Source organism: Salvia hispanica, chromosome 3 (assembly GCF_023119035.1).
Source record: "Salvia hispanica cultivar TCC Black 2014 chromosome 3, UniMelb_Shisp_WGS_1.0, whole genome shotgun sequence".
Classification (NCBI taxonomy): Eukaryota; Viridiplantae; Streptophyta; class Magnoliopsida; order Lamiales; family Lamiaceae; genus Salvia; species Salvia hispanica.
The window spans coordinates 31,748,388-31,820,476 of NC_062967.1; the positions used below are offsets into that span (position 1 = coordinate 31,748,388).

Below are 72,089 nucleotides of genomic sequence, written 5' to 3' on the forward strand. Positions count from 1 at the left end.
TCCTCTAAAACCACAAACTTTAGTTAAATTTGGTACTCCGTATTTCTTACCAACTTCAGATATTGTCGTAAAAATTATGGACGTAGATTTTGTACTGAATTTTCCATTAATTTCATCTTATTTAATATGAATGTAGATTTTATAGTGAATTTCCCATTAATTTAATTTTTTCCCGAATTAAAATCAAACTTGTGCAAAATTTACTGTAATGTCTAAGTTCATGATTTTTGCAACTGGGTTTTGAATTTGTGAAAAATACAAAGTTCTGCCAAATTTGTGATTCGATTGATCAATAGCCTTTCATTAGCCTATTCAATTTTAATTTTAATTTTTTTAAAAAAAATTATATAAACTTTAAAAGATAAAAAAAAATAATATGAAATTCCATAGTTTTGGATGAATTTGATTATTACTACACTCTATAATCAGTGATTAAATAGAACCACTATTCGATCGTGTAATGCATGTAAGAAACTAAAACTATATAATAATTGTACGAATGCATTACACAACTCGTGCAATGCATTAATTGATTACCCCATCGAAATAATGCGTTAATAATGTTTCACCTAATTAAGTCTATTAAATTATCATTATATAAATAATTTAATAATAATGTTTTTATCTTCTTTTCTTGTGAGTGTTTGCTTTTGTTTATATTCAAATATCACTATTATTTTTATTATTATATTTATTTTTGAATAATTATATATTATGTTGCTTCTCATTTTTTACTTTAGAATTTATGTAATCGACTAAAAGTAAGTAAATTGCATATATAATGAATTAAATGATTGTGTTAAAATATATATTTGGCGATCGTTATCCATTTAATAAACTCAAAATGTATTTTTTGAGTTCGTAGTAAAAAAACAGAGCACTACCTCTTATTATAATTTCCTTTTAACAATGTATAAATATTGAATAAAATAATATATTTCGATTGTGAGTTTTATTTAGACTAAAATACTAACATGTCCTCTGTTTTTTTCTATATATTTTGTTAATTTTGGATTCTGTTTTTATTTTTTTGTTTATACCACATGATTCGCGTGTGGGATATATTCTGTTTTGGCATACCTAACTAAGCAAACTAAATTACTAATTTGTAATAATATTTATTTTTGTTACAACGAAAAATACTGTGAGTCATTACTCGCTTTGCAAAACTTCAAACTATCAGCATGAAACAAGGCGGGATCAGAGTATCGAAACTTAGTAGAGTCGATTTTTTTTTATTGAATTTGATAATTGGAGTTACCTTTAAGCTTATCATGTGACAATATCCCCCTCTTCAGTTTTCACAATATCGAGTATCGACGAACCCAATCATTAACTCATGAGTGTCAAAAAATTCTAAATTGCGTCTAACTCTTCTAACTCCAGTATCGACCAGCCCAATAGTTAATTTCATTTAAAATCTATTTTTGGGTTGAAAAAAATGATCAAGTGGAATATACGATGGGAATGGAAGAGTATTTTCGAGAAAAAGACATTACTTTATAGTGCGCATTTCACGCTGCAAATAGGCACCATGTTAAATTTCCACCCACTTAATCACCAATATTCATTTTCTTTATTTTCACAAATAAAAACAAATATCTTCTTTAAATACCATTCTTTACGCTAATGCAATTCATACCATTCAGAAAAAGGTGTTTTATTCCAAACAAATACAGAGAGAATTGTCTAGTGTATTACCAAAATTATTCATGGCTAATTATACGAACTTCCATTGTATTCCATATTATTTGGTTGCGTTTGGTTGATTGGAAAAATGTAAAATGTGAAACGAATAATTGTGAGATACAATGTACTAATATTGATGTTAATGGTAAATTATCTATAAAGTCATGAACTTTCAAAATAGTTTGATTTTTTCCATAAACTTTAAATGTTGTATGAAAAGTCATGAACTTTATCGGATTGTGAAAATTTCCCATCTAACCCAACCCGATAGATTTCTGACATAATTACTTATCCTACATGGCGCGTCGGAGACGTGACTTGGCAAAACTCCATTAATTATGATTATTTCATTTCTATCTTTGCAATCTCTGACCCCTAGACTTATCACAAAAATACAAGTAGAACAAATGAAAACATACAAATCGATTACGGCATAAAAATCGACATAGATATACAAATCGAATTCCACGAGTCGAATTCAACATAAAATAGCATTAATTCAACAATTCGAACTGAACCCTAAATTTGTCATTTGCCAAGTCACGCCTTCGGCGCGGCATGTAGAATAAGTTTGTGTCGGAAATCTATCGGGTCGGGCCGGATGAGAAATTTACACATTTCGGTAAAGTTCATGGCTTTTCATGCAACATTTAAAAGTTCACGTACGAAAAAAACCAAATTATGTTGAAAGCTCATGACTTTACACGCAATTTACCCTTGATCTTATAAGTAAAGTTTTTGAATAAAAATAATTAAACAAGAGATAGAATCAAATATGGTCACTAATTATATGTAAACTTGGTTATCGAACGATCCTTTCATTTATAAAATCGAAATGCTTGGGTGTGAAAGACAAGAACATACTACGACGACTCAACAACTTGAAAGAATAAATAAATCTTGTCGGTAACAAATTGGGTAGTGGAAATGGATGCTAAACAACTTGCTAGATTTAACCACACCAAACACTAATGTTATTCCACTTTTTTATTTTGTTTTTTGCTAGGGAATAAATTTAGAAGATGAATAGTTATTAATTGGTAGCGTGTCATGAATAATTCGGAAATGGGCATTTATATAATAATTTCACCTGGTTTTTGAAATAGTATAATTATATAACTAAGCGTTTACTTTCACCAAATTGTCGGAAATGGGCATTTATATAATAATTTCACCTGGTTTTTGAAATAGTATAATTATATAACTAAGCGTTTACTTTCACCAAATTGTTTTGGCCAGCATGTAAGTCTCTTACGTTTATTTATTTTGTAACATGTTGACATATAGATTATCCAATGAGTTTGGACAATCTAATCCATGCAACGTGCTTCTATCATTTATTTAATGAAATTTGAATAATTAACAGTTAATTAACCACTTTGCGTATATATTACTAATTATCTTCCTAAATCCTAAGTCCGGGTCGACAGGAAAATTCAAAATTGTACTACAAAATTTAGTCTAAACATACATTGGTTGTTACTATTCAATCTTTGTACTTTATGATTAGTATTAATTGAATCTTTTCTCTATTTTCGTGTTTAATAAAGTATGCTTGATTAGTTTTTTTGCACATTGATTCTTTTTTAAATTATTGAATGTTTGAATTATTCAAGAATGTTTTTTTTTTTTTTTTTTTTTTTTTTTTGCAAGGGATATTGGTACATATATGCATGTATTTTTTCTAAATTTGTAAATGTACGAGTGTGTATATAAAGGAATGTATGTTTGTACACTCTATTGTAAATATAGTAGTAGTACTATATTGTTGTTAGTACATGTCATTTTACATATTGTTTTGAGTCCACTTTGGTATCTCTATATACTCATTTTTTCAATCACTATAGCATTTGAAAATATCCCAAATGCAAAAATAAAATAACGAATGATACTTATTTGCAAATATTTCAAATAATTCATTATATATGTAGTGTAATTAATAGTAATAAAATCAATTTAAATAAAATTGATGTGATTTGATTTAAAATTTATGGGCATTATATACTTACGATTTATGTACCTATATATATATTCTTAGTTTAATTAGGATTGTGCGTTTTAATCACTACTAACACGATCACAATAATTCCGAATTTGGGCAAGAATATTGGATATAATTATGTCTTGGAAAGTTGACTTTATTTATTATTCTTCATTGAAAGAGGTACCTTTTGTTGGAATGGTGGAGCTGGAATATTTTCTTTGGAGGAAGAAACTAGAAAAGGCAACAAATATATTAAAAGTATATTCTTCGTAAGAAACCTTTATTTTATTTAATTATAAATGTGAAGTAATATTTAATCGATATAAATAAATTTGAAGTTTACTTTGTCTCCAACCATCCATGTTGCAAAAAACACTTTTCGTCACATGTATCATGTTAGGGAGTAGATGAAACACCCATTATTTATTTGAGTCGTCGGTAGAAACAACCGTTTTAGTTGTTGTCACATTATGATGTACTTATTTAAATTATAGAGTGAATTTCAATTTTAATTAGTGAAAAAAATGAGGTTTTCACATTTTATATAGTTCTAGAAAATGAAAAATATCACTATATGTCCTTTTTTTTCTATTTCGCATTTGAACCTATTAATATAATGACATATCTTTTCTTTCTCTAAATATTTTAGGTTGAAAATTATAGTACTCCCTAAGAATGGATTAATAATTAATTATGGAAAACTAAATTTGATTTAGTTTATAATTATGAAATGAACTAAGAACTATATCTCTTAAAATTTGAATGATATTCTTTGGGATTAATTTTATCCACAACCTTTAACAATTCAATAATTTTTTCTAGTTACCAATGTCTCCATCTATTTTTAAATAAATTTTTTCAGAAATAGAAAATGTAGCATCCTTGTATATAACATATTTTTGGGAGAAAATAATATGTTATTCGGACATATCTAGACGTCACCACGGTTCATGAACCGCCGATTCCTGGTTCGGAACTGGCGGTTCCGGTTCAAAAAAATATGGAACCTGAACCGGCCCGCCTAGGGTCAGGCGGTTCCGGTTCCGGTTCCGGTTTAGTCACGGTTCCAAGCCGGTTCAAAACCGGCGGTTTCCAGACGGTTCCGGGTCGGTTCTGTGGCGGTTCCGGTTCGGACCGCCAGTTCAAAGCCGAATTTTTATTTTTATTTTTTAATTTATTCCGGTATAGTACTAATTGTAGAGTTGTAGTTGTAGTTGTAGTCTTGTACTATCGAATAAATAAATAAAACGAGAATGACAATTGACAAATGGAGTAGAAGTGGACATTGGAGTTGGAACAATTGGAATTTTATTGAAACAATCATACAATCATACAAATTTGAACGATATGTGAATGTCGATATTACAAATACAAATGTTGAAAATTGAAATTACAAAAGAATCAAAAGACTTAAATAAAAAAAGTTGAAGTAAAAAACAATAAATTATAAATGTAAATAGATAGTATATATATATACTCTTAGTCGGCGAAGGAGATGTTTCTAGATAACTAAATTGAGGATATCTTTAGCAATTCAACCTTAATTGTTGAGTTTAATTTTAACCATCAACAATCATGGTAGAATTGAGTCTCCCGGATTTAGTCTTATAGAGAAGTCTTCTTCACCGATTAGAGTATATACAAATACAATTATGTAATTGTATTTGTATATTTTAAAGTTGAAACAAATTGAAAAAAAAAAAGAAATAAAGGAAAAGGACTTGAGCCCAACTTAAATTTAAACCCTAAAACCCTGAAAAGCTACCGGAACCGCCGGTTTTCGGCGAACCGGCGGTTACGGTTCTTGATTTTTCGCGAACCTGAACCGGCCCGCCTAAACCGCCGACTCCTATCCGGTTCCGAACCGCCACCGCGGTTCCGGTTCACGGTTCCGAACCGCCGGTGACGGTTCCGGGCCGGTTCGGTTTGGTGACGTCTAGACATATCATGTGATGATTCAACGATTGGTGTGAAATTTTGATGATAAAATACTGATACATGTTGAAAAGATTGTGATAGAATTGACAAGTCTAAAATTAGGATATACTCCCTTCGTTCCATAGTAATAGAATCATTTTATCATTTTGGTATGTTCCATAGTAATAGAGTAATTTCTTTTTTGTAGTAAAAGTCAACACATTTTTCCACACCTACTTTACTCTCTCTTATTTTTTTTTTCTCTCTTCATCTCTTTACCTTTTTTATTTTCCACTTTATTCTCCCTTTACTTACTCTCCCAATACATTTTTTTTAATCTCCGTGCCGAAAAGAAACGCCTCCATTACTATAGAACGGAGGGAGTACTAATTGATAAAAAAATGAAATATTGTAATAAAATTGATACAATAACTATAAATTGGGATGGGAGCAATCTTCTATTTATCTTTGAACAAATAGCTAATTTTCCTTATCATAAAATAAACATAGTATATTCGAAATAAATCAAAACTCAATCTAATATGTCTTAAATTCTTTTGAAAAAGTGCCTTATCCCCAAATACTCCTATTAATTATCTCCCTAAAGAAAACTCACAAATTTCCCAAAATTGCAAAGCAAAGATAGCCTACAAAAGTGGGGAAGAACCTGGGACAAAGAGGAAAAAGAGTGCACTTGCAATTTGCAAATGGTGCCATACACTATTTGATTTTAATAATGTTAGGCATATTAGTTAGCATGGCTAGGGGCATTGGTACCAAACCGTACGGTACACCAAATGAGGTAGGAATTTATGCATATTGATCAATTTTGTATTTATACAAGTGGCCCTTGTCCCTTCCCAATCATAAAGATCAAATGGTCGCCGTAACCAAAGTCAGATTCAGAAAACAGAACTCGTGGGGTCTGACACAGTGAAAAAGGTTGTCGTTGACGTAAAAAAACAGGAGCGGTGTGTCAGTTGTCACTGACAAATGTAATACATTAACAAACGATGATAGGATCGATCGATGCTGACTCCACCTAAATCCATCATTGCACCAAAGTCCTCATCGATTTTTGTAAATTGACAAAAGATTGAGAATGAAAATGTTGATGTATTTGAAGTTATGGAGGGGTAGATGTTGTTCACCGTGTGATATAAATGAATCATCAATTTAGTGTCTCTATCCTTGTAGGCTTACACCGTATAGCCTTTATGGCTAAAAAAGACACAAGAAAGTACTCTCCTTTGTAAGTTTTACCAAAATTGAGTAAATGAAAGATGTACTCTGTTTTTTATCTTGTTTAAAACTTTTGTGTTTTAGTTCATTCACGTGGATGGAATAAAACATTTAAAATAGTTATCGTATGTTCAAATTTTGGCTACCCAAGTACTCCTATTTTTTTATTCTAGTAGTAGTACTTTTTTATTATTTGAGCAGTTCTAAAAAAAAATTCAATCAATTTGGTATGTTTATCTTATATGTCTTCTACTTTTAAAATCTGAAAAATAAATACGTAAGATGAAACTTTCGCAATCATCTCATTCTTTTCTTTTTTTCGATAAATTACGCGATGATGTGATGGTCGATTAAAAAATTAAAACGCGTGAGTAAAACGGTGTTGGACAAATGACACGTTTTATCCACGTGTTTTAAATAGATTGTCATATCAATGCATTAGGGCTGACAATTTTTGACACGACACGGTAACACGATACGAACCCGCACGAAATTAATGGGTATGTGTCAAAGCTTATTGGGTTCTTATCCTTATTGTGTCGACACGATAACGACACGAAAACTTCGTGTCATATTCGTGTCGTGTCGTGTCGTGTTCATGTTACACGTTAAGAAATAATATTAATATATTATAATATTATTATTTTATTTATTTTAAAATTTAAAATTTTAAAATTTAATATTAGAAATAATATTAATATATTATAATATTATTATTATAGTGTCGTTATTGTGTCGTGTCATATATGTGTTGTTATTGTGTCGTGTTGACCCGAAGTGGTTCGTGTCGTTAATGGGTTTGTGTTGTATTCGTGTCGTGTCGTGTCGTGTCTGAGGGTAGCGGGTCGTGTTCGTGTTCGTATTTGGAGTTTTCTTAACGGGTCGTGTTCGTGTTTATTATTATCGTATCATGTCGTTATCGTGTCGACACGATAACAATACAATACGCACAAGTTGCCATCCCTACAACGCATGATTTGCGTGGAAGGGTAGGATGAGATAATCAAGAAAATTTCATTTTATGTGATTTGTTTTTCAAATTTTAAAAGGTATGGGACAAACCAAAATGTTACTATCTTTTAACAGTATTTATTCGGCAGTTTGCCTTATGTATAATGCAAATGTTGTGAATTAAATCAGGCACAATTTGAATGGATGGATAATTTGATATTTCGGTTAGCATTCATAAGGCCGTATTTGGGCCTATATTTTTAAGTTGTTCGTATTATATATTGTCTTACTCCACTACTGACTAAGCCCATTTCCAATTGGGCATATCTTGGGCTGTGTAATATTTACATTTATTTTGATTATGAGTTGGGTAAAGATACGTGAATGAAATACAAAGCCCCTAGCAGTTTTGTGAATCTTGTTTTGGGCTCGTTTCAGGCGATCCAATAGGGACTTTTTTCATGACAATTAAGCACAATATAGGTAGTGTTCGGTTTCCTAAATAAAATAATAATAAAATATTACCTCCGTCCCCTTAGTTTATTTCATTTTTTCATTTCCGTCCGTCCTCCAAAATTTGTCCCATTTCACTTTTTACCATTTTTGGTAGTGGACCTCATATTCTACTAACTCATTCATACTCACATTTTATTATAAAAGTAATATATAAAAGTAGACCCGCAATCCACTAACTTTTTCAACTCACTTTCCATTACATTTCTTAAAACCTTACCGGGTCAAAGTGGAACAAATTTTGGGGGACGGAGGCAGTATAATTTAGGATTGAATTGTGAGATTATTTTAATCATATGAGGTTAGCTATGACTAATTATCCCATGATTATCCATCTAGGATTGAGTTGGGGGACTAAATCTCATGCACCAAACACACTACTAATTTAATCACGAGATACAATATTGCAAACCGAACACCCTCATAGTTGATAATATACTTATGCTTTTAATAGGTCGGGGATTCTAATTACTAATGTGAATTTAGAATTATTATTAGCATCGCTTTAATCAAGATAAATATAGACACTTCTTTAAAGCTTGACCCTGATGTACATGTTGTGGGATGTGTTGCAGGAGTGCTAGGTCGAGAGTCACGCTTGCGATTAAAAATAAATAATCTAAAATAATCATAGTTATTTAGTTTCCTTAAAAAATAAAATTTCGCTTACGCCTTATCGAGTTAGGTCGTTATCAGTTTGACTTTAATAATTACTCAACTCCCACGATTTCCCACTCATGCTTAATCTTAGCAAACAAAAACATGAATGATGAGAGATGAGTTGTTTGTAGAGTTGAAAATCAATATCCATATGTTTTCATTTCACAATTGTCATTGTGTCAACCCTAAAAATGTGAAGGTGTGGTTGCCCACACTTATTAGTGAAGTCGTGGTGAGCACCACCGATCTCACCCTAACCTACCAAAATCACAAAACAATAGTATTTCATTTTTGACAAATAAAATACTATCAAATTTAAAATTAAAAAAAAAAACAATATTCAGTTGTAACGTATTTGTATCCATCTCCAAAAATCATGCATCTCCCTACACCATCTTTTCCCTCTTCTCATTAATTACACAAAACAAAAACGGAAAATAACGGAAATCAGTTACTATTAACACAAAAAGATCTCCCAAAAAGAAAAAAAAAACCGCGAAAATCAATGGAAGAAGAAGCACATCTCCATAAACACAACAGCTTGAACAAAATCCCCCTATTTACAACCAGTCCAAAGCCTCAGAATTCGGTGGATTTATCCAACGACGACGCAAGCGACGACCATTCCACGCATCACAGCCATGAAATCGAGCAAAATGTCGATCAATTCATCGATTCGATCGCCGCAATCGAAGATAAATCGTCGCACACGCCGGAGATACCCGATTTCATCGAGACCTTCTCCAAAATCATCGTATCGAGAGTGAGGAAGTACAATTCCGGCGCTGCAGGAGCCAGATTCGGCAAAAGGACTGAGGATGATATGATGTTCATCCATTCAGTTAGGCGGATCTCGAAATTGACGAACGCGTTGGGCGAATTTCCGCCGGATTCGAGCGTGAATCCATCGATGAATCAGACGAGCGCGGCGCTGCAACGCGCGATGGTGTTTCTGGAGGAGGAATTCCGGTCCTTGTTGGAGGAATCGAGCACTTGGAGGAGCGACGACGCTGATAATTCGCTCAGATTGTCGGTCTGCAGCTTGAAGAGTCAGGGGGATTATTGCGAGAGGGAGGATTCTGCTCCGGCGGAGGAGTATCCGTCGTATTCGGAGGAGGCGGTGGCGAAGATGCACGAGATCGCGTCGACGATGATCGCGGCGGGGTACGAAACAGAGTGCTGCCAGGTGTACTACATCTCGCGGCGGAACGCGATCCGGAAGCAGATGGCGCGCCTCGACTACGAGATCATGTGGAACATGGACGACGTCGCCAAGGCGGCGTGGGAGACGCTGGAGGCGGAGATCTCGCGGTGGATCAACGTCGTCAGATCCTGCTCAGATCTGATCTTCCCCGGCGAAAAACGCCTCGGCGAAGCCGTCTTCGCTCTCTACCCGCAGATCTGCAGCAGATCCCTCACCAACATCATCCGCGGCGTCGTGATCCAGCTCCTCGATTTCGCAGAGGCGACGGCCATGGCGAAGAGATCCGCAGAAAAGCTCTTCAAATACCTCGATATGTACGAAGCGCTCCAATTCCTCCTCCCTACCATCTCCGGCGACTCCTGCTGGGGAGATCTCGTCGACGAAGTCTCCGACGCAATCGACCGCATCGGAGAATCCGCCGTCAGCAATTTCTGCGATCTGGAGAATTCAATCAAAGGCGACGCCGGCCGCGTCCCCGTCCCCGGCGGCGCAATCCACCCCCTCACTCGGTACGTGATGAATTACCTCAAATACACCTGCGATTTCAAGGACACACTAGAGCAGATCTTCGAGAAACACACGAAATTAGCGAAGAACACCTCCGAATCCATCAGTCTCGATCTGGAAAAGGAGAGCCTAAGCCCTCACAACTTCGAAACCATGGCCGGAACGACGCCGTTCTCGATCCAGGTAGTCACAGTGATGGATCTCCTCGACGGAAATCTCGATAAGAAATCGAAACTCTACCGCGATCCGGCGCTCCGCCACATCTTCCTGATGAACAACGGCAGATACATCTTACAAAAGGTGAAAGGCGCGAGCGAGATCCTCGACGTCATGGGCGACCAGTGGTGCCGGCGGCGATCGACGGTGGTGAGGCAGTACCACAAGAACTACCAGCGGGAGACGTGGAACAGAGTGCTGCAGACGCTGAGTCAGGAGGGGCTGCTGGTGAACGGGAAGCCAAACAAGCAGCTGATAAAGGAGAGGTTCAAGGTGTTCACGGCCACGTTCGAGGAGATATACCGGTCGCAGACGGCGTGGATTGTCAGCGACGAGCAGCTGCAGTCGGAGCTGAGGATATCGATCGCGGCCGTGCTCATCCCGGCCTACCGGGCGTTCGTGGGGAGGTTCCGGCAGTATATGGATAACACGAGGCAGGCGGATAAGTACATCAAGTATCAGCCGGAGGATGTGGAGACGATGATCGAGAAGCTTTTCGAGGGGAATAGTATTTCGATGATGAGGAGGAAATAGGTTTGGACTGGATTCGCCATTGTTGATAGCTAGGGTTTGTATAATATTTTTTCTTTGTTTTTAGGGTTTTCTTCACTTGTTTTTTTCTTTGGATCTTTAGAATATTCATGAATCGAGATGGTTGGGTAGTTTTTGGTAAGATTAGTTACTATTTGCTTGTAAATTCATAAAATTGGCTACATTTTGATCTTGTATATTGAAAATGTGCTTCTCGAATATCGAATTATTGATTTATTTTAATTTTGAATGAATCAAATTGAGACTATAGGGCGTCAACGAAAACGTCGTATTGTGAACAACATAGCGACATGGTATTATACTAATTTAAATGTATTTTTATTTATTTCTGGCTTTCTCATTTTCACCTCATTATTTTTTATATGGTTATTAATTTTTAGTATAATACGGCTTTGTTTCTTTGTCCATAATATGTAAGGTCGTTTTAGTTGACAACCAATGCCATGTAAGTCATCAAGCCAGATGTGCAACATTTTAATAATTTGTTTTAATTTTTAAAATACCACAATTTAAATAAATACTACTCATACGAAATGAATTACTAATAACTAAGTAGTGAGGATTAGTAAATAGTTAAGGGTTTTTTTATAAGAACCATCCAACCCATTTGGATATACTAGTATTATTCCGGTTAATGTTTAAAAACATGAATGATGAGTTGTTTGTAGCCTCTAGGGTTCCAAATTAATATCTATATGATTTCACCAATTGAGCACTAAAATGTGAAGATGTGGTTGCCCACACCACACCACGCTTGGCGAGCACCAAGTTCACTATTTAATTTTTGAAACATAAAATAATCAATTTTTTTCCTTTTTGAAAACCATGCAATTGAAGGATAAATTGTTATTAGCCCAGTAATTAAATTGAAATGTGTTTGGGAAACACATCGGCATAAGGATAAGCAAATAATGGGCCTTGCTGTTCATTGCGTGTTACAAACTCACAACAATATTAGTTTCGGCCCAACAAGAAATACATTTATGCTAAACAAACCAATCTAAGCCTTTCGAAATGTATAAAAAATTGTCTTATAAGTATCAGACAATTATTCGAAAATATGAGAGTGTATAGGCAGGGAATCAGTGGTGCACACCCGAACTCCACATTAGTATGATATTGTCCGCTTTGGGCAAAGTTCTCACTGTTTTGCTTTTGGGGTACTCCCCAAAAGGCCTCATACTAATGGAGTAGGGGTAGCCTATTTATACACTTGCAAGTCTTGTTCATTCTCCGATGTGGGATATGGTTTGCTCCCTTTCAATCCTCCCCTCAAACCAAGACCACCAGACCATAGACCACATGCCTACCCCATGTTACAGGTCACCAGGTCACCACAGGTCTTGGTCGAGCTCGTCACATTAGAGAACTTGCAAGCGCAACCACCGAACCCCGAGCAACACAGGCCCAGCCCTGAACCAGGGCTTTGATACCACTGTAATATTGGCTTGTACCTCTGAGATTAGCCATCTCAGATCCAATCAATAAAAGAGGTCCCGGTTAATAGTGAATCCTAAGCGGTCTGATCCCTACAGTATCTTTAGGATCTTAAACAAATTAACCCAATTAGGCCTTTTAAGCAATTGGCAATCCTAAGGTGTGACAGCTTCGAAATCCATTTCGCCTGTCATCTATTGTAAGCGACGACCATCACACTGCCTCTTCCTCTCGACACTATCGACAATCTTTTTTACTATGTTCGAATCCACAAGTTTCGTTTGGTGGATCCCATGTTAGGCCATTCACAGCCGGGCCCTCACATGTGTTGTCTTAGGCAGTGGCGGACGCAAAAATAAATTTTGGCAGAGGCTTCACTAAAATTTTTCATGCGCCATCCGTCCATGAAAAATAGTGTCATTTTGCTATTTTGGGATGTCCACTAATCTCATTTCCAAAAATGGAAAGTTTTATTCTCATACTTTAACCATTATACTCTCTTTCTCTTTTACTTTATCTATTTTTTTTCTTTCTCTCTTACTTTATTAGTTTCTAATTAAAACTCTATGTCACTCACAAATGAGACTATTATTTATAGACGGATAAAGTGTTATATATATCATAAAAAAATCAAAATAATAGAAAAAAATAATGCATAAATATCTGATAGATAAAATTAATCTAGTTGTGTCACTACAAGAAAAACAGGCTTTCCCGAGCACCAAGTGCTCGGAAATATAAGACAAAATGCTCGGAAAATCGAGATATACCGAGCACTTTCCTAGCACACAGTGTGCTCGCCTTTCGCTTCGTCGGAATTTTTATGCGAGCAATTAGTGTGCTCGCTCATTTCGAGCACCAGTTTGTGCTCGAAAATTTCCGAGCACATATCAAGTGCTCGGTATTTTCCGAGCACTTTGGGACAATGGAATAGTTCCAAGCACATATCAAGTGCTCGGTATTTCCGAGCACTTTGGGACAATGGAATAGTTCCGAGCACTTTGGGGCAATGGAATAGTTCCAAGCACATCTCTTGGTGCTCGGCATTCATGCTTTTAAAAATATTATATTCTATATTTTTTATTTTATTATTAATAAATTATATATTTTATTGTATTTTCCTAAATTAGGAGTATTAATTAAATAAATAAAGTAAACCAAATGGAAATGACATTATATTGATGAAATTTTTTTACAGTGCATTTGAATTTGAAATGCAAAAAATATATGAATTTGAATACAGAGCATGATCCCGGGGACGTGGACGAAAACAGCGTAGCCTTGCTATGCATCTCAAATGGCTAACCATACACGTATCCGCTTTCTCCCGCACCATTGCAACTTGCCTTCTTCATCTTCACCATCCTCTCCTTATTCACCAAATGATACGTCGTCGCCTCTCCATTCGCCTTGAGGAAGTCCCCATAGGCAGTAACGAACTTCTCCAGATGAGTGGACTGGTAGAGATCAAAGTAGATCAAGTTCATCTTGAACCCTTCAACCTAATTTCACAATTAAAGTTAGTTAACTCAATGAAATAAATCCAATCAATAAACAAAATTTGGTTGCACACATACTTATTAGCAGCATCAACATCAACCTTGTTGTATCCTTCTAGACGGCAACACAAAATAACCAACAAAATTTAGAAATAAATTCATCATTCTGAAATATCTAAAACCACACAAATCAACTTAGGGAACAATGCTCGGTAGCTGCAATATAGACCTACAAGTATTCCAAATCAACATAAGCCCAAGATCTTCGAAATTGAAACAAAGTAACAAAATGAAGATGAAAAGAGCTAAAAATGCAGTCCAGATTATGAGCTATTTGTTGCGTTTGGGGCTGTGTGCTAGCTAAATTCATCCCTATCCATGAAATAAGCCAATCCTTTCCCAACAAACTACAAATGTCAGCTGTATTTCAAACTGAAATGGACGGATATTGCATCTTATAATGATATACCTGTTTCAGAAGACTAGACTCAACAATCACCGAAATTTATTACTGTGATTGAATCGCGAACTGTATATACCTCCTGCATAGAAGAGAGAGAGAGCATTCCACATTTTCCAATCAAGACAAAAAATGCAGAATAAATCAAATTGAATCCCCAATCTCAGTTTAACCTAATCAATTTTACTAACTCAAGCGTAATATTGCAATATTCATCAATTCTATGCATACTGAGACCAAAAACAGATACTGAAAGGGAAATTAGGGTTACCTTGGAGCTTGAGAGCAACAGGCGGTGGAGAATAGTGGAGAGCGGCGGCGGTGGAAAAAGCGGAGAGAGAGCGGCGGCGGAACGAGGAGGCTTGGTGTTCGATTGTATGCGGCGGTGGAGAAAAGCAGAGAGCGGCGGGGGAACGAGGAGGCTTGGTGTTCGATTGTGTGCAGATGTGGAGAATAGTAGAGATCGGCGGAAGAATGAGGAGGCTTGGTGTTCGATTGTTAGATGTGGAGGATTGGTGTTCGATCGCCGCTGGAGATCGGCGGCGGCGGTGTTCGATTGTGTAGGTCGTTACCGAAATGCGGAGAGCGGCGGCGGAGCAAGGAGAGAGAGACCGGCGGTGGAGAGTTTAAAACGCAGAGTAAATTTTGAGTACTTCATTTAACTTTAAATACGTTATTTACCATAAGAATATAAATATTTCTTCTTTATACTGCCGATCACACTTTTACAGTACCTCCACATCGGTGAGTCGTCGGCACTGAAATGTCTGAAGGAGTTCTGTGGGGGCGTGATCAGCATTTTTCAAGGTAGAGCAGTACCTTCAAAGCCCTACTCCCAGAAAGATTGTCGGAATTTGATGCATATGCACGGGGAGAAGCATGCAGGTTCCCCGGGATGTTAGGCGGCATAGACCGTATGCATTGGGAGTGGAAGAACTGTCCTGCCCGGAAGGGGGCCTACACGACCGGCTACAAGTCAAAGAACCCCACGATAATCCTCGAGGCCGTAGCTGATTACGGGCTGTGGATCTGGCATGCGTATTTTGGGGTAGCCGGGTCGAACAACGACCTCAACGTCCTGAACTCGTCTCCCCTCTTCAACGAAAAGTGCCAGGGCGTCGGTGCAGCCGTCTCTTTTGTGGCCAACGGCAACCGGCATGATATGGGCTACTACTTGGCGGATGGGATATACCCTCGGTGGCCGGTCTTTGTGAAAACGATCCGACAAACAAGTGATGAAAATAAGGCCTACTTTGCGCAACGACAGGAGTCGGCGCGCAAGGACGTGGAGCGCGCATTTGGTGTGCTCCGGTCTCGATGGGCGGCAATTAAGGGCCCAACGCGTTTGTGGGATGTCGGATGCGTTTCCGAGATAATGTACGCCTGCATTATCCCGCACAACATGATCGTCGAAGACGAAGGCGTACAACCGACTAGTTGGGTCGGTGACGATGAAGCCGGTCCAAGCCACGCAACGGCCACCCCTAGCGTACGACAGGGGGTACCTCTCGATGAAGCCGGCCGACTCAAGGAATTTGCCAACATGCGCCAAGTGGATGCTCATATTCAACTCCAAAAGGATATAATTGAAGAGTTGTGGGCACGGAGGATTGCACGGCGATAGTTTTTTCTTTATTATGCATGTAATTTTTTTTTTTATCTATGTAACTTTTTTTAATGCAATTAATGAATTTTCCCGTATATGTGTCGTAAATTTAATTCCGTATTTTAATCGTAATTTTAATTCCGTAAATGTAGTATATTTTGAATTGTTTTTATTGCGGCTGGCCTATGGCTGGCCTAAATCTGACGTGGCAGGTGGTTTTTTCGGTGTTGCTGACGTGGCAGGGGAGAGAATGGCTGGCCTATGGCTGGCCTAAGCACCATTACGGATGCTCTAAGTTATACTGTTAAAATATCAAAAATACTATTGCAGATTTCCAACCACTTTAAAAGTGCTTGGGATATTCCAAGCACTACAAAAATGCTCGGTATCCGAACACCTTCGATTGGTAACAATAATTCCACCTAATTTTTTTCATCCAAAGCCGAGCACATTTAGATTTGCTCGCCATATTCCAACCACATATTTAGTGCTCGCTATTAACGAATAATATTAATTTATTTAATATTTTTATCCATAGTGTTCAATTTAATAAGTGAAAATTTAAAATGTAATTGCATATTTTCACAATTATAATGACAAAGTTGGCAAATAAAACAAGCATTTTTTTATCCTGACCACATATATAGTGTTCAATTAAATCAGTGAAAAATTCACAATTATAATGACAAAGTTGTTGGATAAAATGCCGAGCACATTAATGGTGCTCGCAACTATTGGTGATAAATAAAATATTGTAGAATAAATGCATAAATACTTTTTGAAATCATAATGGCATTTTACTATATATTGTGTATACCCGAGCACAATTAAATGTGCTTGGCAAATGCCGAGCACCATATATGTGCTTGGAAATGCCGAGCACCACATATGTGCTTGGAAAATGCCGAGCACCGAATATATGCTTGGGAATTATAAAAAAATAATTAATAATTATTTTACAACAATATTAGTTGAAAACATGTCAATATTTTTTGTTAGTACATTTCAATATTTTTAAGCAACATCTCACAAAATTTGCATGTATAAAAAATTTGCGGATCATTCACCATTATTAAAATTTATTTTGAACATATATTATCAATCTTATTAATTAATAGTTCCGAGCACCATATATGTGCTTGGAAAATGCCGAGCACCGTATATGTGCTTGGAAAATGCCGAGCACCTAATATATGCTCGGGAATTATAAAAAAATAATTAATAATTATTCTACAACAATATTAATTTAAAACATGTCAATATTTTTTGTTAGTACATTTCAATATTTTTAAGCAACATCTCACAAAATTTGCGGATCTTTCACCATAAATATTAAAATTTATTTTGAACATATAATATTAATATTATTAAGTAATATGTCCGAGCACCGTATATGTGCTTGGAAAATGCCGAGCACCTAATATATGCTCGGGAATTATAAAAAAATAATTAATAATTATTCTACAACAATATTAATTTAAAACATGTCAATATTTTTTATTAGTACATTTCAATATTTTTAAGCAACATCTCACAAAATTTGCATATATAAAAAATTTGCGGATCATTCACCATAAGTATTAAAATTTATTTTGAACATATGATATCAATATTATTAACTATTAAGTAATAGTTCCGAGCACCATATACGTGCTTGGAAAGTGCCGAGCATCGTGTATGTGCTCGGGAATTATAAAAAAAATATTTTTCATCCAAATTTTTGCTACTACGTTGAGAGTAGGCGGATATTTCACTATGCAAGTATTCCAAGCACTTTTAAGGTGCTCGGGATTATCCGAGCACAAGTAAGATGCTTGCAAGTATTGGAGAAAAATTAAAAACCGATGTAGAGAAAAAAAGACTTGACATTATTATTGTTGAATTATTTCACTAAGTATTTTCTTGTAACCGAGCACATTCATGGTGCTCGCTTGTTTCCGAGCATATATTTAGTGCTCGCAAATATTGGTGATATGCTATTTGTCTCTCCCGAGCACATATTGTGTGCTCGCCCGTTTCCGAGCACTTTCGGTGCGCCATATAGTTCCATGACTAAATCACCAATATCGATCATGTTGCCTATGACTGCAATTCTCTCAAGTTAACTAACCATTTTTTTTACATTGCCGAGCACAGTTAGCTTTGCTGAAATTTGCCGACCACAAAATAAAGTGCTCGCTATATTCCGAGCACATATGAAGATGCTCGCTATATTGCGAGCACATATGAAGGTGCTCGCTATTTCTGGTCGGGAAACAGTGATTTTTTTGTAGTGTGTTTATTTTGCTAAAGCAATAAATATCTATATAAAAATGCATAATTATCTAATACAATGTGATTTTGTGAACTACTCCCTCTATTTTCTAAAGATAAAATTCTTTCTTTTTTAGTTTATTTTCTAAAAATAAAAGTTTTCAATTTTAGAAAATGGACGACATAATTCATTAACATTAATTTTATTAGTATTTTTTTTTCATTCTTATTGTATTAATTTTGTATTAAAACTTTCTAAAATCTTACGTTTAGATAAGGATGGAATATGACAAAATGAAAAAACTGACCTCACCTCACCGATTGAAGTTATAATTCTCATTTTAATAACGCTACCGATTGAAGTTATAATTCTCATTTTAATAACAAGCGTTAGTATCTAATCTAGGAAACAATTTAATAATTGTTTTAATAATTTTAGAATGTATATAGACGCTTTTCAATTTCATAGTAGTAAACGTGCCACCGTTTAAGCAGGGAGACCTTTTCAACTATTATTATTATTATATTCATTTAAATTCATCTTCTTCCTCGTCCCAAACTCATGCGGCGGCGGCTATTGCCGAAATTTTCTCTGTAAATTTATTTTTCAGTCCCTCCTCCTATTAAATCCCAAAGATATTAAGTTGGGAAGGGCTGAATATACGTTTCTAAAGAGTTTGACAATTTTTATTATAAAAATTTATTTTTAAAAAAAGTTTTGGGACCTCAACTTCACCTGTGTGCGCCACTGGTTTTAGAGAACCTGAAACAAGGTGTTACTACACTCGCACACACTCGCACTATTTGCAAAAGGCGAACTAGATCCCTCCTAGAACTAAATCCGTACAGCGAAGTTGATCATGAATTATGTCAAGATGGTTTAAAAGGACACGACGACGATGTCCAACTCCGAATGCCAATACCAAGAATTATACTCCCTCCGTCCCAGTTTTCCATTCTGATTCGTCCCACATAATTTGTCTCATTTCACTTTTACCATTTTTGGTAATGGACCTCATATTCCACTAACTCATTTCTACTCACATTTTATTATAAAACTAATATATAAAGGTAGGACCCACATTCTACTAACTTTTTCAACCCACTTTTCATTACCATTCTTAAAACCCGTGCCCGGTCAAAATGAACCGAATTATCCGGGACGGAGGGAGTATTTGTTAGGTTACAAACTCATCCCACATCGGATGAGTGAAGAAAGTTGGAAGGTGTATAATATAATTTATGTCCAACCCCAATTAGTTTGAGGTCTTTTGGGAGTGACCCAAACCAAATTCGCGCGAACTTAACTCAAATCGGACAATATCAAACTAATGTTGCAGTTAACGATCCTAACAATATCAAACTTCTCAAGAAAAAAAAATTGGGAATTTTATTAGTTTTTTTTTATTTAATAATTTACTTATTTCGCTTATTCAATATAAAAAATTTAACCTTTTTGTTTAGAATTTGTAATTATCAAAATTTCAGTAAATATAGTACAATTAGGATTCGAAGACGTGATGTGACAATTGAAAAGTGAAATCTATTATTATTATCTAAAGTGACAGTTGTGATATTAACTGAAATGTCACTGAAAGCAGTTTGGGCGGGAACATGAGTCCATTTATTAGGAGCATCTTGAGAAATGGACATAGAGCAAAAGCGGTCTCTCTATCCTTGTGCTCTCCATGTGTTTGCTCTTCCCAAAAAAAGAGTTTCGCTTACCAAAAAAGTTTGGTAGAATTATTTATGAAAATGAACACTTATTAAAACCAAACCTCTCCTCTCCCTTTCCCTCACCCTCAAAAATTATCTGCTGTCATCCTCCGGGTTACCGCTGCTGCAGTTCGTCTGCCTGGAGACCTCGCCTCCTCCGCTCTCCTTACTTTCTCCATCCAGAGGCTGCACGCAGCGCCTGACCGCCTCCATTGATGGCGCTCTGCCGTTGCCTCGCGGACTCCGGTGCCGCACCGTCGTAGCATGGGTTACCGCGGCTTGCTGCTGTCAGCGTCGTCGTCCGGGTCGTCGTGCGGCTTCTCGCAGACAGTCCCATCCACGAAAGCTAAGCATTTTATTTTATAATCTTGCTTAAAGTTCGACTTTTGAAAATTCAAACATTTGGTTAGTTGATTTGAAACTTTAGTTTGGAAGATTTAGATGGTATTATTAGTTGTGTTGGAGTTTCCCATGAGTTACATATTTTAACATACTCATGCTTAGAATTTGAAAGTAGAGAGCTTTTACCTCCGTTGAAAAAAAGTTACAAGAATAGCGAGAACTCTCTTGACTGTAGTTATCTTGATTTCTGCCAAAATCATATGTGCTTGATTGTAAGAGATTGGAGATATAAGGAGATAAATTGGGAATGTAATCTACCTTGAAAATGATTCAGACTGATACAGGAAGTGTCGTGCTCTTTCCTCTGCACTCTCTCTTTTTCTTACTCTAGACTTTTTTTTTAATTGTGAATTGTGAAATTTGGGATAAAATTCTTTATAGATTGCGAGAATCTACTGAGTATAGACCGTGATGTAGTGTAGAAGGGGTTAATTTTCGTATAATTTGTATTGATGGGGTATTAATTTGGTTTAAATTGGTTTAACTGTCAATCAATGGTTTATTTGTTGATATTAATTGTCAATTGATTGTCGTTAACGGTTGGAAAAAAAATTATGGAGCAGATTGGTCATGATAAATCGTGAAGAACTCGCCCGGCGACAACAGAGGAAGCAACCCGCCTGCTGTAGTGGGGCTGGCAGTGCCAATGGCAGTGCTGTGGAGCCTGTGTTTTCTGTACGGGACAAGAGGGCAGATAAGGAGCTCCCACAAGTGGGCTAAGTCGGAGGCCATTCTAAGGGAGTTGCAGAACTTCTACCGCCAAGCTCCGCCAGGTTGCTGATGCTATGACGGTGGAGATGCACGCTGGTCAAGATTCGGAAGGCGGTAGTAAGCTAAGATGCTCATAAGTTACGTTGACAATCTTCCCACGGGGTGTGCTTTTATATATGATTGTGCGCAAATGTGTTTTGTGTTTCCTGATTGTATTTGATATGCTTCTGTATCTATACTATTTGATTTGATTTTAGCAATCATCATTGCTCAAATCTGGTGCATTTGGCCCTTATTCAAAATCTCAACTGCTATTAGCTAATAATTCTTGATTTCAGACACAATAAACTGGTTTTTATTTCTGATTGGAGGTATGAGGAGTAGGGCGATGGTTACATTGATTTGTATGGTGGGGTTTATATAGCTTTAGGGTTTTCCAATTACATAGTACTAAAACTTATTTGTTGATAACTTTTACTTTTAGTTTTACTTTTTGTCACTGATATTATGATTTCTGATTTTGTTATCTTCACATATGTTTATGAGCTATGATTATTTTTTATTTTTATGATGTCCTTAATATCTCACTTTGATTGTGTTGTATACCATAACTATTATTAAAAATCAAGGTTAATGTTCATGTTGGGTTATATGTGAAAAATCAGTGTTGTCATGGACAATTAATATTTTTCTTAATGTTCCGTAAGGAAGTTTTTCAAAACATATGAACTTCATTTGCTTTTGTATGATTTTTAGTTTTTATGCTTGTTTTGTGAAAAAACATTATAGAATCAGTACATTTTTTTAAATTGACAATATTGGCTTACGGAGGAAGTTTGAAGTACTCTCTTTTTTCAATTAAGTTAAGTCAAAAAATTTGAGCACGTAAATTAAAAAATTGTGTTAAAAAATAGGAGAGAAAAATAAAGTATAAAAAATTAAGAGAGTAAAGTAGGTGATAGAATAAAGTAAGAGTGATTGGATGTTTTATCATTTGACAAAAGAGGAAATGACTTAACTTAGTTGGGATATCTCAAAATGGAATACGATTCAACTTAGTTGGGCCGGAGGGTATAATTAATAGACATAATGTGATTTTTTTCTTCCTATCACAAAGTTGAAACAAGAGAGAAAACAGGAGAGACGGAAAGGAGGTTGATTGGTTACCCCACCTTTAAGCATGTCGATTCGCTGTCGGTGGCTCATAGCAATTGAACGCTAGACGTTGTGAAAAAGTTTGACTATTCTGTTCGAAAAATATACAAAACTGTTCTAACCAACATTTCTATGCTACTCCCTCCGTCCCCCATAATTTGTCACCATTTGACTCGGGACGGATTTTAAGATGTGAGTGATAATGAGTTAAAGTGAAAGATACAAATTTTTAGGGACGGATGAAAATGGAAATAAGTGACAAATTTTCAGGGACGGATGAAAATGAAAATAAGTGATAAATTTTCAGGACTGAGGGAGTACTTTAATTTTCAATTTATTTAATTTTACATTTGTAATGGTCTAAAATAGTGTTATTAGTAGTAAAAAAATTTATATTTAAAGTCCACAAAATAATACTACTCATTTTCATTATTTTTTATTTATGTTAATTTATTAAGAATGTGTAATCAGTGAAAATTATTTGACCCGTGCATAACACGGGTGATAACACTAGTTGTTATTAATTCTTGGCTGAAATATATTACATTTATGTTGTGTTTGCCTAAAAATATTGTAAGACTCTCATTCAACTCAATCTTAATCAACTTTTTAATAAAATATTCATTTCTCTATCCTTTATATACACAATCCTCACTTAATTCAACCCCCGTCAACTTTTTTACTTCCATCAGTGACCCCAATCCAATCTAATTAAATATTTTCTTTAATATTTTATATTAATATTTTGATTTATAATTAATTTAAATATATTAAATAATGTCTAAAAACTATAATAAAAAAGGTATATGATTCAAATTTAAAACAGAAAATATTAGATATTCAAATAATTAAAGCACGATATAATAATAAACTAGTATTATCACGTGTTATGCACGGGTCATATAATTTTCAGTTATTAATTAATAAAAATTTTAAACAATTCAATAGAAATAATAATTAATGTTATTATTTACACTTAAAAAAAACAATATATACTAAGTCTCACTCTAAGTCAAACATTTTCTGTTCTCGTTGAGCTCATCTTAGGAGTACATATATATTTTGTATTTTATAAGTTGAGTATAGAATAAATAAAATAAATGAGGGATAAAAGTGGTGATAATGATGTTTCCACTTTAGTAAATGTGTTAATTAGATCGAGATATTAAAATAATACTAGAAAAATATGTTGCTTAGGGTGGGAAAGATGGTGTAAAGTCGTATATAGTAACACGTTATTAGATACTGCTCCATCCGTCCTATAAAAATAGTTTTTTGACTATTTTGGTCCGTTCTATAAAAATAGTTATTTCTATTTTTGGCAAGTCTTCTATCTCTTATAAAATGAGTCTCATTTTCCACTAATACTCCCCCCGTCCCGCTTTAGGAGTCCCGGTTCATCAATTTCGGGAGTCCCGCTTTAGAAGTCCCGATTGGGACAAACTAATAAAAATGCCTACAGAGTAAGTAAAAAAGTGTTAAAAGTGGGTCTCAACATTCACTACAATATTTATTTATTACACACTCAATTAAAAGTGAGTCTCAACATCCACTACAACATTGTTTATTACACACTCAAACACTTTCTTAAAACATATGGCCGACTCAACCAGGACTCCTAAAGCAGGACGGATAATATTTAATCACTTTTTCTTTCTATATCTCTCTTACTTTATCAATTCCGCATTAAAATCCATGTTCTCAAAGTCTCTATTTTTATTGAATGGATGTAATATTAGATATAAAAAAAACCATGGTTCAAGAACTTAAAAATTGGTAAATATAATAATCCCACCGTCCCATATAAATAGGTCATATTTTTTTTTTGTTTGTTCCAAAAAAATAGTTCATATCTATTTATGACAACATCCCCTCCTCTCTTTTACTTTATCATTTATGAATCCCACTATCCACTACACAATTTCAACAACTTTTTTTCCTTCTTTCTTACTTTACTAATTATGCATTAAAACCCGTGCATATTTCAAATAGTTGTGGATAGAAGGAGTATATTTTTTTGAAAATCAATAACAAAATAACAATCACACTTCAACTAAAATTTATATGTAATATGAAAATATCATTAGTGGAGTATAAAATAATTAATCTAAAATAGTTCAAAAATTTTGAAAATGAAAAACATAAATAGGAACATACTTAAAATTAGTATTTGATACGATGGGCATTGGTTGTTTATTATTAATTTAAAATAAATTGAATTTGGAGAATGAGAAAGATGAAAAAAATATATAAATAAAAAAGAAAGAAATTGGAAAAAGAAATAAAAGGATTAAAAGAGAAATATTAAACATAAAGACTAAAATATTCCTTAATACCAAAAAAATACAGAATAAAAATATTCAAAAAAGTGAAAAAATACCTTAAATGAAATTAATTCTTTTGTCCAGAAAACTCTGGGACAATATTTTTTTTTATCAAATACCAGAAATATGCAAATACAAATTACATTGTCTAAATACCTTTTTTATAGTTCGCCCTATAATTAAATACATAAATAGATTTGCTTTCAAATATACTCCATGTAAATAAGAATAGTAAATAAGAATATAGTAGGAGTGCTATGATATTGATTTATTAAATAAAAATTATACTACAATTTAAAAATAAATATAGATCATCTCCTATTCGACCATCCCAGTTAGAATGTGGAGTAACTATAACAAAATTGGGAGAGTAAAATAGTGTACTGAACATAATTCACAGAGAAAGGAAATTAGTACTATAAGCCAACTCTAAAAACAATTTAAAAAGAGAATGAATGAAAATAATTGAGGATTTATTATTTGCTTCTCTGATTGTTTTTTTGGGTAATATACAAATTTTGTCCTTCTCTTTCCCTTTTTAATAAATCTATGCAACAAAATTTTGTACAATCAAAAATTGGTTTATTTGAGAAAAAAGTAATTTATTTATGTATTTAATTAAAAAGTATAGACATATATATAGTATAGGGAATGTGCATAATATTATGGTTTTGTGTATAACTTTTTAAATTTTTTTGAACCATAAAATGTAATTAATACATACTTTAATTCAAATTTAAAAAATAATAAAGAAATGTGCTACAACGTAGGCTTAAGAGAAAGGAACACAGTTCATCTACAATTCATTTTCCCGCAAAAAAGAGCAGATTTGATATTTATAAAAAGTGGCAAAAAACCGTCCTTTTATATAAGAGTGATGCTAAACAACAACATTATGGTTAACCACACAAGGTTAAATTGGTAAATTATAGTGTTAAATAATAAATTAAATATAAGTCATAGTTAGTGGAGGAATTAAAATTACATATGTGTCCTCTGCCTTGTTTTTTGTTTTTAACTTCCCTCCATTTCATTTTTCTCTGAAAGCAAATCAACTATGTTCAAATTTTGAATTAAAGGTGCATGACGTATTTAATACTCTAAATTGGAAATCTATTATCTATCATCTATCATAATCTAAAGTGACAGTTTGATGAAAAGTCAGTTTTATCCTTTTTGGCGGGAATCATCACAAAATTTGGCAAAATCTTGGCTTAAAATTTATGATCTTATTGTAAAGTCCAGTTGATTAAAAGTAAAGCTTATAGTATCAGTTTTCTTTGTATGTATCGAGACCTGTGTGGGGGTAGGATGCAGCCTATGTGTTCTATACTTGCATAGGCTTTTGAAAGAAAATACTACTCATATTATACTATTACACAATATATATATTCTATTCTTCCAGAATATCTTCACAGCTCTTCCCAATGCAATTAATCCCTTAAAAAAATATTAATAATATGTTAGTACTCATACTTAAAACCTATAATGTATACATTTGAAATTATGAATGAAATTGTACCTATATATCCTCTCACTAAACTCTCTCAACCCAAAAATCATTCACAGAACATATAGAAATAGTTCGAATTTTCTTCTTCTTAATTTATCTATTCTCACTTAAATCACTGCTCATTTATTGTTTATCTATTCTTCTATGAATCTGCAGTCTTTTTTCCCTAATGTATTTCTTTCAGTTTCTTATTTCCTTTATCACTAATTTTTTTGTTTTAGTTTCATATTATCCCTTTAAATGTTACATTATGTTTTTATAAGTTTCTAAACTACTTAGCACAACACTATGAAGGTAGTTTTCCCCTGTATTTTCATTGCTGTGATGCACCTCATCTGTGAAATCTTGAGTGCTATCTCTCATTCATATTTTGGATCACAAATTTCCCTACAACTAATGAATGAAATTATTTGTTCCTGTTTCGGGAACCCAATAGCTTATTCTTTTAAAGTGATTGGTTGATTCTCAAAAAAGGCACTGACCTCATTTTACTTTTGTTCAATGATTTGCCTTTTTTGACCATTTTTGCAATCTATTGGGAAATTTCCTGCAAAAGTGGCTGTTAGTTTAAATACTCAGACTTTTTTTAAATTAGTCACTGATTTTTTAATATTTCTTTTCAATAGAAGAAAGCGCGTATCAAAAAACAATGGCACCACAAGTTGCAGGACAATCTTCACCTAAAGTTACAACTTACCATCAATGTCTGTTGCATCCGTTTTATGAATACAATTCTGGAGACAACAATGATAGCACTTTGGAAGTATTTTCCCATGATAGGTGGTATGTTTACCAAAAAGAAAAAGAAATATAGAAAGATCATAATATATATTTTTTCTATTTACTAATTTTATTTTTTTGTTTATAGGGCACCGGACTTCAAACTTCTTAAAAAACATGAAAAAAATTGGTTCACAAATATAGGCTCATAGATATTCCAAGCATGCATCATTGTATTCAAAAGCACATGAATCAAAAAAGAAATTATTTGTTTTCAGAATTTGCTTATGTTTCTACAAACTGTCATATTGAACCACATGAATCATGAAAAAAGAAAATATTTGTTTTCAAAATTTTCATGCTTCCAAACAGCCATATTGACAAAAAAATGACAACATTATCACAGTTATTAGAAAAGATGGCATACATAATTATTTTGGGTAATTTCTGTTACCTTGATTTAAACCTTTAATTTTTAGTCTTTTTGCACTCAGAAAACACTGCAGAATATGACTGTAAAGTTTATATGTTAATTAAAATTCAGATTATAGTTTATTTTCGTTTAAAATATAATTGCAGTTTATTATTTTAATCAATAGTTAAGAATATGATCTATTTTGGGACAAAAATGACCACAAATTTCTAAAGATGTCAAGCATGGTCATATATATTGAAGCTTGCATGAATGCATTTAACAGCACATGATTCGGAAATTAAATTTTATTTTTCAGAATTTGATGCATGCTTAAAAACAAATACACCCATATTGACACCAAATCACATTATCACAGATATTAGCATGTAGAAAAATTGATTTCTCTAGAGTTTTGAAAGGGATTTCGATTACCTTTTCGCTGTTGAAGTTCGTCGCTTATTGCGCGTTCCCACCGTAAGCTCCACTGACGTCGCATCGGCGCTTTCCGGAGAGAGGGAGACATCCACACTGGCGACGGATTTGTGAGGGCGGATCAGATAGATCTGAAGACACTCGACGAGCAGCTCCACCGGCATCTCATCCACACAGAGAGAGATGATGAGGTTGAACAAGAAATGAGAAATGGGCAGCGGCGACGTCTGGAATACGGCGGCGGCATCTCGGCGTGGAGGTGGCCACCGTAAATGAAGAAAGATTGAGATGGTAGGTGAGGAGAGAGATTGAGCTGCAATAACCGAGAAGTCACCCACCACATTTTATTTTTTCTTATTTCTAATTTTAAAATGGACTTTTAAATTTTATTTCTTTACTTTTATTATTCCATACTAAATCGTGTAAAAATTCGTTGATTATTTCTTGAAAATTTTCTAAATTTAGTTCTATAATTTAATATTCCTTCTGTCTCACGTTATGAGTTACATTTTGTGTGAACACAAGTTTTAAGAATTGTAAAAAATAGTGAGTTGAAAAAATAAATGAAATGTGACTCTTATTTAGGAACGAATTAAAATAGCAAAATGTGACTTTTATTTCGGTACGGTAGGAGTATTTCAACCATACTATTGATATTAGTATATTTTTATTTTCATTTAAACTATTTAAATTATATTTTTTTCAAAGGAAAATAATCTTTCCAGTTGATAGAACAAAATTTTATGTAATGTTATTTCGAGCGTTCATTAGTGAAATTAAAATAGAAGTAAATGTGTACTCCCTCCATCCCACATTTGTAGTAACATTTAGTTATGGCACGGGTTTTAAGGAATTGGTGGAGTGTGTAATTAATGAAGTGAGAGGTGGAGTGTGTAATAAATGAAGTGAGTTGGTGGAGTGAGATGATGAAGTGTGTAATAAATGAAGTGAGATGATGGAGTGTGTAATAAATTAAGTGAGTCGGTGGGTCCCTTTTTGACTTTTTTTGGTTTTTATTTTTGTTTTGATTTATTTTAATGTAGATAATGGCATTTGGGTGTAATTTTAGTGAATAATGGGATAAAATTTTATGTGCAAATATGGTAAATTCTAAATGTTACTCCAAATGTGGGACGGCTAATGCAATGGGCCTGTTTTTATTTGATCTATTTATATATTCTAACATTGTTTTAAGTTAATAATTTTGCTATTGTTATTAATTATTATAATAAATTATTTATAATATTTCTTACTCCCTCCGTCCCAGTTTTATAGTCACATTTTTCCATAAAAGTCTGTCCCAGATTTATAATCACATTTAGAATTTTTCATATTTGGACATAAAATTTTACCCCATTATTCACTAAAATTACACCCAAATGTCATTATCAACATAAAAATAAACCAAAACAAAAATAAAAAACCAAAAAGGTCAACAAGGGACCCACCTTCAACCAACTCACTTAATTTATTACACACTCTTTCATCTCACTCATTTATTACACACTCCACCATCTCACTCTTCCATCTCACTTCATTAATTACACATTCCACCAATTCCTTAAAACTCGTGCCCTAACTAAATGTGACTATAAATGTGGGACGGAGGGAGTATTTGAATTACAAATTATTAATTTAAATATATTTCGTTGTCTTTGATCCTACTAATTAATCGGCATAATTCATATATTGTGAATATTAATTTCCATTCGTCGAAACTCATACTCTTTCATCCTTATTTACACATATTTCCTTTGCCATTTATTTTATTTTATTTTACTCCACTCATATTATAAATTAAAGTTGTATAAAATCGTTTGTCGAATGTAAAAAATGTTTAATTTACAGTGAGTTAGGTGTTTATAATATTGTGAATACTTATTGTAATTAACACATATTCTTAAACATAGTACATTATTATATTTTTATTGTCCGCTTTTTTAAAATTTACTTTACTTTATAATTTATCCTCATTATTGGAATATCTTATGTCCCGTGCATAGCACGGGTGTTAACACTAGTTGAATCAAATTCAAAGTGCAGTCACACGATTAATTGAGTTTCTTTTGAAATATCTAATTAATTAATGTTACTATTTAGCTAGGTTAGTCATTTAGAAGGCATATTAGTAGATAAATTATTTGTGATATGCCATCTCTTATACACTGCGAAATTATTTTCTGCATGAGCTCACGACTTTTCGACAAGACTTTCCTCTTTTAATAATTACTTATTTTAGTATACAAAAAATGTGAACTTAAATTATTAAATTACAAAATGTTTTTATAAATGAAAAATAGTATGTAATTATACTGTTCAATTTGAAAAATAAATTTTTAATCAAATACTATATAGTAAACCCCAACTAAAGAAAATTGATCAATTATAAGCTATGCAAAATCTAATACTAATATTACTTAAATACTTCCTTATTTAAAGTTATTTATTTTGAAAAGATAATTAGTTGAATTTATTTTGACATGACCAATTTAATGTTATTTAATTATTAGGCGAGTATTTTTATATAAAATAAAACAAACAATACTAAATGTGCGTCAAACGAAAGCGATGCTCGCATAATGTATATAGCATATAATTTTCCTAGAGAAACAAAGTATTTGGTTTTATAATTTACAAATTTAAAATTTATTCAATACAATAGTTCAATAGTTGGAGTGAATAATTATATATCCACAATTTAGTGTTTACTACCATATGTCTAACTTAATTATGTATCGTGATTTTTTTAGTCAACTTGTCGAATATACAAAGAAGTCACTTAACGAAAATCAAATACTAGTCGGTAAATTTACTAATAACTTAAATATATATATTTTATTATGGTCAATTTTATAATTTATAATTTTAAGAGCTATTAAATCTAAAATGATTGGATGTGAATGACTATTCACAATTTATAGTAGTTAACTAGTTCTCCTAATGTTCCAAGAAGGTTGAGTCACTTCTTTTCTATACTCGTTTTGAAAAAATTGTAACAAATAATTAAAGTGGATAAATAATAAAGTAAAAGCGAGAATAATGTAGAGAAGATTCGTATCTAATTTATTATCGTTTTAATTTACTATTTATCCACTTTAACTATTTATTATGATTTTTTCAAAACTAATGCGAAAAAAAGAAGTGATTCAATTTTCTTGCGACATATGGAGTACTATTTATTCACAATATTCATAAAAATTAAAGCTTGCTTTATTATTATTATATTAATTTATTTGAAATCATAGAGTAAACGAGCAAATCGAGTTTTAATTTTTATGAATTTATAAAATTAAAAATTTCAATAATATTTTTTAATATATTATAATCAAACTATATATATAAATCGAAACAAACAATACTAAACGTGCAAGGAATGATATGTTACATATCTTAAGTGAGCAACACTCTCGTTTCATGTATCACTCTCCTTTGATGACTAGTAGTAGCACGACTATAGTTTCATGCTACTATTATCCACTAATCGACAATAATCCTGTATGTTTCCTTTTGTACTCGACATCAAGACTTAAATTATAAAGTCAACAACATATAGTGTATATAATTAATTTATTAATATTACTATTCAACTAATTTATTAACATTGTCTAGTAACATCTTGTGTACTCGATATATTGAGTCAAAATCACGGAATATAATTACTCTATACTATATATTTATTAGTTAATAATAATATATTAAAAATAGTTAATTACATCCAACTTTTTATTAGTATTAGTTCTTAAAATTATAAAATCAACCACATTTATATATACCTAAGTTATTAGTTCCGACTATTTGATTTTTATTAAGTGATTTCCTTATCTACAACTGCATATGTTTACTTAAAAATAACAAATCATAATTAATCATACATGATAGTATATAAAAAAAAAATTGTGAATAATTATTTGTATCCAATTATTTAATTATAAAGTAATTTTAAAATCACAAATATAAAATTGACCACTTATAAACATACTTAGGGAAGAGATAATGATTAATACTCATATTTCCTTACTATAAAAATAAGTAAATCAAAAGTTCAAAAATATTCACATAATATATTTTTGGATAATTAATGAAAAAAGAACAAACTAACGAATTAAAAAAAAAAAAGATAACACAAAAGAAAAATACTTAATCATTATAACTATATTACCTTATTATCTAATTCACATTTCAATTAATAAAATATTTAATTATTTTATTATTATTTTTCATAGGCTAAGAAAAGGATTTTATTGTTACTGCATTAATGATTTATACCTCACCGAAATTTAGTTTAAAATATATAGTACTTCTTAATAAAGTTGTAAATTTTTTCAAAATTAAATACTATCATAATTAATATATAATTTAAAGTAATGATATTTACTGAATATGCTAGTGTAAAATACTAGGGTAAACAAATTATAGACTAAGATACACTAGTCATTAATTAGATTATATTCTAATGATAGAACTAAATTAAAGAGTAGTATTATGAAAATAAATATATATATTTAAAATTATTTTTTCACTGGGAATAAATATGGGCCGTAACTGTTTGTGTGGAGAGAACAATGAAATGGGAGAGAGAGAATAAATATTGATAGTTGAGTTTTGGAGAGAAGGAAATGGAAGAAAAGTAGAAAACTGAATAAACCAGGAAGTGGTAGTGAGGGAAAAACACAAAAATTAGGCGCCGCTAGAAGGGAAAGAAGGGGCGGCATTTTTACTACAAAGGAAAAAAAAGTAACTTAAGTTTGTTATTAAACCGGAAGTAATAAATAAACCGGTTTATTTTTTAATTAAACCAGTTTATGGTTGTACATAATGTGGTTGTCTAGCTTTTTCCTTTATATAATGCTAGATGATAGATGATACATTGTAGATGATAGATGATACGCATTAAAAAATACAATATGATAATAGAAATAAACAAACCAAAATACAAATGAAGGGTGAACTAAAAAGCAAGACAAGATAAACATTAATACATATTTAATTGTTTGTGCCAAATTTAATCCAAATACGCATGCTTAGGTTTGAAGAAAAATCAAAGTTTCGTAAATACTCCGAATTTGAAAAAAATTGAAAATTTGAATATTCTAATAATTGTTGATAATTTTGGAAAACAAGGAGAAGTTTGCGCATAATTTGGACCCATGAAATCAAATTTATACATATCTAACCTATTTGGCCCGAAAACCATGTTGACTTCATATTTATTTATTCTTAAATCGTTTTATAAAAGATGTGTGGAAAAGTGAATCGACAATAAACATGATTGATGGCTCTGCGTCCTAAGCGTCGTCATCATCATCATCAATTTACCAGAGCATTTAACATCAGAATAAATAACTAGTAACATCAATCTAAACAATAGTGTATCAAATCCGGCCGCTTATTTGTGTATTGATATCTAAATCAATAGCAGTAACCAAAACATCATCTCACCCAAACTCTTGATTGCAACGATTAAGGTGAAGACTATGGAGAGAGAGAGAGTCGTACGAGAAAGGGTGGACGCAATCAACCAGAGGAAGATTATCCTGGTAATTGGCTTTGGTTATGGTTGATTAAGTCATCTAATAGTGTTTTTGTTATAAAATTCTTATGAACCTTGATGCACTTAGCAAAACATTCATCGACCTAGTTACTTTGCTACATTCAGAATAATTGTTGAATCACACCCTTTAAATTGTGTGTTGTGCATTACATATATAATTGTTGAATGTTTGACTAATTACAAAACTTTAGATGAATATTGTTTATTATTGGATGAAGTAGTATTTATTTTAGGACAAACATTGATATGGTAATTAGTTGTTGATGTGAATGAATAAAGTGCAAGCATTGATGGTAATTGTGTTATAATTGACACAACTTGTTATTCAAATTGCCTTTCTTCATTGGATCAAGGATGCTATTGATATGAACTAATGATTTATATTTGACAGTTGCAGGAGAATATTGAAACCAAGCCAACCAAAAAGGCACGAAAAGGGTGAAGTAAGGATAGCAGCAGAGAGTTTATACAGATGATGTCCAATCTGTTGAAGAGATGGGCTTTGGTGCCTTGCTTCACTACAAAGTACAAAGTGGATGCTTTGCCTACCAAATTAGCCCGGACGATATTGGAGAATTTCGATAGCGATACTTGTGGCGTAAAATACCTGCATTGTATATTGTATTTAACCGACGAAGACGTGCAGATGACTTTTGGTCTTCCCAAAGGAAATGAGAGAATCGAGAGGAATACCCGTCAGCCCGTGAACTAGCAAATGCAGGCAACACAACCCCTTAAGATGATGCGGACAGAATACCTCATACACAGCTCTTTTTATTTTATAGGAGCATCCGCATCGTGTCTCCATGTTTCTTACCCATGCTCGTTTTCTGACACTTTTTTTTATTAGGCTGCTGAGTGATACCCGGGGGGAGATCTTTTCAGGAAGCTCTTCCTAATCGTCCTCGACACTATCTTCCTTAATCCACCTGGAGACGCTTACTGCCACACTCAGATTATAAAAACAATTCAAGACTTTCCGAATGTTAGGGACTATAATTGGTGTGGGTACGTGCTAGACATGATACAAACTGTGGTCCGATAATCCGAGGAAAGCATTCTCTGGCCCGCTCTCCTTTCTCGTTGTAAGTGTTTGTTGTAATTCATATTATGTGAATTTATGTCCATTTGGCTGACTAATTTTTTATATAATGCAGCTTTGCTACGTGGACAGGATCATGCTCAAGAGACGCCTGGTAACACGTACATTCCCAACGATTAAGGGGTGGACAATACAGCTCCTATACAAACGACAGAAGATGGAGTTTGAGCCAGGGCCGTTTGGAAGAGGAAAGGAAGAGCCCACGCTTGATCCGAGGAATTAGTTAGGCGAAGAAGCCTTTCAAGCAGTTGCAACTTGCAACAGCTTTGTTGGAGATGAACGAGAAAAGTCCAAGTGGTAACCCAAGAGTTATGGAATACCGACTCAAATAAATTTAAAATAAATTCGTATAATATGATACTACAACATAAGAATTACAATATTTGTTTTTATTTTAATTTTGCATTTTACGGACTCAAATTAAATGTTGATCAAATTACGTTTATGTATTTTGACAAACAACTGAGAAGCCAATAAATTGAAAGCCAAAAACAGAAGACATAACTACAATTTTATTTTGAAATTTTAAAAACTTTGATTGGTTGTATATTCACTATTTATTGAACATGTAAACAATGAATAACAACAAATTGTATTGATATAAGGAATAAGGAAAACCATTGAATTAATGGATGAAAATAAATTTTTTTTGCTTGTAACAGAAAAATACTTAAAACTAGAAATGAAAAGCTATACTAAATTGAAATGAAATGAAATCAAAATTGATAATAACCAAACATATTTTATTATGAAGTGTCGACATGATATTCATATTAACAATTGGGAAATGCTATGTTTCCCAATTGTTCACTATTTAATTTTTGAAGCATAAAACATCAAGTTATTCCTTTTTGAAAACATCATGTAATTTAAGGATTAATTGTTATCTTAATAGCTAGCCCAGTAATTAAATTGAAATGTGTTTGGTTAACTCATCGGCATAAGTAGGGATGTCAATTCAACCCGAAATCCGTGGGCCGGCTCGAATAACCCGGTAATATGAGCGGGTTAGGGCTATAATTTTTTACCCGAATACAAAACGGGCTAAACGGGTTGGCCTGAATGGGTTGGAGGGTTAAACGGGTTGGCCTGAGCGGGTTGCGGGTCGGCCCGATGGGTTGTGAGTTTTAATTATAAAATAAAGTTTTAGGAGTTTTTTATATTTTTGAATCCCCAATCTTCATTCTACACAATCATTAGTCTTATTCAATCTTAATTCTACACTTTTCCACTCGATCCCACGATATCAGCTTTCAATTTCCATCTCAACTCATTATTGCACCGTCCCATCATCTGCCACTAGTGTCTTACCACCACCAAAGCCAATCAAGACAAAATTAAGAACTAACTCATCAAAATCTTAATCTATTTATCATTTTAATAATGATTCATATAAGATATGATTTTTAATTTCCATAAAGAATTAGTTACAAACAATGCCATAATAATGACACGAACACATACTTTAATTTATATTGTAGTTGATCGAGATGAAAGACTTCTTTTCAAGTACTCCCTTCGTCCCATGTTACTTGCACTTTTACTTTTCGGCACGTTACAAACTCCTTACATTATTTATAGTTTAAGTTAGAATTAATGCATTTAATTAATATGTTAGTTTAAGTTAAGAGGTCCTTTATTAAGTGACGTCTCATTACACTTAAAATTCTAATTTAATTACACAAAAAAATCAATCTCAAATTTACGGCCTAAAATGAAAAGTGCGAGTAGTATGGGACGGAGGGAGTATTATTGAAGAAAACTATGGAAAATTGAAGATTTTATATGATTATATACTAAAAGAAAAAAGTATCTCAAATTTAAAATCATTTTATAGAAGAAAATTTTGATATGAGAGATTATTTTCGAAAGCTTTTAGGCCCGAATAGCCCGATGGGTTAGGGTTAGGGTTGAAAATTTATGATCCGAAAAATCCATAACCCGAATGACCCGCACCACCCAAATAGCCCGGCAACCCGAGTGGACTGGCCCGAACCCGAACGGGTTAGCCCGATTGACATCTCTAGGCATAAGGATAAGCAAATAATGGGCCTTGCTGTTCATTGTGTGTTACAAACCACAACAATATTAGTTTTGGCCCAACAAGAAATACATTTATGCTAAACAAACCAATCTAGGCCTTTTCGAAATGTATAAAAAATTGTCTTATATCTGACAGTAATTCGAAAATATGAGAGTGAATCTTTAGGATCTTAGACAAATCAACTTAGGCCTTTCAGCAATTGTCAATCCTCTGGTATGATAGTTTTGACCCAACTCTAATTCACTTCCATTTCGCCTGTCATCTAATGTAAGCGATGACAATCTTTCTAATTCACTTCCATTTCGCCTGTCATCTAATGTAAGCGACGACAATCTTACTGCCTCTTTCTTTCGACACTATCGACAATATTTTTCACTATGTTCGACTCCACAACTTTCGTTTGGTGGATCCTCTGTTAGGCCATTCACAGCAGGGCCTTCACAAGTGTTGTCCTAGGGAACATGAAACAAGGTGTTACTGCACTCGCACACACACTCACACTATCTGCAGAAGGCGACTGGATCCCTCCTTGAATTAATTCTGCACTGCGAAGTTGATCAGGAATTATGTCGAGATGGTTTAAAAGGACACGGCAATGATGTCCAACTCCGAATGCCAACATCAAGCTCCTCAAGAAAAAAATTGGAAATTAGGTTTTGTTTTTATTAAAAAGGTAATTTAGTTATTAATTCGCTTATGTAATGTAGGTATTCAATTATGAAAATTTTAAACATTTTATTTTGAATTTATAAATATCAAAATTTCAATAAGTATAGTACTATTAGGATTCAATTGATGATACGTGATGTGACAATTGAAAAATATTGTAAGAATAATTGAATATGCATAAAGGATCGGATGAACATGCATGACATGATAAACCAAGAACAGAGAATGAAAATATTCTGTATCGAGTCCAAAACTTTTTATCAATTTCAGTCAACCCCCCAAATAGATGCATGCATCACTGTCTCAAAAGAGGTAAAAAAGGCAAAAAAACGGAAAAGTTGGGGAGACAACAAAGTTATGGAAGCTTAGTTTCATGTCGGATTCCACCGCTTCCGTACTGTCTCCGCCGCCACGCCGTCGCCAACTCAGTGCACGCGCGCCTTGGAATTGCCAACTTTGTCCCTGCATTGGGGGGGCCAAACTGCAAAGCTACAAATCCGTATATCTTTTTTTTCTGCCCCTCAAAACTTTTCATATTATTTTTCTGGACCCCTTTTATTAAGTCTGGACTACGCCCACGTGCGTCACTGCTCCCTAATTCAATATGATGACGTCATGCAGGTCCACGAACATGCCTTCCTTTTTCGTTTCCTCTCATTTAAGAATTTTGAAATAAAATGTAAATCGATGTTTATTGGAGTTATTTATTTAAAAGTTGGCTGTGTGTAATTTGTTTTATGTTATAAATTCAGTTAACTCATATTAGCTGCTCCCTCCTTCCGTTAGAGTATCCACGTTGGTGCCTCGTCCGTCCATGCCAGAGGCAGGGACACCGCTCATCCGCCAATGCAGCTTGTCCGTCTTAGGGCGGTGCTCTTAGCTAAGAGCACGTCCGTGCCGCTGAGCAGCTCGACGTGGCGGGCTGTGATTGGCCAACGACTTAGCTATTGGAAATTCTTTTTTTTTTATTCTTTTTTTTTAAAATTCGAATTTAGTTTAAAAAAATATTTTTAAATAAAAAAAATATTTTCTCACTTCCCAATAAATTATATCCGATTTCTACACACTTTTAATTATTTTTTAATTTTTCTCCAAAATTCACTTTTAATTGTATTTTAGGATTTTATTTATGTAAATTTTATTTTTTAGGATTTTAATTATGTAACTTTTATTTTTTTAATGTATTTTTATATTGTAGAAATGTTTTTAGTAATTGAATTATTTAAATTGAATAATAGAATGGTAGGACCTTTGAGCTTGTCCTTGCGGAAGAGCACGGATGTGAGTGTTGTGCTCTTGTCTAAGGACAAGGAGTAAAAGTGGGTCTGGGCCCACCTCCGTACTCTTATTTAAGAGCACGGATGAGGATGCTCTTATACTCACTCATTGGAGTCATTTTTTTTACACGTAATTTAAGAAAAATTATATTAAATATAAAAAATTATGAAAAGATAAAGTACGAGATAGAAAAATATAGAAAGATAGAGGAAAAAACAAAGTATAATACTAATTAATAAGAGATAATAAATGTGTTGACTTTTGCTAGAAAATGAAGTGACTGTTATAATGGAACGTACCAAAATGAAAAAATAACTATATTACTGTTGAACGGAGGGAGTGAATGATAAGTGCATTTTTTTTGGTACGATATTTAAGAAAAATTGATATTTAAAGATTTAGGCTTAGAGTAAAATAAGAGAAAAAAAAAAGTAGAAGAGTGAAGAGAAAATAAATGTTTCAGAGACTAAAGTATGAGATAGGAAATGTACTACTCCCTCCGTCCTATCATAGATGATATACTTGGAGATTAACACGAGATATTAAGAGATGTTGTTTTGTACGTTAAATGGAGAGAGAAAATAGTATATTTATATTAATGTGAGAGAGAGTTAAAAAAAAACGTAACATCTTTTATTAGACAAATTAAAATTAGACAAATTAAAAAGTAAAATGTGACAAACTACAAAACAAATTAAACTCAATTGATATTATGTGCGTATTTACAATTTTGAACATTCTAAAACTCCCTTGTAGAAGAAACAATATTCCAAAATTCAAAAATCAGAAATATTTTACCGAATTTAAGATCATATCTAACTAATTATTTTTCACTTGTCATTTCGACTAGTTGGTGTTTTGCCTCTATCTATAACTCTAATTATGTACGATAGAAAATTGATTGAAATATCTGTTTAATTGATCATTTTAATAGGAAAGTGATTTTATATTAATTGACGACTAGTCATTATTAAATTCTTTATGGACCGAAATATTATTACACGGTTGGCATGAGTCATGAGAAACAGTGCTGTTTCCATATATTGCATCAACACTGAATCTGCAATGAAAAAATATTGCCCATTTGTAGGGTTTTTTTTCGTTATCCGCAATTAATATATGAACCCCAATATTGATCAAATATCCACCCCAATAATGTAGAGGGTCGCATAACTTTATTTTTTCCTTTATATGATGTCACTACAGTTGTTGGACTTTAAATATACACAATAAATAAGTTCTTGGAATTTTGTTCACAAGTACTGGATTTCGATTTCGAATGAAAAGGCTTATATTCGTTAGATGAGAATATTGACTTATTGAGTACACAAGCCATGTTCTATTTTTATTTTATATAGTAGGAGTATGTTTTAATTTCTATTTACCTAAAAAAATGTGTTACTAGGTCCCATATTTGAGTAAGGCTCTCATCTAAGTGGATCATGGTCTATTAAAATAAGGGCATACTGTCGGAAAAAAAAACATACAGTTTAGTCAAATTTAGGTTTGTTCTGCAATTTTAAACATCAGTTAAAAAAATTATGAAGACTGACTTTTATTTCATGATATTTTTTTTGGTTAAATTGTTTGAAACCTGAGTAATCATGCGTGGATGTCAGCAGTGACGAATTTAAATGATGTCGTCTATTCATAAAGAAAACGACGTTGTTTGGTTGAAAAATATCACTAATATGTTACACATTTGATCAGAGTTACATTCAGAATCAACCAAAAATTATCCAAATTTCATGGATTTTTAAACAATTTTCAACTAAAATAATACTACCAACTCAAAGATATAATTTAAACAATTTTCCACTAAAGGTTTGATATGGAAAAACATTGTTGCTTTAACAAAATATGTCAGTAAGTTGCTCTCTTTATTAATAGCAATTAATTGAGAAAACGGCGATTTATTACGTCATACTATATTGCTCCAAATTTAAATTGCATAAGTATTTTTTTGAAGTAGCTGCATAATAAATTATTAAAGAACACACTATCTATGTCATCACTAGCAAATTAATGCAAAGTCCTAATAAAAATAATTCAATATACAGCCAGACTCTTCTCAATCGATATGTTAGTTTATTTGTTAAACATTACGGTGCACCTAATTTTCAATATAATTATACACTGCATAATGTAATTTAATTTTAATTTGTAATATCATAGAAAACATGCGTCGAATTGATAGATATATAATACTACATGAACTTTTAGGTTACTAATTAAAAATTCCCCAATATACATACTAGCTGTAAAAATAATTTAGCCAAATTAAATAAAAGTGGACTGCCCACATCATAAACAATAGCTAATTATTTTGTCCAGTATACGTTGTCTCCAAAGAGGGGATTTAATGTAGTTGGGATATTGAGCATTAACTAACGCACTTAAAGACCGTTGGATAAAAACATGGGTGTTGGCATAGCCCATTATTCACTAAAAGAACTACTTACAGTCTTACACTAATAAATCCCCCACACTCACGACAATTACTCCCTCCGTCTGCAATTAGGAGTCCCGGTCACTTTTGCACACCTATTTTATAAAAATGATAAAAAAATAGTTAACATGGAGAAATGGTAAAGTAAAAAAGAGAATAATATTGAGAAGACTCTTGTCAACATTATTCTCCCTCTTACTTTACCATTTCTCCACTTTAACTACTTTTTATAATTTATATAAAACGGGTACGCAAAATTGACTGGGACTTCTAATCGCGGACGGACTGAGTACATAATTCTACTACATATTAGTATATTCTAGTTTATAATTAACATTATTATTATTATTATTTATTACTATTATTATTATAATTATTACTCACCTACTATAACCCCTAATTGAATGATACGCCAATGAACAAATCCATTCTCTCATGCCAGATGCACATTAAATTTGGTAAAAGCAATTGGGTCATAATAATCGTATACTTAGAGCATCTATAGTGGCTTTAGGTCCGCCACTCTCTCTCCCTGCAACGTCAGCAGCATTAAAAATTCACCTGACACATCAGATTTAGGCCAGCCGCAATAAAAATAATTCAAAAACAACTATATTTACGGAATAAAATTTACGATTAAATTACGGAATAAAATTTATGACACATATATGGGAGTGTGGACGCTCTTATATAGGCGTTTTTGTCAGTCATTCAGTTTCAATAACCCAAATTTGATAAAATGATGCAACTGAAAATTTAATTTATTTATCATTAAAATTTTATAATAAATAGAATATCCTTGTAGCTATAGTGTTGGTACACACACGTGGAGACATGAAAAGACAAAAGTAGCCCTCTCCCCCAACCTCTATATAAACAGTCCTCATGAGTATCCTGGGACTAAATCACTCTCTAGAATTAATCATATAATAGTAGGCATCATGAAAATGCAGTACCAATCAGATTCGAGCAATTCCTCCTCCTCCTCTGAAGCTCTGGAGAGGGTGGTGTGGCTGGCGTCGGGCAGCGCGGTGGTGATATTCAGCATGAGCACGTGCTGCATGTGCCACGCCGTCAAGCGCCTCTTCTGCGGGATGGGCGTCAGCCCCACCGTCTACGAGCTCGACCACCATCCCATGGCCCGGGGCATCCAGGCCGCGCTCTCGCACCTCCTCGGCGCCGCCGCCGCCGTGCCGGTGGTTTTCGTCGGCGGCAAACTCGTCGGGACGATGGATAGCGTCATGGCGGCCCACATTGGCGGCGCTTTGGTGCCGCTGCTCAAGGAAGCCGGCGCGCTCTGGCTTTGAATTACTTTTCTTGCGTTGGGGAATTGATTTTGTAGTGCCAAGGAAAAGGGGCTCAAATCGGATTGGTTGTAGCAATTATGTGGGGAGTGTCCTTTGTATAGATGATGTGAAGCTTAATTATTTTCAATCTTCTTTTACATTTTCACTCTTGAATTTTTAGTATTTCTGTAATTTCTTTTGTTAATTTATTGAGCATGCATGCATGGAAGTCCAAAATTAACCAGAACTAAGATATTTGAATCAGTTCTAATTTTAAAACAGAGGAATTCACTGCTCAAAACCAGGGGAAATAAAATTAAGACAAACAAAATTATGAAATTTATTACTAACAAATTGTAGTAATATTATTTGTGGATATAATTTTTTATGCACGTATCATTTTAAAATAATTAGAAACATAATATAACGTGCAATATATACTAATTGAGAGTTTGAGACGGTAGTTTGCATTCACTATATATGAAAAGGGTTGTGCTGGTTCGAATTTAAATCTGCAGCACATATAATCAAATGTAGACAAATATAAATATGGATTATAGATGTGAATGAGAGAGATATATAAGAATGAATAAATTAATGTGAATTATAGGGAGGGAAGGGCAAATAGAGTGAGATAGAGAGAGAGAAAGAAATTATACACAAATATAAGGCTAAATAAGAATTATTCAGATTCTCAACAGATCTAATTTAAAGAATGGGCTGAAATTAAATTTTCCGATATGATAATCATTATAAAAACTAATTCCATTAAATTGAAGCAAAGTTTTGCAGGGCATACTAAATTACAAATCCTAAAAAATTGGCATTCCTCAAACAGCATGGACATTTCAATTTTAAAAAAAAAAACTCACCTATCTAATGAGTTAGGACCCATTCTATAGTAACAATACTTAAAATAAAAATTCTATCCGTGCCAAACTCAAAGTTCATGCTCTTTGAAGACGAAGGGAGTAGATTTTTATAGAAAAAGCTAGATATTTAGAATATATAAGAGTTAAGTAGATAATTCTAGAATAGAAAGTGGATGCCTATAAATATGGGAGAGATGTACTATTTTGTATAACTTAATAAGTTTGAGAAATAAAGAGTTTCTTAGTTTCCCTACATCTCCTAAATCATTTCTTATATACTATTATCTCTCAAATATTTACTCCAAACTAAATTACTCCTCCAACGTACTCCCTCCGTCCCAATAAACATGCAACATTTGTTTTTCGGCACGGGATTTTATGTAGTGCTGTTTTGTGAGTAATGAAGAGAGAGTAAAGTAAGAGAGATGAAAAAGTAAAGAGAGTATTATTTCCATTTTTAGAAACGTTTCATTTTTAATGGGACAGACCAAAAAGGAAAACGTTTCATTTCTAATGGGGCAGAGGGAGTATATCTTGTATTCCAACATGATGCCAGAGTGACGAAACCGAAGTGTGTAAATATGATAGATGAAATGCTGACTGTGTTAGCTAATTTTAAAGTCAGTAACAACGATCAGATTTCCATCATGGTGCCAGAGTGATTCAAATGGAATCCAGTTCTGATTTCCACTCTTCAAAACGCAAATCTCGTTTGTTTAGGATAGATGGCATCTTCCCCGTTGCATGTTGCTCTCGTTCGTAGCTCCATTCCTCCCCCAAATTGTTATCATGTTCTGCAGCAAGATGTTCGGAATAAAAGAAATATCTGGCTGACTGCACAAACCATTAATAAATATAATTTCATTTGTGGACGGCGCGACTATTCATTCTATTAATTTGACATTGTGAATAAATTTAATAAAATAAATAACAACATCACGTAAGATTAAAAATACAAAAATTTATATACTAACACTATGTTGAAAAAACACACATACAAATAAAAAAAATACATATAAATATTATTCATGGTGTTCTAAAATTAGAATAATAAAACAATAATTTGTAAACAACCATAGCATTACAACAATAAGGACAACAATAAAATAGTAGTATAGTAGTATATAATGTGCGCAAAATGTATTTTAGTCTCTGTGTCTTTTTTTTCTTCCTTTTGTATTTTCTCTCTATTTTATTTCACACTCCTACTTTGGAACTTTTCGTTGATTTTTGCTATGCCTCCTCTATTTACCATCAACTCCGGTCCACTCTTAGACTATCACCATCTCTGGCATGATTCTCAGTCTACTTCCTCTGTCGCCCTTCACCACTTTAGTAGAATTATCGTCAACCGAAAGTTTAGTAGTAGTACGGAATGCTTTCACGTTTGACACATGAGATAACACTCTTTTTTCCACCACGGCCGTGACACTTTTGATTAATAGAATTGGTATTTATAGAACATTTGGTAGCTTTTGGTATTCTTCTCCATTCACATTCTTCTCTATTTAGTAAGCACAATTTAATTTATAATAAATTAAATCAACATTAAATTTTCTCACAAATTTTTATCACGAAAAACTGTTAGAATTGAATTCAATTGGATTACATTCCAATACAATTTACCATTTACGGAAAGGGGACTAATCTCTTCATAACAAAAAAAATTAATACTAGCTAGTTAACAACTCAATTACAAGAGGGTGAATGTTTTAACAATTTAAAGACTAATCAGCATCTTCCTTCCTCCAGTTTCTTCACTTTGTTAAGCAACGATTGAATAGTGTCAGAAGCATCCTGCATTAAAACAAAACAACATTAAAATTAATTAGTCGATAAATCTCAAAATATATTACTCTATCCATTCCACTTAAAAGTGGGGCATTTCCTTTCGGGCACGAATTTTTCTGCAGTGTTATTTTGTGAGTTAAGGAGAAACAGTAATGTTTCCATTTTGTGAATTAGAAGACGGACCTTTAATCTACTTCTCAAATTCTCCTCCTCCTCTTCTCGTCGGCTCCTTTCATCCGCGAAAGTAGTAACAAGCATTTCCTGTTCTTGATCCATTGTAGCAATCATCCTTTTTGTATTTTGAAGCTGAATCATTATAAACAAATCAAACAAAAAAAATTCATTATCATTCATTTGCCTACATAACCATCAAATTTCAATGGACACCAAACCAAGTAAACAAAGGGCTCACCTCATTTTGGAGTGACTTGCACTTCTCTCTCTCATTTTGCAACTCTTGCACCATAATATCCAAACTAGAAGAGAAAGGTTATTACATTCCCAATTAATACAACTATATATATGAGGAGATTTCTTAATATTTATGCATTTATACCTCTCTCTCAAGCCTTGATTCTCTTGCTTCAACTCAAAGACCATGTTCGAACTCGAGGAAAGGGCTGCTTCGTCTCCGCTTGAACTCAACGAGCATGATTGAACTCGAGGAAGGGGCTTGATCTATTTCAAAAAGGGATGAATTAACAACGCAAAAACATATGTACAAAACCTTAAAAAAAAAACAAAACATGATCCTACATTCCTACCTTAACATCATGTTGTGTTGATTGAGGCTGTTGGCGCGGAGTAGTAGTATTAGTAGTAGTAGCAGTAGCAGTAGTACTACATTGTGCCTTTCGATCCGAAAGTCCATTGGCAGATGGTCCATCTTCTCTTGCTCTTTTCGGGTTTGGCTGCATCTCACCATCGCCATCACTAGCCCTCTTTGCTGATCTTGGCTCGGCTTCAAAAGAGCCGGACTTATCAGGAGAAACGCTATTCTTGGAACTGCGCCTCGGGGCATAGCCAATGAGTTGACACTTTGTAGACCTAAAACATCATTCAAGTTAGTCTTCTTCATCTTCTTTACATCATCTTTGGTTGAAACAAAAATAACACATAATCAAACCAAAAATTCTTCTGAAAGTGGACTAGTCTGTTTTCAAGCCTTGAGAGTGCAACCGTGCGCTCAAATCCTTGCTTATCGTGTGCTGGTTCGATGAAATTCGCCTCCAAAACACCTTCAATCACATCATCATCAACAAACAAGTAATCAAGATTCAATCTTTCATAAACATATGACAAAAATAATGTGTTCATCATACCTATAACTCCCCTCCCATCACTACCAGCAGCATTCCAAACCCTCCAAAAGGGCTTAATGAGTCTGTTTTTATGATACACATTGAAGCCTTGAATATCAATATGGTGATGTGCATCTTTCACAAATCCAAGAGTCACCGTTGCCGACATCTGCGCAAGAAAACAAGATCAATTTCATTAGTATGTAGCTAGTCAAGTGATGAAGGAGCAGCATTCATTACATTGGGATCTCTTGAAGGAGGCGTGTCGGGGCGAGGGGCAGGCCTATAGACGAGGGACTCAGTCAGCATCAGATCAGAGATGATATCATGATGATCAACCTCCTTTCCTCGCAAGATCATGCGGAAGCCAGGTGGCAATCTACGGTACAGTATCGAGGCGTAGCTCTGCAAGAAGATCACCATGATCAAACCCTAACCCTAACCCTAACCCTGAAAACCCTAGATTTTGATTTTATCCTAATTAATGTAAGGACTTACTCTGAGAGAGTGGCGGTAAGTGAGGAAGTGGCTAGAGCTCGAGTACGTGTCCGCCATCTTGATCTTCTTCTCGTTTCTCTCGTCTCCCCGGAGTTGAATGTCCTGAAAAAGACAGTTCAAATACTAAACATAACATATCACAAGGGGGGGGGGAGGCTAGTTTTTTACATGTGGATCTGTGTCAAAATCGAGCTCGCGTGAGCCTAAGTCGTCGTCCCACAGATTATAGATCACAATGCGCGTTCCTTGCTCGCTCAAGAAATCGAACTACACACAAGAGTAATTAGCCAAACAGTTAGGAAATTTGAAGAAATTATGCACTAGTATATAATATAGGTACCTGTTGAAGAAGATCCCCCTCAGATTGATATGGAGACCACTCAATAATAGTCTCAAGGTTTCTGTCCCAACAATCGGGTGAAGATTTCACATATTGACTCCATACTTCTCCCTTCTTTTCGTAATCAATCTTAAAAACAAAATTCAGATCTCAAAATAGAAAACATATGTAATGTTTTGAATCAATCAAGCTGAATATATACAATGAACTAATTAATCTCTTCAACATTGTATCATTTTAGTATTTATATTTCCGCATTCAATTAAATTGGCATTTAGTACTATAGGAACTTGAAAGGAAACAAAAAAGGGAAAAAGTACAATACCATGGGAACAACAATGTCTTCTTTTCCGGTGCCACGCAAGAATGAGTAGGATAGCAAGCCAATGGTCTGCGTAGAGCTGCAACGGAAAAGCAACAAGTCCCACAACGTCAAAAAGAAGAAGACGACAAAGAAGCAGAAGAAGGAACTGTGTACATATATTATATACATACCTTCCACCGTACTTCCCTTGACAGCGCGAGAAGACAATGACATCAGCCCCAAGCCTCATTGTACTAGTCTTGAAACCATTTCCATCTGTTTAAGACAATATGTTATCTAAGCACAAGATGAAAACAATATTTTTGATATGATCATATGAAGGGTCTATTTGATTTCCTATTTTTATCAATAAAAAGGACCTTATATTATATGCCCAGACCATAATAACTATAAAATGTATATGTTGTGAGTACTTACATTGGCCGATTGTGCCCGAGATTTTGGTCTTGGCGGAATAGCCTAGGGACATGCATTGCCGCATCTTGTTAGGAGTCATGCCGCCGCCGTTGTCTTGCACCACCACCATTTTTGTCATGTCCTTCGTGTTCTCTGCTATGTCGACGTCGCAATAGGTGGCTCCATTGCAACTCTGTCACACACAAATAGGTCAAGCAGTTAAACCCTAAATGGAATTGTTGTAAGATTGAGAGAATGCAAATTACCTCATCTAAGGCATTGTCCAGAAGCTCTGCAAAAGCTGGAAGAAAACAATCAATCATTAAATTATTAGTTAGTGGAGTACTACTTGCTAAAATATAATCCAGTTATTGAAAATATTTTTTTACCTCCTAAAGCCCATTTATGGCTGGTTGCATTTGAATGCAAGAATTTTGGATGAACCCTCACATGATCCATTTCTTCTGCAAAATTAATAGAAAAGAGGGAACTTTAATTTACCATTCACTAATCTATCTAAAGCCAATTAATTAGAAGAAACAAAGGATATGAAGTTAACACTTGATAGAATTGAAATAGTCACTTAAGATTTAAAGAAGCACTTTTTAACATGACTTTTAATGAGAAATTGATAGGTAAAAAAAAGGAGAAAAGGTAGGTAAAGAGAAAAAGTGGGTAAAATAGTAGAGAGAACTTTCCATTTTTAGAAATGGAACTACTTTTTTTGGATATCCCAAAATAGCAAAATGAAACTATTTTTCGCGGTCTGAGAGAGTACTTAATTTTAGCAAAATATGAAAATTTACTAGTGCCCCAAAGTTTTCATCCTGCTAATAATCTAATGGATGGCGGATGAAGAATCAACTCCAAAGAGTTCACATGGGGCAATGGTAATGGCTGAATTTAATGAAATTTTCTAAATTTAATTGTTTTTCGACCGTTGTAGAATGAACCAAGGTCGAATTAAATGTAATTTTTTAACAAAATTTTCTAATTTTAACACTAGAATTTTTCGACCGATGTAGAACCAACCTCAACGTCAAATTTCATAGAATTTTCTAAGATAGAATGTGGAGTCGACAACAACTCATTTGGATGTAATGAAATTTCAATTTTAAAACTAAATTTTTCGACCGATGTAGAATGAACCTCAAGGTCGAATTTCATAGAATTTTCTACTATAGAATGTGGAGTCGACAACAACTCATTTGGATGTACTGAAATTTTCAACTTTAATACTAGAATTTTTCAACCATCGTAGAATGAAACCCAAGGCCGAATTTCATGGAATTTTCTAATGATGAATGTGGGATCGACGACAACTCATTAAGATATCTTAATGAAATATTCCAAATTTCCTAGAGTTTTCCGACCGTTGTACAATAAACCCCAGTGTCGAATTAAATGGAATTTTCCAATGATGAATGTGGGGTTGACGGCCAACGGTCCCCGGCCCCACATAGATCCATTGATTGAAAGCATCCCCTAAAAATCATCCCCATTGTGGTTTTTCACACAATTTAGATTTTTATCAAAAGATTTAAAGAAACTAATAAACTTGTTAAATACAAATCCACAAAACAAAACATGACAAATTTTTTTTTTAAAAAAAGGTTAACATACCATCATAAAGATTAGCCCCATTGCCGCCGCCCTCGTAGTCGCCGGCTTTCCAAAACTGCCTACAACTCGCCACCGGAGCAACCGCGGTAATCGGAGCCACCGTAGTGATCGGAGCAGCCGCAATCGCAACCACCTCCTTCGAATTAGACACATTCTCTTGCTTCACCATTCCATCAAACCGCCTCGTACCGGTGAAACCGAGCGGTCTGATCGGTTCGAGAAACCCGGGCGGCAAAACCGCCTCCATCCGCCGCTGCCTGAATTCGTCGGCGCCGGAACTGTAATCGCTGCTGTCGCTCAGAGAGATTGTTTCTTGCTTCATTGTAGAATTGAAGAGAGAGAGAGAGAGGAGGAGAATTTGGAGCGAAAGTAACGGTTTTTGAGAGGGAAAGTGGAGAAAGTGGGTTTGGTGTTGGGGTTTGGGGTTGCTTTTATAGGGCTTGGTGGATTTGATTTGGAAACTAAATCTATTAGGAATCTTTACCTAAATCAATTTATATATCAATTGGCACAACAAGAGATAGATACAAATTTTTCAAAATTGTTTCAAGTAAATATATGCAAATATTGATTATAGAGTTGGTTATTGGTATGCTTCAAATATTATGTAATACAATGTGGTGGTGAATAGATATGGAAAGTATGGAAAGATTTATATTAATCTTGGAAGGAATATGAGAAATTAAAATATTGTTATTTGTGAGAGTTAATCTTATTGTGTAGTTCAAAATATTTAGATATGGAAAGATTCATGCTAATCATGAAAGAAAATTGAAAAGGGTGTTATGAAAGGGAATGGGAGGGAATGATTATAGGAAGTAATTGGTTTTTTAAATTTTACATTCATTGTGGTGTATTAGTACATTTTGAGCAGTAGTAATCTCAAATCAAGAGTTCATATATTAAATTTGAAATTAGCGAATTTGTTTTGATTGAGTTCTAATTAATCTTAATTTTCAAAAGGTAAATTAAGATTAACTATGGTACCTTTTGCAAGTGTATCATATGAATAAAAATCTATGATAAAATTCTTGGTTATTTTGTATTTTTGTCATTTTATATAATACTCACTTAGTAATTGATGAGTAATGGTAAATTTGTTCAGAAGTCAGTAAAAAAAATATTTTATTTAAATGACAAATTTAATTGGAATTTTAGTTGTATGGGATAGTTGTGAAAAGTACTACAAAATTTGGTTAGATTTACTATTATTTGAAAGTCATGGGATTGGCCAAAAATTAACCAAAAATTATTACTCTACTAGAAACTGAATGTATTATAAGATCCTTTGCCTTCCTTTGCCTTAAATAAAATATTATACTACCATATGTTATTGTGAATCTTTATATACATGCATTTTTACTTAACCTTGTTGAGTAGTTCAAAATATATAATCACTTTATAATCATGTAGATATGGAAGGAATCATTTTATTCATGGTAGAAAAGTGAGAAGATAATTATGAAAGGGAATTGGTTTCATATTTATTTTGGAAGAATGTAAAATTAATTATCTGAATGACACTAGAAATTTTTTTTTTAAGGACAAAAAAATTTGAGATGCAATTATTTGCATTTGGAAATTGAAAAACAATCACAATTCGGGATGCAAAAGAAAGTGTTCCTAAGTTGAGGACAAATTATCTTAATTTTTCGCTTCTATTTGTATTCTCTTATTTGAATTGAGATACGACCAAAAAGGATATTTTATGAAGCGTTGATGGTATGATTAGAAACATAAATTAATGTCATTAATAGCATTAAAAATGTACATAGCCATTTTTTTTGTTTAAGTGGGAATTGGTTTTCAAATCTTGTGAATTTTACATGTGGTGCATTAATAATTTTGAGTGGTAGTAATCGAAATTAAGAATTAATACAATGCATTAAATTGCTAATTATTGGTTACTTAATAATTTGTGCGCAAGCGTTTTTGCTATATATGGGTAATTTGATGTGTGATTATTGGAAACTGAATATATTATAAGGCGCTGTTTGGTTGAGCTGACAGCCTTGACTGCATCCCTTCTTCTTTAATGTGTGATTGTTCTTTAATCCCTCCTTCCATATTTAAATTTTTTTGAAAGTTATGGGATTGGTTAAAAATTAACCAGAAATTATTATACTAGAAACTGAATGCATTATAAGATTCTTTGGCTTAAATGTACTACCATATGTTATTGTGAATCTTTGTATATATGGGGAGTGTTATATTACTAACTCATAACTTAATTGCTAACTACAATTAAATAATAGTCATTTGATATTCAAATTAAGGGTTTAGATCATTAATCCCCAAATGTCAATACGATCAACGAAAAACATCAATAAGGCCTTAATATTAATTCCAAAAAATATCAATAGGGGTATTAATGTCAATTAACTACATGTTTAGTTATAACTAACTTTTAAAAAAATCTCAAAACTTTAAATTCATATAACATATATCAAATTAAAGATAATTTCATAAGGATTCCAACGATATCCTACATGCATATGTTCCGACGTCAAAATTTTAAAAAAATTTCAAAATTTAATTTTTTCGTACAAGCAGAAATGTCAACATACTATATAAAATATGTCAATATAATACATGTAGAATGTCAATATAAGCAATGGGTTAACATTTTTAAAGCATTGTGTTGATATTTTCGAAAACACTATATTGACATTTTCATCCAAAACTCTAATTTGGAGCTTTTTTTATCTTTTTTTATTTTATTAATAAAAACAAAAATTACACGTGGCAAATTGTAGACCACACATTATCTAAAATCTTATGGCCTTAAATTAGTTGTAGTTAGCAATTAAATAATGAGTTAGCAATAGAATAAACAGAAATAATCTGTTAGGGGTTCTTAGTCGATTATAACCGATCTAAGTGTCAGTTGTAAACGGCCGAATAATCTGTTAACTAAATATAATAGAATTAAATATAAAAAAAAAATAATGGATTTTAGTTTTTTTTATAATAAATAAACAGAAATATAGGTTTGTAATATAGGTTTTCTTGTAATAGGAAGTAGTAGTAGTTTATTAATGTGGAGAAGAAAACTAGGAGTAGTATTTTTGTATTAATGTCAGTGGCGGAGCCACGATGGGGCAGGGGGCCCAGTCGTTTGAATTATTTGTATATATAATTCATGTAGGGCATGTTAGGGTGTCACCACCTCTTAAAATAACACCATACCACCATTCTTAGCCAATTATTTGTACACGTGGACGAATAATAAGCTGGCACGTGGCAAAAAAACAGTTAAAAAAGATGGCCAACAATATGTTGTACACAGGGATGGAGACACCGGCGGCCAAGCCACCGCTCGAGCGGGGGCTTGGTCGAAACCAAGAAGAAGAAGAAGAAGAAGAAGAAGAAGAAGGCCTTTATATTTTATTGGCATGTAATTTTGTTTGATAATGAAAAACATAAACAGCCCTAAGTGAAGCCCAAATCTAAAATTACAATAGTGGTTCTTCTGCTTCTAAAACCAGAACAGAGGCAGCGAGCTTTGGAGTCTGATTGTCGAACAGAGGCAGCAGATTACAACCTGTATTTTCCAGAAAATCAAAGGTTTGATTCTTGATTGACGGTTGGATGAAAGATATCTTAGTTGTATATTTTCTAGAAAATCAAAGGTTTGATCCTTGATTGACGGTTGGATGAATGATATCTTAGTTGTATATACTGAGAGAGAAATTTTTAACAAAATTGAAACTGAGGACATTCTTCGACGGTTTCAAGAAATGGCGACACGTCGAAAACAATTATCATCTAGAGTCTCATAAAAATTGTAAAGACATTTTATTTGTGTTGAATATTTTATTATAATAATAATTATTATTTTATTTTAAATAAAAAATAAAAAATTCAGCACCGGCTTATTTGAAAGTCTAGTTCCGTCCCTGGTTGTACACTATACAACAATTTTTCTTGGAAAGCAATATCCAACACGCTAGACAGCAATCTTTAACGTATTGAATATTGTTGTGTAGCGTTTATAATATTATTGTATAAATGGTGTCACGTGTTACTTTAAGAGGTGTTGTCATTTTAACACAAATCATTCAGGCATGCATTACTAATAATAGGAGTAGCTAGCGCAGCTGGCGTGGAAAGGAGCCAATCATTTGAGAGATGAGATGCTAGGTTCAAACCCTTTTGGGTGCATTCTTTCTCTTAGTTGATGTGTTATATCTTTGGGATTTTTGTATATTTGATTTTAATATGTTTAGTTCATTTGTGGCTTTGTTTTTAAATTTCTTAAATTAATAATTCTGGTTGAGTTTTATCATATTTATTTAGAGATTATTGATTTTCTCTCTAGTAATTTTACATAGACAATTTAAATTTGTATTCATAAAGAATGATATTTATGATTTAAGAATAAAAATAATTCTATAGACACGTAAATATTTAAGTAAAATTAATATCAATGCTATGCCCTAAAAAATTTGTTCATATTTTTCTTAATATCTATTTCTCACGCACGACTTTTTCGATAGCTTATGATTGAGTTGTTTTCGAACATTGAACATACTCAATGAATTTTAATACTCCCTCCATTCACGTAAAAAATCTCATTTTGGAATGTCCATAAAACATAGTTTCATTTATAAAAATGGAAAACTTTCCTATACTTCACCTCATTTTCTCTCATTTCTCCCTTTTCTCTCATTTCTTTTACTTTACCCACATTTTTATACACTCTCTCTTTTATTTTACCAATTTCTCATTAAAACTCGTGTCATTCATAAATGAGATTATTTTTTGTGGACGGAGAGAATAGTTGTTTGGGCCCCCTATCGTTAAAAGTCTGGCTCCGCCCCTGATTAATGTGGAGAAGAAAACTTGGAGAAGTATTCTTAACTATTTTGGTTCTTGTGATGTGTATAGGACCTTGTCCACTACATTTTTTTAGACTTTTCTACAATTATTTTAGATTACAGCATCTAGATTCTCTTCAAGTACATTACGATGATATTTTCAGATCCTATATTTATTTAGAGCTACTCTCCCATTTCATAAGCGCCACAAGTTATGGACAATAATTAACCCTTAATCACTTTTATTAAAATTAATCATCCTCATTAATATTTGTAATTAATCGCAGTTAATGGGCGCCGGCCCATGAAAGTTTGTCATTTTATATAAACCTAATAGTTAGTCGTTATTATATGGAGTAATTCTTTATATTTGAGTCCTTTATAGTTTTAGAAAGTACTCACATCAATTTAACAAAGAAATACCTAAATTAATTTGAACTTGTTTATAATTATAGAAAGAATATTCATTTAACAAAAAAATATTCAACTTAATTCGAATCCTAGTATTTGTCTCCGTCTCTTCGTGCCTGCCCACCACTGCGGTCACCTTTTCGTTATACATTGTTAGTTATCGTTTTATTTTTTCTCCTTTAATGGTACTCCCTAATGAATAGGCCGGTAAGGTGTAGATAGCTAGCTCATCTTGGTGTTTGACTTTCAGAGTGACTAGTCATCTTCTCGTTATACTAGGGACGGAAAAGGAAAAGGTCTGTCGCAAGGTTTAGAGATGGATCGGCTACCGAAAAAAATGTAGTAACCTAATTTCGTCAACCTGCTTTTCTAATCCCTGGTAGACTTGAACAAACAGATGACGACACTAAATAAAAAAGTCATACACATAAAAAATTGCAAAGTCATATACTCCCTCCGTCTCACAAAAGATGTCACACTTGTGGGACGACACGAGATCTTAGGAGGTTTTGTTTTGTGTGTTAAATGGAGAGAGAAAATATCATTTTTATATTCATGTGAGAGAGAACTTTTTCCGAAATGGGAAATGTGATATCTTTTGTGAGACAAACTAAAAAGGAAAGTGTGACATCTTTTATGAGACGAAGAGAGTAGTATATATCTACATGCATATTCATATGAATAAGTATTCATTTTCCTTCAAATTTATTCTCTTAGTGACGGATTTTGATATTCATAATATACAGTTAAATACTGTATTGAATTTCGGTAGCATAGATATATAGGCATTGGAATATGAATTAATGATCACAATTTCAACCAAACAAATATCCTAGCCTCCTAAATCTTATAAACCACTTATGTAAATATAAAAACAAGATTGTCATTATTTATTTTTCACAAGTTGACTATGTTGGTATCCAATTCGAAACCTTCTATAAATACAAAATTCTAATTTTATGAATGCAACCTTCTTCTGCATTTCTTCACATCAATCTTATCATCAGTGTTGTATATATTTACTAAATTACACTACTTGTTTTTATGCAAAGAAAAGTCATGGATTTGGTTAAGAGTTTGTTCAAGCTGTGGAAGAGGTGCAAATCTTTTAAAAAGGGTTGTTCCCTAATGTTGATGATCAAGAGAAAATTTTTGCCTCTCAATCTTGAGGAAAACAAGGTGGCGCGGGCGCCTGCGGGGTATGTCCCGATCTACATCGGGCGGGAGAAGAACAGGTTTGTGATCAAAACCAAGCATTTGAACCATCACCTCTTCAAGAGTCTACTTGAAGAAGCTGAATCTGAGTATGGATATCGTCACGAGAGCCTCCTAACGTTTCCATGCAAAGTTGATCGCTTTGTAGATGTTTTGAAGGAGATTGATTATTACGGTGACTTGTGATCATATACTATATATATATTGTTAGAAACAAAAGGGCGCAATTTTGTTGTGAGTGTCTAAAAAAGCAAAACCGTGAAGGCTTTGTTCAAAATTTACATCTAGAACATGTTTGAAAAGGCTATTATATATATTGTCAATCCCAAAAATTCTTATATAGATAACCAATGATTAGGTATTCTTATATAGATAACCAAAAATACAAATATATTGCTAAGTATTTTTAATTTTATTTTTAATGTTTCTACTTCAGAACTTGTTTTGAACCAAACCAAATAGGGCGCAGAATATATTCTTGAAAAGACACATTTTTTTCATGCATGTATTTTATCTATGTAACACTACAAAATTGCTACTCCATTTAACATATCTTACATCTGTGTTAATATTAATGATTTGGAAAAAGCCCACTGGGCCGCCTAGAGGAAATGGCCCAATCATATTCTATACCCAAATTTAGTATTTTTTTGTGGATGAATTGCAAAAATATAGCACTCCTCTTATTTTAATTAAAAAAAATTGATTTATAGTAATTGACGCGACACGCGATGCATCTGATCTTGGATTAAAATATCTGGATCATGAAATTTTCACTATACATACAACCAGAGTCAAATTTTATCCGCCACGTCACGTCGTCACGGTCACACTCTCCGGCCTAAATTTCGCCGGCGACGATCGCGTCGATCCGCTCCTGCAAACCGATCGCTTTACGAATCACAGCCTTCCGGCACGCCCTCACCCCGAGATCCACGCTGCGGATCGAATCCAACTTCAGCAGCAGAGACATCAGGCTCTCGCTCATCCGCAGCCGCTCCTTCGCGTCCGTCTTCAGCAATTCGACGGTTTCGCGGCTCCTCAGCCTCTCCTCGATCTTATCCACCTCGATTTCGATGTCCTTCACCTTCCGCAGGCTCTTCCTCGCTAGAAACCCCCTGAAAACCTTCTGAATCTTCACGGCCGACTCCGTCCGGTCTGATCGCTCGGATCCGGCGAATTGGACCGGAATCCGAACTACTTTCGGCGCTGCGGACGTCTCCGCCGGCCGTATCTCCTCCGTAATCGGCTCGGCGTGGTAAACGGGGTGAAATGGATGGTAAGTCGGGTAGGGGTAGGGCTGCTGGTACCTCCGGCTGTTTGTGAAGAACGGACTATACATTTCCGAGATTCAAACACGAGAAATATTAGAGATTTTGTAACAGAAATATTAGAGATTTTGTAACAGAAATCTTATCGAGCTGAAAATTTTGATGGATTTGATTTGATTATAGTTTTGGTTGAATGAAGATCGTATTCGTATATATGGGAAAGGAGGGAAAGGGGTGATATTTCTGGAAAGTTCGTCCCGGGGTATTATGGTCAATTCAAATAGAAGCGGAATTCTTCTGAATTCTAGTGGAGGATTCTGTTATTATAGGCTTCACATAGTAGCAGAATTTATGTAAGGTTAAATATATTTGACTTTAATTTGCTATATTTTTATTATGTTGAGATGTCAAATCACTATCAAGGTTAAATTAATAGGGAATTATTATTATTGTAAGATGCACAATTATTAATTTATTTTTATATTAGCCCTAATTTGAGCATCATTAGTTAGAATAAGAGCATCCATAGTGGGAGGGCCGCGGCCCTTGGCCCGGAGTCAGCCCAGGCACGGCCCCCCACTACTAAGGGGAGAGAGGGAGTTGGCTCGGGGGGGTGGACGAGAGAGTGGCGAGCTTTCGGCATGGCCGAGGCTCTTGGACGCGAGGTGCGGCTCGCCACTGCACGGGCTGAGAGTCGTGGCCCGGGCCATGATTTCAATTTTTTTTCAGGTGTTTGTGTTAATTTTAGTATTTTGGAGAAGATGAAGTGCACAGAAAGAGAGAGAGCGACAGAAAAAGAGGATGGCAGTTTTCAAAAAATTAATTTAGCATTAATTTAGGAAACAAATCATCTCTTAAAACTAAATCCCTATTAAATTGGTCAACTTTTTAATTAAAGAGTGTGATTTCAATTCACACCCTAGTTACGGAAATAATTAAAATTCAAATTTTCAATAAATATATTTACTTGTAATTGTCAAATTTTTAAAATTAATTTAGACTTTTTATTTATTATAGTCCAATAATTTTTATTCTAGCTAAATTAAAATATAACAAAAAATGTAAGAAAATAATTTTAATTGGTGACCCTCCCCACCATTGTGGTGGCCAAGTTTTCATGAGCAGGACCAAGTTTATTGGGCATGCCCAATAGGGCCACCATGTGGATACCCTAACAAACTCCTTATTAATTGGGTGCTCTTGATTAAAAAAAAACTCCTTATTTATTTATTTTTATATTAGTCCAAAATTAGATCCAAACAAAATATCAACAATCTTTAATTCTGAATTTGAATCTTATGAGTAAGAATTTGGAGAAATATACTTTTCACCAATGTGGGCTCTATTGAAATCACAGTTTATAAGTGATTAATCCTAAATTCAAAATCAGCTTAAAGAATATATATAATGAAACACTACGTAATACATTTTAATTATCTCCTATGTAATATGATCATTATAAAAGAAATATTCCATGTGCATTTTAGGGGTGGCGAAACGGGTTTCCCGCGGGTATCCGCATCCGACATTTGAATTATCTCCTACGTAATACGATAATTATAAAAGAAATATTCCATGTGCATTCTAGGGGTGGCGAAACGGGTTTCCCGCGGGTATCCGCACCCGACAAGTCGGGTACCCGTACCTGATTTTAGCCAAATTTGTTGTCCCAATACCTGCCCCGCAACATACCGGGATTACCCGATACCCGTGTCGGATATCTCGTACTCGACATTGCGGGTACCCGTACCCGACATGAAATCCTAATAAAAAATTTGAAAACTATAATAACTGTCAATGTTCCCTAATTTACTTTATTAATATCGATGGTAAACGTTGAATAGATTGAGAATAAAAGTAAGGGGACACTCTATAGCTAGTTCCGGTGAATTTTCAATTGTATATTCATTGGAATATAAAAATGTTTTAAAAGAACTATTAGATTATATAAAGTACTCCCACTGTTCCGCCTTAATAGAGGCATTTCATTTTCTTCACTCATTTTGGAACACCTCTATTAATATTGAACGGATGGAGTATTAAAAGATGGAATATGACTAATACTAATAATAACGGGTATTATCGGGACTAACAGGTATACCCGCGTGGATAGTGGATATACCCGCTACCCGCAAAACTCTAAAATATACTACCCGATCCCGCCCTGTTTCCCGTTATCATCAGGTAGCGGATATCCGATACCCTGTGGATAGCGGGTCGAGATGAGAATTACCCATTACCCACTATCCATTTTGCCACTCCTAGTGCATTCAATAAAACATTTCCTAAAATAATGTTTCCTCTGTATAATCTTTGGATAATGTTTCATTAGTTCTTTTGAGATATCCACAATCTAAACTCTCATTTATCATTTTTTTAAAGTAAATAGTAGTAACCACATACTACATTAAACTAATATAACCATATTCTTGTTATAATACCAATATTGAAAATGAGACTCATTTATTATATTTTTCTTCGCATTTCTTAAAATCTATATCAAATTAAATTGGATGGAAAAAGTATATCCTAACATATGAAGTAAAGTTTGATTAAAAGATTTTTTTTTAATATGTACAAGTCCAGTTTAATATTTATAAGTGAACATAGAATGATTAAAAAAAGTAGAAACTCATTAGTTAATGAATATATTTTAATAGTGTGAACAATTTTGAATTTCAAAATAATTTTACTAATTTTCAAAAATAATACGTAATTAAATATATTAAAAAAATGCTTAATAGCATGTCTATATGCCGTTAATGCGCTTCACGCAACATCTCTATAGGCCCAAGGCGGGCGCAATGCAAAACGTCATGATACCCAGCATCACCCCTCCCTCGCATAACTCTCTAGCAAGTGTTCCGGTACAACAATTAAAATTATTTGATGGTTTATAAAATTTTAGACTCTACACACGAGAAAAGTTGTGAACGGAATACAAAATGCGTCCGAATGTTGTCAACAATTCAACTGCAAGCCGTCAATTACAATACGAATTAGTGAAATACATCAAAGAAATACGAATTTCCATCAATAAGTAAACAACATACAATTATTTGTCTGTACAGGGCAATGGCGCGGCCTTCTTCTTCTTCCTCCTCAACCTATCACACACGATCACCCTCTCCAACATCCCCACGCGCTGCGTCAGCGCGTTCAGCATCTTCGTCTGCGCCTCATTCCTCTCAAACAACTCACTCATCATCCTCACCATCTTCTCATTCTCCTTCACCACCATCTCCAACAACTCTCTCTCTCTTCCGCCACTCGCCTTCTCCTCACAATCCCCCATACCCCTCTCCATCCCGCACGATTCCTCCAATTCCGCGCCACACTCACTCTCCCCGCCCTCAATTTCGCCGGCGACGATCGCGTCAATCCGCTCCTGCAAACCGATCGCCTTACGAATCACAGCCTTCCTGCATCCCCTAACCCCGAGATCCACGCCGCGGATCGAATCCAGCTTCAGCAGCAGAGACATCAAACTCTCGCTCATCCGTAACCGCTCCTTCGCGTCCGTCTTCACCAACTCCATGGTTTCGCGCCTCCTCAGCCTCTCCTCGATCTCATCCACCTCCATTTTAACGTCCTTCACCTTCCGCAGGCTCTTCCTCGCCAAAAACCCCCTGAAAACCTTCTGTATCTTCACGGCCGACTCCGTCCGGTCTAATCGCTCGGATCCACCAAATTGAACAGGAATCCGAACTACTTTCGGCGCTGCGGACCTCTCCGCTGGATCGGCGTGGTAAACGGAGTGAAATGGATGGTAAGTCGGGTAGGGCTGCTGGTACCTCCGGTGATTTGTGAAGAACGGACTATACATTTCTGAGATTCAAAAGAGGGAATATAAGTGATTTTGGAATAGAAATGTAATTGAGCTGAAAATTTTGATGGATTTTGATTGTTTCTTAATGATAATTTTGAGTGAAATGAACCCGCTGTGTGCTGCTAGATGCAATGGACCACTACAATTTTTATATAGATTTTGTCTAATTCATTCTTTTATACATGACCGATGTGGGATTAACATTATGGGATTAGCATGCATTCCATACAAGTTAACATTAAATATTTAATATTTAATACTTGAATACTTTATTTAATACTGGATGATAAAAGTTAGCTTTACTTATTTTTTATTTAAATATTACTATTAATTAATTAATATATGGACAAGTAATGGTGAAATAATTTCTTTATTTTAGCACTATAGTCTATACCTCCAGTAATAATGATAACAAGTAGAAATCCTTGAATAAAAATGATTGTAAATCTTGTTTACAAAAGGAAATTTCATCAAGTATTTTCAAATAGATATGTAAATATTTTACTAATTTTATAGCTACTATCACGACTTTTTTTTTTGTTTCTTTATTTTCATTTAGAGAACTAATAACCTTAAATAACCCTTTTTTTGTTTCTATATAATTCAGTTGGTTGATTGGTTGTACAATTTTCATCACAAAAATATGTATACATATATACATAGGGTTTTGTATATAAGCATTTGTTTTGTGTATCATAGAAATGAACAATGTTTATAGTTAAAACATTCAACCATCAATTTTTCTAGTAAACGTTGTGTTTATAATAATCTCTTCCAAAGATGTTTCATTCTTGCATGAATTTTTAGTAGTCCCACATCGGAGGTGGAATGGATGGTTGGTTGAGTTTGTGTAGTTATAAGTATTGGGTAAAAAGGCATTAAACAATAATTAATCGGGTATTGCGGGTATTTCGTGTATACCCGATACCCGATATTACCATGCCTAGATTACCCGATCCCGAACCCGTATCCGATTTTTTCGGGTAGCGGGTATTTACTTGATTCCCCTATTCAGATCCAACCTCGGATGCTAAATCCACTCCGGATCCAAGCATCCGACACAAACTCCGACCAAAAGTATATCCATAGCTACAGATTCGCCAAACAACCACCGATCAACAACAACAATTCAGATCCACAACCTCTTTCCCAGATCAAACACAGAATTATCCAAAACAGAGAATAACATTCAACTGCCGAAATTAAAACCTCAAACAAAAGCTCAGAATCGTAAATCAACACAAGATAAACACCAACATGACATAAACTAAATGCATAGATAACTGATAAGTAGCAACAACCAAATCGACTTCCAAAACAATGAAGTTCGACGGAATAAAAGTGCGAAAAGCTGAATGAAAAACAGATTGTTTCTTCGCCCTCCGAGAGGACGGTGTTACCACTGACTTTCGCCGAAGACAGAGACCCCTTAGAAACCCTAAACTATCCCGTAATTCCCATTTCCCAAGTGTGTGTGCAGTGAGCTAAGAGCAAAAATCATGTCTATCGCACGTGCTGCATGCTCCTTTATTTATAGGCATTGAAGTAGGTCCAGCGAGGTATGAATAGTCTTTGTTGCCCTCAGCTATTGACCTCCTTCGTCTAGCCATTTTTTTCTCTTCAATTCTGCTCACTTTCCTTCATTTTTCTTTTCTAGTCCATTGTCTCCAGCTCTTCCTGGATCTAGCGTCTCCTTCACACACCTGGCTTAAAAACTGCGTTAAACCCAACAAAATACAGTGTTTTTCACCACATAACCGATGCATGAAATTAGCCTTATCACGGGTATCCGATACCCAGCGTGTATCGGGTCGGGTTTGAAATTACCCAATACCCGCTATCCATTTGAACACCCCTAGCTAATGTATACTTTCCTTTTATTTCTTATGATTATCCCCATAACAATAGATTATGTAACATTCCAAATATACAAAAACATAGTACCAAAAAATACATAAATATGCATCCTATTTTATCAATCTTATTTGGACTAATAGCACTTTTTGGTCTATTCAGATTTTTACCATAACTTTTAAATGTCACTTTAACTTGTAATACTCCAGTAAATTTCCTATAAAATTAAATTTTGTCAAAACTTAATTTTACTTGGCACACCAGGATATCTACGTCATCTAACTGTCAATAGCCTTAAACGATGTAGTCTATAGGACGAACTTATAATTCAGTAAAAAAAATTATACTCTTCGAAATACATAAGCTTTAATTCGTTAAAAAATCTACTATTATAAGTTCAAAGTTTATGTATTTTTTCACCATATTGAAATTTAAAGTTCGTAGTAAAACCTAAATCAACCAAAAGCTATAGTAGTTTTTGGCTACCAACCCATCTTATTTCACTTGATTAGCATCTAATAAAGTTATATAATCGCTTTGCTAGAATCCAATTGTTGCAAATAAACACGTTTAATTACTTATTTTGGTCACAATTACAAACGTGTTCGTGTAGAACTTTAATATTCTTGAACAAAATTTAATTTTGAGAGTGATATTAGAGGTAATCAGCAATTTAGTATTAGTCGCGTGTTGTACTATCAATTTTCCAAATTCATTAACAAAACATAAATGTTTGATAGCTTGTCATCCTAGCAAATAATACTACAAATATCTCGACGCAATCATTGGAGTGAATTTTGATAATAATATCGATACAAAATGAAATTTATGAGAGAATGAGGTAGATTCGAAAATTAATTATTAGTACTACATGGAGTATATTACTTCAATTTTAGGCATGTACATGTGTTTACAATAATTGTCAATCTAATAAATTACAGTTTATGATGTTTTTAGTGGAAAAATGTTTATAATGCTAAAAGAAATATATAGAGAAATAGAAATAGAACTCTCTAATGATCAGAGATAGCAAATATAGAGATCAAATAAACATAATATTTTGATTGAAATATATATACTACATTCGATAAAAAAAAAGCCCCCTAAAATATACGTATATTAATTCTAATATGAAGTAAAGTATATACAAATACAATAGGGTTAGCATAATACAACGTGCTCAATTATTGAATAATTGAACAAGCGAGGTCAATTTAGATTAAAAAGAAATATTTAAGAAAACATAGATCGAGAATTAGCTGTGAATTTTTTTTCAAACTAATCAAGTTATTAACCAGTACTCCATTTTCTATACACATTATTAGGTATCTGACTACAGTGTACATGTTTACAATAATTGTAAATCAATCTTCTTGTTCGTAAAATAAATTATATTAACGACTAGTATTTTTATGGGAATTTTGTTAACATTCTTTTATAGAAATATATAATGAAGAATTAAAATAATTTTGAATAAACATAATCAAGTAAAAGATTCCCGAATAATGAATATATCATAGTACTTCAGTAAGTAAGATTTATACAAATGGTTAAAATAAACATATTATTGTTCGATAATAAACATATTACTGTTCGATACTGAATAATCGAATAAATTATGTCATTTCTTAGTCTTGACAATTTTTTCAAAAAAAAGTATAAAGTTCACGGGCTGGGGATCTGCCTAAACGGGGAGTATTTTTAATTATAAAGGAAAGAGTGAACTACAAAAATGATCCATGGACTTTAAAAATATCACCAGCAGTCTCTGGACTAAGGGTTAATCTCAAAAATGGTCTTTTTGCACTGTTTCGAGACGAAAATGCCCTTTTGAGGGGTTTTGGGCAATTTGGTCTTTTTACACTTTTAACATTTTAAATATGATATTATTTCAGTTATGTACTAAATTTGATATTATTTCAAAATTATCATTCTTCTTCCCTTTTGTCATCTTTCACTTTGTTTCTTTATTTCAATATTAGATTTTTTACAAAATTAAATTTTAAATTTTAGTTTTTAAATATCAATAAATTTTTTTAATTATAAAAATTATTAAATAACAAAAACTGTGCAAAATGACCGTTTTTGATATTAACCCTTAGTCCAAGGACTACTGGTGATATTTTTAAAGTTCAGGAATCATTTTTGTAGTTCACTCTAAAAAAAATACTAAAGAGTCATGCCAAGCGTGTTTTTTTTTTCTCATACCAAAACATAGCATACAACTTCATTAAAATTTTAAAAATTGAAAATTCAAATAATTATTGCAACAAAAAAAAATTGGATATAAGGACACTTTTTAATGCTAATAATCTGTCCCACGTTACTTGAGTCATTTCTTTTTTCACTCGTTTTGGAAAAATAATAATAAATAGTTAAAATGGAGAGAAAAAAAAGTAAGAGAGAGAATAATGTAGAGAAGAGTCTTAACTATATTATTCATTTTTTTTACTTTATTTTCTCTTCATTTTAATTATTTATTATTATTTTTTCAAAACGAGTGCAAAAAAGAAGTGACTCAAGTAACGTGGGACGGAGGGAGTACTAATTTGTATGTCTGATTATACCCCCAACACTTCATAAAGTGTCTTTATTGTTAGCGTCTCAACTAAAATTCGGGAATACAAATAAAAGCATCATAAAAGTGTCTACTTACCAAAGTTTTGGTCTAATTAATACAACTCTGAATCATAACAAATACTTACTATTACATATATTTAATTTTAACATACCATACCAAACATATCATACTAAACATGATGTTAATAATATCAATATAATAAAAGATATCGTCGATTTATAACTCTTTATTACATACCGTGTGCTAGACAAGCACATAGTAGATAGAGTATTATATTATACGTAAGTGGGACCACTACACTGTCACGAGATGAAAAATATAATCCATCGAAAGAAAACGACAACCAACTACACGAGATAAAGAGATATACTTTAGTGCCGAATTAAACTCAAGCCATATCGCCAGTGAGAGTCTTGCAGTATTCAACTTTGCCACTTAACGTATTTTTTATTGTCAGAAGATTCGTACTAATAGTGTTGAGATGTTTTATTTTGAGGGGGAATGATATGTGAACTCCTTATGTGTGCACCACTTCGTTTGATGCACGTTTAACGTTGTTCATTTTGATCTATATATTTAGTTTGATTCTAATACATTAAAAATATTATTGAAATTTTTAATTTTGCACAATTAATAAAAATCAAAGTTTGATTTGTTATTTTATTAATTTATTTAAAATTGGAGATAACATTAGCAAATCGAACTATAATTTTTATGAATTTTGTGAAATTAAAAAATTCAATAACATTTTTAATGTAGTAGAATCAAATTAAATATATAAATCGAAACAAGCAACACTAAACACATGTCAAACGAGAGTGGTGCTCACATTAGGAATGTAGCATATCATTCCTCATATTTTGAGTATGGAGATTCAAAATTAAATATGTAGTAAGTTAAGTGAAATGAAAATACAATACGAGAGAGTAGAATAAGAGAATGAATAAAGTAACGAAATTAAGTATATCGGATTTCCCGCAAAGAGAAATGACTGAACTATAATGAGAGTATGAGACGACCCAAAAATGAATACGACTCAATACTTATGGTACAAAGGGGCTAGTACATCTCTAACATTAAATTTTCGAAATCTTAGCTTGTATTATCCGTCTATTATACTAATGGAGTAAATTGAATACAAATGTCAATCGATTGTTTGCCGAAAAAATAAAAAGGAATGAATCCATAAAAGCAATTCAAGCCGAGTTTATAAACAACCACCTAATTTGTAACGGAAAATGATCCTTTTACAACTTTTTCAAAAAAGAAAATATTCTCCTCTATGTCTATAAATAAAAGCCTCATTTTGTTTACTTTAGTCAATCTATAAAAATCAATCTATTATCATTTTTAGCAATATTCATAATTTTTTCCCTTCATATACCAATTTATTTTCAATGGGCTTTAATAGAAGGAAAAACTGAAAGGGGGCCTTTTGCAAATCTGAGATTTATTCGAAAATAAAAAAATAATAATTCTCGATTATTTGATTTGGCTGTTCTGACCACCCAAACCCTCACCCTCTCTGTTTTTCCTCTTCAATCACATTTTCTCTCTCTGCATTTTCCAATTGCTCTCACAAACCCTAATTCTCGCTCTACCTATACATATCACATATGCATACATCCCCCAATTTGCATCTGGAATCTTTCTCACTCTGATATTTCTGTATCGCCACTCGCGGATTCACTTCTCTCTCAATCTCGCTCTCACTATTTGTTTGTTTCGTGTGTGATTCGCCGTTCGTTGTGTTTGATTGTTACCTGAAATTCTCTGGAATATCAATTTGTTGCGATGGCGGAAAGTAAACTGGATCTCCCGGAGGATCTCATCGGTTCGAAGCCGTCCGATCAATCTTGGATTCCGAAAGGTAATCTTTGATTTTTTTGAATTCTTATCGACTAGTGATTGTATCGATTTGCTCGCTTTGTTTGGATTTGACTATATCATGTGCGAATCCGTGCTTTGTTTTGGATCTGTTTTTGCAATGTAGCTATCGACCTATATCCTAGGGTTTCAAATCAGATTCTTCACTTCTGATTTAGTATCAACTTATCGAGTGAGTTCTTAAGATTGATTGGTTCTGCTGGGATTGAGTGAATTCTAGTCTATTTACTTGTGCTCTGATTGTTTTTTTCGCTTTATTTTTAAAAATCTGTAACTGATATATTCTGGTAATATTTTCGGTACTGAAGCTTCCACTGGAAATGATGAGGACAAGGGGTTGATGGGATCACTGGATGAGTCAAAGGGTAATAATTGTTTTGCTTGCCAATTTATTCTACCTGGCACCTTGTGTATCTTCTGTATCCTTACATCTTATTGCCTTAAATCTATGTGTATTTTCTGCAGATCAAGCAGCTTCTGAGATTCCTCTGTCCCCACAGTGGCTGTATGCTAAGCCAAATGAGCCAAAAATGGTAAATCTGATAATCTTCAGTCCCCATGCATACCTGATAGAATTTGTCACTTGATTTCTTAAATTAACTCATTGATGAACTGGATTAGAGGATTACTAGTTTGGATAGTTCATAATATCTCCTAGTTCTCAGCCTTGATTCGTGATTGAATCAATAGACACATGTTAGATGAACATCTTTGTTTTTTAAGCTGGAGACTTGAAGATTTCACATACTAATATGCAATATCTAGATTGATGAAGGCTTTTGTGCAGTGTGCACTGTATCAATGTTGTTGGCTTGGCAATTTTGTACATGTATATAATTGTTAATATTTTCAATTTTTTGTTTCTGTTTTGATGCCTTTTGCAAGCCTTCTGTCTAGTTATACACGTATTTTTGTTCTAGCCTCCTGTAAAAAAATGTTTCATTTTGAACATATATTATAGCTTTGCAAAGCCTGCTAAAACTGACCACTTCAAATGTTATACCACTTAACTAGAATTTTTAATATTAAGGTATTGGTTTTTGATCTTGAGGAACTAAAACTACTGGTTTCCTCGCTACATTTCTAGTTTTTCTTTTATGTTCAGATAATCACATTATTTTTCTTCTCATCAGGAAGCCCGTGGCCCAAGTTCTCTGTCTCTTGGCACCTCTGCTGATTTGAACCAAAAGGAGGTTTGGCGCTCAGATGTTCCTGAGGAAAAAAAAGATTGGAGAAAGATTGCTCCTGAACCCGACAGTGCTCGCCGCTGGCGTGAAGAAGAAAGGGAAACTGGAACGTTTGGGCGAAAGGATCGCAGGAAGATGGACAGACGGGTTGACAATGCTCCGGCCAGAGAACCTACTGAGAACAGATCTTTGCCAGCAACTGACAGGTGGCATGATGTTAATAATCGCAGTGCTGGCCATGAAACAAGGCGTGATAGCAAATGGTCTTTAAGGTGGGGCCCTGATGACAAAGAAAAGGATTCTCGGGGGGATAAAAGGACAGATGTGGAGAAGGAAGAGTCCCATAATGAAAGCCAACCATTTGTTTCAAATAGTCGTTCTGGTCCTGAGCGTGAAACTGATTCTCGTGATAAGTGGAGGCCTCGGCATAGGATGGAGGGGAATCCTGCTGGATCTGGTCAACGCACTGCTCCTGGATTTGGACCTGAAAGGGGAAGAGTTGATGGTTCAAATGTGGGCTTTACTGTAGGGCGTGGTAGATCTTCTGCTTCCATTGGAAGACCTTCATCATCTTCTCCAATTGGTGCTGCTCAGTGTGATAAAAATGGAAAATTTGTTTACCCCAGAGGCAAACTACTTGACATATATCGTAAGCAAAAGCTGGAGTCATCCCTTGCCCCTGTGCCAGACACTTTTGAGGAAGTACCCCCAATAACTCAATTAGAGGCTGCAGATCCTTTAGCTTTTGTTGCTCCGGACGCTGAGCAAGAGGTGTGGCTTATGAATCCTTGTATATCTATTCATAAGTTTTCTCCTAAATTATTGATACTTTTAGACAGGATGCCTTGCCGAAATTTGACGAACTATGTTTTCTGTAACAGGCTGTACTGAGTGACATATGGAAGGGTAAAATAACTAGCAGTGGAGCCTTGTACAGTGCACTTAAGACGGGCAGATCTGGTGATAGCTTTTCAGGTGTTTTATGCATAACTGATGCACTTGTCCTTTTAATATGCCCGTTTTTGCCTCCACTTCTCTATTCCTTTTGGTTATATCACTAATATTTCTTGCCTTGACTTCTCTATCCCTTTTGGTTATGTTTATAATATTTCTTTATGCTTCTTATAGAAGTGGCAGACGTTGAATTCTCCAACGGAAGACAGGTTTCCTTCTCTGCTGATGTCACTGAAGATATACCAGATAACTTCGATAAATCATCAGCTGATATTCATGAAGCTAGTGTTGATAGCATATTCTACGATACTTCATCGAAAGGAGGTCTGTTAAATGGTGAGAACTAGACTGCATTTTGAATATGATATTGAAGTCTATACTTTTACTCAAATATTTTTTAACTTTACTACAGAGAAAACTGTTAATTATGAAGAACAATATGAAGTTTTAGAGAACATGAACGAGAAAGAACTGGATATTGGCCGTTTGCAAGCTCTAAATGGTGCTCAATATGGTGAGTTGCAGCTAAAGGTTGCAGGTGCTGCTGTCAATCATCACCCTTTGTTTGAGAGTCTCCAATCTGTCTCACCATTTGATGTAAACAATAAACTCCGTGAATCAAACTCTCTTTTATCTGTTCAAACATCAGAACAGTTCTGGTCTGATGAGCTGCACAAGACTGGGAGCAGAGCCAATGAATATCAGCTGGATAGAGGAATCCCTCCAGAGGAATTGAGTTTGTATTATCAGGATCCTCAAGGGGAGATACAAGGACCTTTTCTTGGGGTGGACATCATTTCATGGTTTGAGCAAGGGTTTTTTGGGGCCGACTTACCTGTTCGTTTGGAAGATGCGCCTGATGACTCACCCTTCCTTGAATTGGGAGATGTTATGCCTCAATTGAAATTTGGACATGAGTATGGTAGTGGAAATGAGTTGAGTTCCAATTTAGAAAAGTCAGCTGTAATGGAGGGTGCGTCTGAAACATGCTTACAAGCTGGTGCTCCAGTTCCTGAATCTGTTTCTTCCACTGTAGTGGATGGATCCAGATGGCAGTTACATGAGTTTGATAATATCCCTTCACATCAAGGTCAGTCAAATGTACCTGACAGTCATCGTCATCTGCCACAACACATGTACTCTCAGGGAAAAGATTTCAATGATTTTGGCGTCCAAGATGAAGGTCGGTTCATTGTTACTGTTTTTTATTAGTTTTGCTTTATCATCACAATGGAATATAGTTCTAATTCTTTTATCTTTATTTTGAAACAGAAATCGTGTTTCCTGGAAGACCTGGTAGTGGTGGCAGTACGATAGGAAAGACGTCGAGAGTATATGGGGAATCTGCCTCAAATAGTGGGAACCAGTCGCATCTCCCTCATGAAATGACAGAGTCTGGTTTGTCAAATCAGAATGACAATAAAATGAATCCTTTTAGATGGTCTGAGCTTGCCAGTACACACACAAGGAGTGAACAGGCACCTCCATTCAGTGGAGGCGTGCAGGAGAAACTTGTAAATGCAGGACCTGGTGGTAGACTTTCCCCTTTCAGTGCCATGGCTAATCAGGCTCACGCCCCAGAGGCATGGAATGATGCTTTTGGCAGCAGCTCACATTCGTATCAAGATGTCATGGATGGTCGCCTATCTTCCAGAATGGACCAAGAATTTAGCCAATTTGATATAGCAGAGAAGCTATTGCAGCAGCAACTTCAGCAGCAGCATCTCCAGCAGCATGGTGTGGTGCCTTCCCTTAATACGCACATGAGTGATGCAATGCTAGAAGGGGCCCCATCTACTAAGTTGATGCACCACAAACAGCTTGGTAATCAAATGGGGCAAGATATGGAACATCTATTAGCCCTTCAGCGGCAGCAGCAGAGGCAGATCCAACTTCAACAACAGCAGCAGCTGCAGCAACAAGAGCAGTTCCATCAGCAGCAAATGTTGTTGAAAGAGCAACAGCAGTCTCAGGCAAGACAGGCTCTTCTTGAGCAGTTGCTGCAGAGTCAAATGCGCGAGTCAGGTCGTGGGCAGTCTCGTGCTGCTCTTGAACAGGCTTTGTTGAAGCAGCAAATTCTGAATGATAGGCAACAACGCTCCCAATTTCCTTCTAGGCATTCTGATCCATCCCTTGAGCAGCTAATTCAAGCAAAATTTGGTCAAGTGCCTCATCAAGGGCATCAAAATGATTTAGTGGATCTCTTGTCACACGGAAGGCATGGGCAAATTCACCCCCTGGATCAACAGATCATTCAGCAAGATCAGCTGCATGGGAGGCAGTTGCCTTTGGGGCTAAGGCAGCGATTGGAAATGGAAGAAAGGCCAATCAACCCTGGGTGGTCGCTTGATGATGCTGGTAATTTTCACAGAAATCCCTCTGCCACTAATAGAGCCATCACTGCTGGATTTGGTCCATTGGATTTTTATTCCCAACAAATTCCACCTCCGGAGGAGCATCTCAACCTTCTTGAACGC

At 34.0% G+C, this 72,089-nt stretch overlaps 7 protein-coding genes and 2 long non-coding RNA genes across 10 annotated transcripts in view; 5 read left to right on the top strand and 4 right to left on the bottom strand.

Moving 5' to 3' along the window:
- Positions 1-9,357: 9,357 nt before the first annotated feature.
- Positions 9,358-11,664, top strand: LOC125212849 (exocyst complex component EXO70B1). The gene has a single exon (XM_048113124.1). The coding sequence runs from the start codon at positions 9,462-9,464 to the stop codon at positions 11,415-11,417; it is 1,956 nt and encodes a 651-aa protein (XP_047969081.1). The 5' UTR covers positions 9,358-9,461; the 3' UTR covers positions 11,418-11,664.
- Positions 11,665-14,025: 2,361 nt separating this feature from the next.
- LOC125212627 lies at positions 14,026-15,492 on the bottom strand. Of its 2 annotated transcripts, XR_007174760.1 has the most exons (4): positions 15,103-15,492; positions 14,841-14,913; positions 14,450-14,486; positions 14,026-14,374 (listed from the first exon to the last, which is right to left on the bottom strand). It is a non-coding gene; the product is annotated as an uncharacterized LOC125212627 (long non-coding RNA). The 2 variants fall into 2 exon arrangements; XR_007174761.1 differs by lacking the exon at positions 14,450-14,486.
- A 17,898-nt stretch (positions 15,493-33,390) lies between these two features.
- LOC125210885 lies at positions 33,391-35,048 on the top strand. The gene is made up of 3 exons (XR_007174413.1): positions 33,391-33,615; positions 34,021-34,714; positions 34,787-35,048. It is a non-coding gene; the product is annotated as an uncharacterized LOC125210885 (long non-coding RNA).
- A 7,041-nt stretch (positions 35,049-42,089) lies between these two features.
- LOC125217031 (glutaredoxin-C5-like) lies at positions 42,090-42,615 on the top strand. Its single transcript, XM_048118854.1, has one exon. The coding sequence runs from the start codon at positions 42,113-42,115 to the stop codon at positions 42,476-42,478; it is 366 nt and encodes a 121-aa protein (XP_047974811.1). The 5' UTR covers positions 42,090-42,112; the 3' UTR covers positions 42,479-42,615.
- Positions 42,616-44,894: 2,279 nt separating this feature from the next.
- LOC125208972 (protein MICRORCHIDIA 7-like) lies at positions 44,895-49,731 on the bottom strand. The gene is made up of 17 exons (XM_048108521.1): positions 49,604-49,731; positions 48,370-48,444; positions 48,247-48,281; positions 48,002-48,173; positions 47,755-47,839; positions 47,585-47,660; positions 47,260-47,388; positions 47,088-47,186; positions 46,920-47,021; positions 46,662-46,826; positions 46,443-46,590; positions 46,247-46,358; positions 45,885-46,167; positions 45,677-45,798; positions 45,533-45,596; positions 45,304-45,426; positions 44,895-45,126 (listed from the first exon to the last, which is right to left on the bottom strand). Exons 2-17 carry the CDS (start codon positions 48,437-48,439, stop codon positions 45,061-45,063), a joined length of 1,851 nt encoding a protein of 616 aa, XP_047964478.1. The 5' UTR covers positions 48,440-48,444; positions 49,604-49,731; the 3' UTR covers positions 44,895-45,060.
- Positions 49,732-55,893: 6,162 nt separating this feature from the next.
- Positions 55,894-56,235, top strand: LOC125209877 (auxin-induced protein 15A-like). Its single transcript, XM_048109453.1, has one exon. It carries the CDS (start codon positions 55,894-55,896, stop codon positions 56,233-56,235), a length of 342 nt encoding a protein of 113 aa, XP_047965410.1.
- A 655-nt stretch (positions 56,236-56,890) lies between these two features.
- On the bottom strand, positions 56,891-57,391 carry LOC125209878 (BAG family molecular chaperone regulator 5, mitochondrial-like). Its single transcript, XM_048109454.1, has one exon. The coding sequence runs from the start codon at positions 57,389-57,391 to the stop codon at positions 56,891-56,893; it is 501 nt and encodes a 166-aa protein (XP_047965411.1).
- Positions 57,392-60,328: 2,937 nt separating this feature from the next.
- LOC125212378 (BAG family molecular chaperone regulator 5, mitochondrial-like) lies at positions 60,329-61,223 on the bottom strand. The gene has a single exon (XM_048112534.1). It carries the CDS (start codon positions 61,144-61,146, stop codon positions 60,376-60,378), a length of 771 nt encoding a protein of 256 aa, XP_047968491.1. The 5' UTR covers positions 61,147-61,223; the 3' UTR covers positions 60,329-60,375.
- Positions 61,224-67,093: 5,870 nt separating this feature from the next.
- The window catches only part of LOC125209879, a 6,381-nt gene continuing 1,385 nt past the window's right edge, over positions 67,094-72,089 (top strand). The window contains exons 1-9 of the mRNA XM_048109456.1: positions 67,094-67,454; positions 67,780-67,836; positions 67,937-68,004; positions 68,605-69,429; positions 69,540-69,633; positions 69,787-69,948; positions 70,025-70,126; positions 70,262-70,795; positions 70,885-72,089. The exon at positions 70,885-72,089 is cut by the window's right edge and continues 661 nt beyond it. Of these exons, the coding sequence (XP_047965413.1) occupies positions 67,379-67,454; positions 67,780-67,836; positions 67,937-68,004; positions 68,605-69,429; positions 69,540-69,633; positions 69,787-69,948; positions 70,025-70,126; positions 70,262-70,795; positions 70,885-72,089 (3,123 nt within the window). The 5' untranslated portion in view covers positions 67,094-67,378. The remainder of the gene's footprint in view (positions 67,455-67,779; positions 67,837-67,936; positions 68,005-68,604; positions 69,430-69,539; positions 69,634-69,786; positions 69,949-70,024; positions 70,127-70,261; positions 70,796-70,884) is intronic.

Excerpts from the sequence above, each read along its gene's own strand:
- LOC125212849 (XM_048113124.1), top strand. The coding sequence starts at position 9,462 with ATGGAAGAAGAAGCACATCTCCATAAACACAACAGCTTGAACAAAATC.
- LOC125217031 (XM_048118854.1), top strand. The coding sequence starts at position 42,113 with ATGAAAATGCAGTACCAATCAGATTCGAGCAATTCCTCCTCCTCCTCT.
- LOC125208972 (XM_048108521.1), bottom strand. The coding sequence starts at position 48,439 with ATGGATCATGTGAGGGTTCATCCAAAATTCTTGCATTCAAATGCAACC. Across the intron at positions 47,187-47,259 it reads AGGGGGATCTTCTTCAACAG|TTCGATTTCTTGAGCGAGCA; the intron begins GTACCTATATTA and ends TCTTGTGTGTAG. Across the intron at positions 45,597-45,676 it reads AATCAAGGCTTGAGAGAGAG|TTTGGATATTATGGTGCAAG; the intron begins GTATAAATGCAT and ends TTTCTCTTCTAG.
- LOC125209877 (XM_048109453.1), top strand. The coding sequence starts at position 55,894 with ATGGATTTGGTTAAGAGTTTGTTCAAGCTGTGGAAGAGGTGCAAATCT.
- LOC125209878 (XM_048109454.1), bottom strand. The coding sequence starts at position 57,391 with ATGTATAGTCCGTTCTTCACAAACAGCCGGAGGTACCAGCAGCCCTAC.
- LOC125212378 (XM_048112534.1), bottom strand. The coding sequence starts at position 61,146 with ATGTATAGTCCGTTCTTCACAAATCACCGGAGGTACCAGCAGCCCTAC.